The sequence below is a fragment of the Arvicola amphibius genome, chromosome 5 (assembly GCF_903992535.2).
Source record: "Arvicola amphibius chromosome 5, mArvAmp1.2, whole genome shotgun sequence".
NCBI classification, from domain to species: domain Eukaryota; kingdom Metazoa; phylum Chordata; class Mammalia; order Rodentia; family Cricetidae; genus Arvicola; species Arvicola amphibius.
Genome location: NC_052051.1, coordinates 64,084,644 through 64,145,591, shown reverse-complemented (window position 1 = coordinate 64,145,591; position 60,948 = coordinate 64,084,644). Strand labels below are relative to the sequence as shown.

Genomic DNA, 60,948 nt, shown 5'->3' with positions numbered 1-60,948 from the left:
AGAGAGTCCGGTTTGGTCCCCTGTTCCATCAGTCCCATTCCAACTGGACTTGGTGGTCTCCCTTTAGATCTGTCCAACCGTCTCAATGGGTAGAAGCACTCCTCACGGTCCTGACTTCCTTGCTCATGATCTCCCTCCTTTTGCTCCTCATCAGGACCTTGGGAGCTCAATCCAGGGCTTCTATGTGGGGCTCTGTCATTTCTCCATCCAATGCCAGGTGAAGGTTCTATAGTGATATGCAAGATATTCATGAGTATGGCAATAGGATCTGGACATTTCTGGCACCCTCTCCTCAGCTGCCCAAGGAACTAGCTGGGGGCATCTTCCTGGACACCTGGAAACCCCTCTAGAGTCAAGTCTCTGCCAACCCTAGAATGGCTCCCTTAATTAAGATATATAATTTCTTGTTCCCATATCCACCCTTCCTATATCCCAACCATCCTATTCCCACAAGCTCTTCCCATCCTCCACTTCACACTTTTCTCTCCCCATCCCCCCATCCCCCCATCCCACCACACCCACAAGTTCCCATTTTTTGTCCAGCAATTTTGTCTACTTCCAATATCCAGGATGATAACTATATGTTTTTCTTTGGATTCACCTTCTTATATATCTTCTCTAGGATTTTTTATGAATTATAGGCTCGATGTCGTTTATTTATGGCTAAAAACCAATTATGAGTGAGTACATCCCATGTTCATCTTTTTGGGCCTGGGTTACCTCACTCAGGATGGTGTTTTCTCTTTCCCTCCATTTGCATGCAAAGTTCAAGATGTCATTGATTTTTACCGCCGAGTAGTACTCTAATATGTATACATTCCACACTTTTTTCATCCATTCTTTCACTGAAGGGCATCTAGGTTGTTTCCAGGTTCTGGCTATTACAAATAATGCTGCTATAAACATAGTTGAACATATGCTTTTGTAATATGATTGGGCATCTCTTGGGTAAATTCCCAAGAGTGGGATTGCTGGGTCCTGGGGTAGGTTGATCCCAAATTTCCTGAGAAACCTCCCCACTGCATTCCAAAGCAGTTGCACAAGTTTGCATTCCCACCAGCAATGGATGAGTATACCCCTTACTTCACATCCTCTCCAGCAAGGGCTATCATTGGTGTTTTTTATTTTAGCCAATCTGACAGGTGTAAGATGGTATCTCAACGTCTGGTCCCAGTTTGCTTCACACGGCCCTGTCTGGGCCACGTGTGGGTCTGTGACCCAAAAGCCACCAGAATCTGAGTTGATATCTGGGACTCCTGTTACCACCAAAAGCTATGTGAATTCCTGGATTCTGTGCAGCAAGCTACCCAAGACAATGTCGGTGTCTAAATACTTAGTAATACCAGGGCAATAATGATCTGGTTCATCTTTATTGTCAACCATGGCCATACTGACGTTCATGCTTGATTTTCTCTCAAAATGTTTGTGTGTTGGTGTATCTGTGTAAATGTCTATGTGTATGTGTGTGCATGTCAGTGAGAGAGGGTGTGTATGTGTGTGTTTGTACATATGTATGTAGGTATCCTAGGTCTTAATCCCTGAAGCTGGAGTTAAAGATATTTGTGAGTAACTCAGTGTGGATTCTGGGTTCTGAGATTTTCTTAACCACCATGTTATCTTAGCAATCCATAGTTTTAAAGAGTCTTTAACATGGGTATACATTTTTTTCCTTTCTTTCTGAGGACTTTAGTACAAAATGGTGACATTTCAAACATAACAGAGAGGGTAGATAGTGTGTTTAAAGCCTGAAAATGAAAAAAAAGACCATTCCAGATATTGGAAAACACAGGCTGCAGGCACAAAGCACAAATCACCTAATGTCTAGGACTTTTCTTTTGTGTGTGGTTCAGACTGCCTTACCCCCTTAGAAACTTGCAGCCTGTACAAGGCCTGCAATTAGATGCAGCTAGCATCCTTCACTCTGAAGCTATCTACAATTGATAAGCACTTGCAAATGAGAAACCAGCTTTATCCACGGGAGTCTCACTGGAGAAACACACTACTCTTAATGGTGGCCTGCAAACACAGCAGTCAATGACCAACAGAAAATGAACTCACCTGCATCATTGGAGGTCTTTTGTCATGTCAGAGATGTTTTTTAAAAGACCAATGTTGTTATTCACTTATTCATTCATTTTTTGTCTTATAAGCTTTGTACTGTGGCTTCCAGGTTTGTGCTTTTATGGGAATCCTGAATGTGAACACCAGGTCTCTGCATCTATATGTGTTTCTTGTGTCTTGGGTTCTTTTCCTTCTGTTTATTTTGCCCTATTCCTATTTGTACATTTTTGTTTTATCTTATATTATTTTATTCTTATCCCTTAGGTGACTGCTCATTTTCTAGTGTGACACAGATGGGAGGGGAAGCAGAGTGGAACTGGAAGGAGTAGAAGAAAGGAAAACTACATTCAGGGTATATTGTCTAAAATGTCTATTTTTAATATAAACAAAAAGCAAAGCAACAGTAACAACAATAAAAACAACCCAATACAGATACCCTTCTTTACCAAGTAAGATGAAAGCCTCTTTTTTTTTCTAGACGTCCGCTATGTTGTGTGCAGTGTTAAGAGCTTTTATACACTTTCAAATGAATAGCAATCTCAGTGCCCTTTTCTCAAATATGCCTTTTCCCCATTGCTCATTCTTTTACTCTGTGGATCATTTTATTTGTATATATGTGTATAAAGACAGTATTTGGGCTATATCTAGAACTTTAATATAAAACTCAAATGTCAGTTCTTAACCCCGTAGATGTCAGATGATTTCAGTTCATAGGGTACAGTATCTACTCTGTTCCTTAGACTACTACACTGGCCATATCTTTGCTGGGCCAGGCACATGAATGAAAGGCCACCATCAGTCAGTGGTTTTAAGGGACTCATACAAAATAGAGAATTGGAGATTTTCAGAGAACAGAATTATTATTGCTTATGTAACAGGTAGTGCCACATGATTAAAGTGGAATGATTTAATTTATAATTTTATAAGTTACATAGACTTTAGATTATGACCCTCAATTTACTTGATAGTTACCTAATTTAGTGTATTAACCATCAACTCTGCTTGATAACTTTCCCAAGTTTTTTACACTGCACGTAGACATTTTCTAAGAAACAGATTGAACATATCAAAAACTGCACATTTACAAAAAGAAGAATCATTCTGGATACTTTATCTTACAACTGACACAATTTGAAAAAAAATGACATCTATATAGTCACCATTAGGGAAGAACCAGTAGAGGCAACTAATGTATTGCTTCTCCACTGATGACTCTGAATCCTCTTCTGAATAAAATTTTTGCTTTCAAATTTTAACTCTGTGTACTTTTCAAGACAGTACAACCTGAAAAGCTAGAGACACGAGACCTAAATATGGAAACACTCATTGTAATTATTCATTTATTTACCCCCCAAAATTTGATGTTTATTTTTGAACATTGTAGACTGTTTAAAAATCTATAAAATACATTTATTTATCCACAGAGCTTTTTTTAAGAAAAGAAGTATGTAGTGATGTATTCTAATTTCTCAAAGGAACAGAAGCAACACATTAATAGTCTGTGGGGATGTATATATGTTGCAGGTAGGTGACATGTGTAGGTTACAAGGTTATGGAACATGTGCCTTAGTGGAACTTTACAATATACAGTTGTCCATATGCTTTTAGAACTCCTACATGAGATTTACTCAGCAAAATCTGTCATAACCAACTCTTTTGTATAATCTTTGGATTGATATCCATATATCTTTGTTCCTCAATGTATAGATGACAGGATTCAAGGCAGGTGTGATGGCAAAGTCAGCAATAAACAGGTATTTGTCAACTGCTGATGTGGGGAAAGGCCACACATAGAGAAATATACATGGAGTAAAAAAAAGAACAACCACAGTGATGTGTGCTGATAGAGTGACAAGTGCCTTTGATAAATCCCCTGAAGACCTTTTCCAAACAGTGATCAAAATGAACATATAGGAGAGGAGAAGCAGGAAGAAGGTCCCCATGCTCATGAAGCCACTGTTGGCAGCAATGATGAATTCAAACTTGCCTCCATCAGTGCATGCGAGTTGTATGATCCGAGGGAAGTCACAGTAAAAGCTGTCTACTTCGTTAGGACCACAAAAAGGCAGGTTTATAACAAAAGAGAACTGGGACAGGGCATGGACCACACCTGTGACCCAGCCAGCAATTACAAATGAAATGCATATTTTAGGACTCATGATACTCAAGTAGCGCAGAGGCTTACAGATGGCTGTGTACCTGTCAAATGCCATGGCTATGAGCAGCACCATCTCCACTCCTCCCATAATGTGGATAAAGCACATCTGAGTCATACAACTGCAGAAAGAAATTACTCTGTGTTCTTTCAGAAGATCTGAGATCATCTTGGGAACTGTGGTAGAGGAAACCCACACATCATTCAAAGACAGGTTAGCCAACAGGAAGTACATAGGTGAATGTAAATGTGAGTCAGCAATTACCAAAATGACAATGAAGAGATTTCCCACAATGATTCCTAAGTAGAGTGCAGAGAATGCCAGCATGAGAAATATTTTAGTTTCCCAAGAACTAGATAGTCCTAGAAGCACAAACTCAGAAACCATGGAGTAATTTAGTTGATCCATTGGCGTGGGCAGTTTCAAATCACTTGTTGTTTGGAAATGAGGAGAAATTGTAGCTTAGCTATTAAGGGATATTTTCCACTTGTGGGGCTCTTTTATTTTCTGAATTTCAAAATCAAGAGAAAAAACTCTGAGTTGAATAGCAAAAGAATAACAAAATGGAAAATAATGAAGTTACCAGCATAGTACCCTTAAAGAAACACAAGCATAAATATGGTAGAGGGTGCAAATGGTTTCCTCCTTTTGATTCTACATTCAGACATTTTTTTTAGTAGATTTGCTTCTCAGTATTTCTGAATGTATTCTATGAACTCTTTTCTAGATGTTTTCAATCTCTAATCACTTCAAGTGACTGAAAATATCCATATTGTGTGCTCTTGCACTCTTTTGCAAATTATTATTTCATGTACTTGCTTCACTGGCAAAATAAAGGTTATTAAACACATTTCATCTATATTTATTTTTATAAAATTATTAAAATATTTTGGTAGACATACATTAGTTGTCTTCATTCATGGGTGCATTGTGATCTTGAATACATGCAGAAGTATTAGTTATACTGTTTCAGTCTTTCTACCCTCCCACTTTATCACTTTCAAACCACTATTGATTACTATTATACAGCAATATTGAGTTTTTTTTTAACATTGCCACGCATGATAAGAATTTGTATATGTTTTCTCTCTGTGACATTTCCTTTAACGACGGATATTTCACTTTTATCCATTGTCTGCAAATGGCACAATTTTTCCTTTGACTAATATTTGATTATATGTTGGCTATTTCAACATGTCACCTCTTGTAAATAGTACAGTCATAAATATGTAAAAGCATGTATCTCTTTGGTTTGATGAAATTGTTTACTTAAGATAAACCCAAGCTAAAATAGTGGATAAATATGTCAATTCTATGCTAACTTTTAGAGGAACATCTATAATTCAATACAGCTGCTACATGAACATTCTCATAACGAGTGCATAAAACAGAACTTTTAGCCTAGTCTTGAAGAAGATTGGTTACTTTTTATTTGGTAGTATTTTTACCAATAGATAACACTGTGATTTCAACATAGTTTTGATTAGTGTTTCTCTTGTAGTTTATGATTTAATATAGAATTCTAAATATTTTTCTTGTTTTTAATTCATCTGATAGTTTTGTTTGTATATTTATATGTGTACCATGTATGTACAATTTGCATTGAGGTCACAAGAGAACATTCAGTTCTCTGGCCCTGGTATTATTACAGTCTATGAGCTACTTTGTGGGTGCTGGGAATTGAACATGGATCCTCTGTAAGAGCAGCAGGTGGTCTTTTCCATTGAGTCATCTCAACATCCCCAATATAAATATTTTCTGTATAGCATTTGGGCATCTATGTTAGAAGTGACATTCATTTTCATTTCCCCGTGAATTTTAATTTTGATTGCTTATTTTTTTTCAGGGGTGGATTTAGCATTTTGATTTTCTTAAATATAACAGATAAATGTTCATATAATTCTTTTATTTGTCCTTGATTTTATTTATGTTTCTTTTTGTTTTTGAGATATAACACTCCTTCCATTATTTGTGCTTTCACCATATTGTAGCTTTGAAATCCTATCTAAAGATATGCCTATACCAATGATATAAGTTGTTTAATTTTTTCTTGTAGTTTTTTTTTTTTTTTACAATTCATGTCTTCCCTGTATATAGCTTGCTTTTTTATACACTTATCATGGACATTCCCTACTCAATTGAGATGCTTTTTTAAAAAACATTTATTACACTTATATCATGATCCTGCTTAGATATCAACATTCAGTGGCTCTAAGGGTAAATATGTTATTAGTTTTAAAATTATATACCAATACATAGCATTAATTTTGTACTTCTTTCTTTTGTGTGAAGATGTTTAGCAATCCCATTAACACTTATACGATTTAAAATTCTGTGTATGGTCTATATTCTTGATCTAGACTTATATGTTATAAAAAAAATCTCCAGAGTTACAGTAGGATAATTTTCAGGGTCAGGACTTATGTTTACAAATTTTAAACACATAATCAATGCTTTTTGCTACAGTACTATGCTACTCTGATTGGTACTTTGAAATACACTCTGATTTCCACAAACAAATGTTCCAATCAAACACCCCCCAACTTCTATGTCCTATTAACTCATTTAAGACAAAAGTCCCTGGTGTCACCTAGAACCTCTTGCCAGTCATTCCTCAGCAATCCTCAATGTTCGTTCAGTCAGTCCTACTATCCAATTGCCATAGACACCTTGTTTCTTGAGAGAAACTCTATTCAGGCTATTTTTTTTTATCACACCTAGCTTTCCCTTACTCTTTTCCTATATTTCTCTACAGGATTAATTTCCTGATTTTATTAATTTGTCTATGTATATTTCTAAGCCTTTGGCTTCTTGACTTCATGAAACTCTTATAACTACTTGTTTTCCTTCCTGTTATGACCTTTAATCCAATTTTTTAAAGATTGCGACCTTATCTCACATCAGGAACATTAGGTCTGTTTTTTAAACATGTTGTGATATTTCTATTTTTATTAAAAATTGCATATGCATTGCTAAGTCAGTATCTTTCCAGAAAGTAATTTTCTTTAAAAAAAAAAAAAAGGGAAAGAGGCCTTCTTATGAACAAAGTGTTGCTTTGCTCCCAGTATAACTTTTGAACTTAATACTATTGCTATTCTTAAGAGTGCAGCAGCTGTGAAGACAAAGCCCAGATCCTACATGCAGCACAGTGGAAACCTGAAAAAAGTCCTTAGTGTGCATACTGAGCAACTTCACCGAAGCCATCAGTGCATTTTCAAGATTTATTCTAGTGATGTGAGAAAACTAAACTATTCTTTATGATTTGCTGCAAACAAGGCTTTCTGGTGAATCCAGATAAATTATCTATGAAATTTTCTTGATCAGTTTTCTTTGCAAAATTGTTTGCAACAATTCTCCATACTTTTAATTTTTATATATTTTTATTTTGTGTAGTAATGGTTTCTCCTATTCCAACCCTTAATATTCTATGTGACTCATTCACACTAGACCTGCCCTGCTTAGTTTTTTCAGCAGTACAATACTCAGTTTAATTAGTATCTAATTGACAAAATATCTGAAATTTATAAAATAAATAATTACCTCATAAATAATCTGTACAGCCACTATACATATGTATGACATTTTTTGGAAAGGGGCCCCTGTGGTCTTATGAGAATTCTCAGTTTGCTTTTTGAGACATAGAGATCTTAAAATTATATGAATAAAGCTGTAATCAATTAAACTAAAAATTACAATGAAAACTGGAATGAACATAGTAAAATTTGATAGTTATAAGTACATTTAAATATGTTAAATGATTTATTGCAATTTGCTGGAACATGAATGAATAATATAAAAATCATAGTTCTTGCTGGTTGATATAAATGCAGGAAAATGTTGAGATCATGGATTTCTGATAATTTTATTAAATGTCCTGTAAAAATGTTCCCTGGGTTATTAGAAGACTATAAATTATGACATTTTACAGAATAGACATAATAAAGGCTATAAGTATGTGAATCTCTGTGTGTTTAAGTGTTGTATGCTGCATATGTGCAGATATGCACAGAGACTAGAAGCAGACACTAGATACATATTCTGGTATTCTTCAAGAGTGGAATATATTCTAAACAACTGAGTCACCTCTTCAGCTTTGAAAGTTATTTTTAAACTTCAGGTTAAGTCTTATTTTTAAGACCAAAAGTTTGAGAAACCTGTTCCAGCTTGTAATATGAAACTTCCTGGAATGATGGTAACCCCATGGATGCTGTAGGCTGAAATGCTTCTCAGACTCAGTGATGGGAACGTGAGTCAAAGGGACTCCACAGGTCAAAGGGAATCACTGAAGACCAAACCTTTCTAACTCTGATCCTGCCATTCTCTTCCATGTGTCTATATTTAAAGGAAATTAGACGGTAAAGGTCAGAATGGGATTTTTACATTATTTTATATAATTTTTTTCTGAAAGTATTAAGTAATCAGAAGATGATTTAGCACTTAAAAATATTGGCTTGGAGAATAGATATTTATTATATAAAATAGGTTTGTACATTGTTGAATATGTAGTAATTAGAAAAAATATTCCATTTGTAGAGTTATAGAGTAATGCAATATTTAATTATTGGAGGAAAATAAAAGCTACCTTTTCCTTCATGACTATTTTTTATTAAAAATAAGTTCTATGTTTATTTTAAAGATCAGATAAACTTTAAACACACAAAAATTGTATTATCTATATTAGTCTTAGTGGGTAGTAAATAAAATTTCTCTAGAAACTAAATTGTTCTTTTTAAAATTTCATTCCCCATTTATTTAAGTAAACACCTTTTTTTTCATCATGGTAGATCTCCAGTTTGGCTTGCTCATTCACATTAGCAGAAAGTGCCAAACCTATAATATATAGTAAGGATTGTCTGGCTTCTTACAGAAACTTTGAGAAAGCTAAGTCATAAAAATGACAGAAGACTCATCATCATGGAGATGAACACAGGCGCACACACACACAGACACACACACACACACACACATGCACAATTAACAAAAGATCAACAAATATTTACATTATTATTAAAAACATCTAAAGTACTTCGTCATCAGAGTGCATGTTACATTGTTGATGTCAATAGCTGAGTATATTTAAACTTAATACTTTGATTATGTTCTAAAAGAGGAAAAATTGAAATTATTTAGAAAATATCAAGATCAAGGGACCTTGAACTCCATTTGAAAGTCACGGTACTCTGGGATTAAACTCATGAAAGTTTGTAAGACTGTAGGTCTCTCTTTCTCTCGCACTTCCTCTTTTTTGTGTGTCTGTATATGTGTATGTGTGTGTGTGTGTGAGAGAGAGAGAGAGAGAGAGAGAGAGAGAGAATGAAAATGTGTGTAAAACTGCAGCAAATAAGTCTCAAAACTACTCACTAAAAAGAAAATCTAAAATATTTTTGGTTGGTGTTCACATGAGTAACACATTCGGAACTCTAAGATTCATATTTAGAAATTAAAAAAATATATGCCAAGGGAAAAAATACTCTGAAATTACCAAATTAGATTGAAAGTGATATCCCTAAATTAAAAAGTTTCTCATGTACTTACTGATTGGAATTGCCTATGAAATCAGTTTCTTCTTGTCTGATAACAGTTATGTAAGCTTGTGCCTTTACCCCAAGATGATGGTGAGCTCATTTTCTACACTGAACAACTTTAATGAGAATTCTTTCTCAATGGAGGACAATGTATTTGTAAAGCCTCTTTGTGGAAAAAACTTTGCAGTTCTGTGTTTTAAATAGCACCCCAACATGGAAAGTTTTTCTTTAGATTTTCCTGGGGGAATCTCATAACCACTTACTTTTTCTGAATTTAGCCCTCAAGTGACTCTTATGCTTCATTAAACTTAGATTAAAGTTAGGAAAATGCAACAAATAATATAATTGAAAAACAAAATGATGAAGGCAACTAAAACTGTATCTTCAGAGAGAATATAGTTTTCTGTATGCATAATGTTACATATTGAACTAGCATGTGAATTTGATACCTAAATGACTGTCACAAATTAACTAAAGTTGGGTAGTGACAGCCAGGATAGCACAGGAATGCCATCATGCAAATTTATGTATATCTTGAAGGGATAAAAAGATGATGGGAGACTAATTTATCATATGTAATAAAATTGTATATGTAGCATAATTTAAATAGGATAAAGACAATTTGTTACATGTATTTTAGCAATTATTAAAAATCTGGTCTAATTACAACCATCCATCAATTCCCAATATTGTTTGTTATAGTGGCAATATTACATAAACTGTTATGTGTCTACTCAATACTGTTCCAATGCAAAAGTGAACATAGAATGGGCAACACAGTGTCCAAGAGAACACAGTCTGAGAATTAACAATATGAGAGTTTAAGTTGTAGTTGAGAAAGAGTGATAATGCCTTGTCATTTAAACTTTAGAATGTGTCTATTACCATGGAGGAGACCTCAGATAGAGATAGAATGTCCTTAATTCCCATACTATCCATGCCACTATTGTACCAATGACCATGTATTGCCTGTTAAATTTAAAATACATTCAACTATTTATGTTTATGTGAATATGCTTTTGTGCACATGCAAGCCAACACTCACACAAACCCAAAGAAGCAGTGGTATACATTTAGCTGGAGTTACACCACAAATGGAAATGAGTGCTTGAGGACAAAATGGAATTGGAAATAGAGAAAGCCAGTAGCTGGGAGATGCCCTTCTGAATGGCCACAGTAGTTTGTGGAATTGGAGGTGACCATTTTCATTTGTGGGGTCCTTAGATCAACCAGCATAGCCTGCTTCAGGGCAGAGGGGATCTGAGAACCAGCTCCAGTGCTGAGGGGACTTAAGAGAGGGCAGACCAAGAAATCCCCCAAGTACACAGTCAGCTACAGCAAAGACTGGACTAAGACACCAACACTCTCCTGGCCACATTTGAAGGAAGAGATGGGCAGGCACCAATGCAAGAATTCCTCCAACAAACTGACAAGCGACGTGATAACAGCAGAATCCAGCAAATACAAAACAGGAAAACTTGACCACCAGAAGAAGTAGAAGAAATCGACTTTAAACATAACATTATGAAAATGATAGAGACCCTTAAATAGGATGTGAAAAACTCCCTTATGAAAATGGAAGAGAAAACAAACAAAAAGTTAGAAAAAATTAATAAATCCATCAAAGATACCCAAGAAAACCAAGAAAAAGAAATCAAACAGGTAAGAGAAATAGTTCAAGACTTGAAGACAAAAATAAGACGTAATAACGAAAACACAAACCAAGGGATGACTGGATTTGGAAAATCTGGGTAAATGAACAGGAACTACAGAAACAAGTATAATCAACAGAATATAAGAGATAAAAGAAAGAATCTCAGGTGCTGAGAATACTATAGAGGAAATAAACTCATTGATCAAAGAAAACAGCAAATCCAAAAAATTCTTAAGACAAAACACCCAGGAAATCTGGGACACCGTGAAAAACCAAACCTAAGAATAATAGGGGTAGAAGATGGAGAATTACAGCTCAAAGGCCCCGAAAATATATTCAATAAAGTTATAGAAGAAAATTTTCCCAACCTAAAGAATAATATTCCTATGAAGGTACAAGAAGCATACAGAGCACCAAATAGACTGGATCAAAAAAAGCACACCCATGCCATATATTAATCAAAACACAAAACATACAGAATAAAGAAAGAATACTAACAGCTGTGAAGAAAAAAGGTCAAGTAACATATAAAGGCAAAATATCAGAATTACACCTGATTTGTCAATGGAAATCATGAAATCCAGAAGGTCTTAGATAGATGTGCTGCAGACACTAAGAGACCATGGATGCAGGCCCAGACTACTATACCCACCAAAGCTTTCTTTCACCATCGATGGAGAAAACAAGATATTCTGGAACAAAAATAGATTTAAACAATATATAGCCAAAAACCCAGGCTTACAAAAAGTACTAAAAGGAAAACCACAACTCAAGGAAGCCAACAATACCAATAATAACACAGACATCTAACAACCCTCCACCAGCACAACTCAAAGAAGAGAAACAAGCAAACACTACCACCAGAAAAAATAACCGGAGTTAACAGCCACTGGACATTAATATTGCTTAATATTAATGGATTCAATTCACCTATAAAAAGGCACAGGTTAAGAGAATGGATATGAAAACAGGATCCAACATTCTGCTGTTTACAAGAAACATACCTTAACCTCAAAGACAGACACTAACTCAGAGTAAAGGGCTGGGAAAAGGTTTTCCAATCAAACAGACCAAAGAAACAAGCAAGTGTGGCTATACTAATATCTAACAAAATTGATTTCACACTAAAATCAAGTGGAAGAGATGGAGAAGGACACCTTATACTCATAACAGGAACAATTCATCAGGATGATGTCTCAATCCTGAATATCTATTCCCCTAATATAAAAGCACCCACATATGTAAAAATTACTAGAAATGAAAGCACACATCAAACCCCATACACTAATAGTAGAAGATTTCAACACTCCTCTCTCACCAATGGACGAGTCAACCAGACAGAAACTTAACAAATAAATAATACTAACAGATGTAATGAACTAAATTGACATAACAGAATCTATAGAACATTCCACCCAAATAGGAAAGAATATACTTTCTTCTCAGCATCTCATGGAACCTTCTCAAAAATTGATTACATACTCAGTAACAAAGCAAACATCCACAGATACAAAAAAATGGAGTAAGCACCTGTGTCTTATCAGATCACCATGGAATAAATTTAGAATTTAACAACAATTTCACCCCCAGAAAGCCTATAAACTCATGGAAACTGAACAGTCAACTAATAAACCACCTCTGGGGTCAAGGAAGAAATAAAGAAAGAAATTAAAGTCTTCCTTGAATTTAATGAAAATAAAGACACAACACACCCAACCCTATAGGACACGATGAAAGCAGTCCTAAGAGGAAAGTTCTTAGCACTAAGTACCAAGATAAAGAAAATGGAGAAAGCTCAAATTAGAGACTTAACAACATACCTGAAAGTTCTAAAAAAAGAAAAGAAGCAGACTCACCCAGGAAAAATACATACTGGAAAGAATCAAACTGAGGGCTAAAATCAACAAAATAGAAACACAGAAAACAATCCAAAGAATCAATGTAACAAAGAGATGATTCTTTGAAAAAAATCATCAAGATTCACAAACTCCTATCCAAACTAATCAAAAGGCAGAGAGAAGACATACAAATTAACAAGATCAGAAATGAAAAGGAGGACATAATGACAAACATTGAGGAAATTCTGGGAATCATTAGGTCTGACTACAAAAGCCTGTATGCTACAAAATTGGAAAATAGAAAAGAAATGGACATTTTTTAGATAAGTACCATAAACCAAAATTAAATCAAGACCAGGTGAACAATTTAAATAGACCTATAAGTCATGAGAAAATAGAAGCTGTCATAAAAACCTCCCAGCCAAATAAAGCCCAGAACCAGGTGGTTTTAATGCAGAATTCTACCAGACTTCCAAGAAGAGCTAATATCTGTACTCCTTAATGTGTTTTACATAATAGAAACAATAGAGTCATTAACAAACTCTTTTTATGAAGCTAGATTTATCCTGATATCAAAACCATACAAAGATTCAACCAAGAGAAAGAATTACAGAACAATCTCACTCATGAATATTGATGCAAAAATTATCAATAAAATACTGGCAAACTGAATCCAAAACCACATCAAAAAAGATTATCCATTATGATCAAGTAGGCTTCATTCCAGAGATGAGAGCTGGTTCAACATAAAAAAATCTATCAATGTATCCATCATATAAATAAACTGAAAGAAAAAAATTTATGATCATTTCATTAGATGCTGAAAAGCATTTGACAAAATTCAACACCCCTTTATGATAACGTTCTTGGAGAGATTGGGATACAAAGATCATAACTAAATATATTAAAAGCAATATACAGCAAGCTGACAGCTAACATCAAATTAAATGGAGAGAAACTCAAAGCCATTTCAATAAAATGAGGAATGAGACAAGGTTGTCCACATTCTCCATATCTCTTCAATATAGTGCTTGAAGTTCTAGCAATAGCAATAAGACAAAATAAGAAGATCAAGGAGATTAAAATTGGAAAGGAAGAAGTCTAACTTTCATTATTTACAGATGATAGGATCATGTACATAAGTGACCTCAAAAACTCTACCAAAGAACTCCTACAGCTGATAGATACCTTCAGTGATGTGGCAGGATACAAGATCAACTCAAAAAAATCAGTAGCCCTATTATACAAAAGAATAAAGAAGCAGAGAGGGAAAAATTTGTAAAGGCAGAAGAGATAAATCAGCAAAATATCCACAATAATTTTAAGACTTAAATATAAAATCTCATTTTGTACATTGTCTATGTGTTATCAACTGATAATTAATAGATGTTTTAATGTAGGCATTGTTACAAGAGTAAATATCAAATATGTAACAAATATGTTCATACACAGAATACAGTTTAAAAGTGTAAATAATGAATGAATTTCTGTATATACAGTGAAATAATGTGATACTTTAAAACTTACCAGAATAGATCTACATATATAAGTCTAGAGAGATTTGTAGTTTACTGAAAAACAAGGGAAAGTATAAAAACAGTAATATAACTATTTGCGAACATTTTTAACTTAAACATTCATCAAGAAGATACACCAAATAACACCGGAAATTGTGAGAGCTAAAAGGAAGTGCCCAAGTGGCTTTTACTTCCTAAATTTTATATTCTTGTGTTGTTTAAATGGTCTAAAAGAATCTTGTATCAGTGTTAAACAAAGGTGGATTTATAAATATAATATACTAGGTTCAGGAAAAACAAATCTGTAAATTCAATGGAGAGATTTCAGATTTATCCAGACTAGTATTTAATTTAATAATAAATGTTAAAATGAGAGAAAAAATATTTTCTCCTAAATATGTGTCTATCTACAAAGAGTGTTCTCATTTAGATTCATCATCAACAACAACAAAAAAACTCTCATGGAGGAGCAGTTCATTCCTACTTATAAAAACACAGATCAGCTATTCGATTAATGCTAAAAAAAAAAAAAAAAAGGAGACATGAGGGAGAAGGGACAGACATGGACAAAGAAAAGAAATAGTAAAAAATGTAGAATAAAGCAAGAAAACACTATAAAGGTTACAATGGAAGTTATTAGAGTAAAATGTAAAGGCTCAGTTTGTTCCTGTGTTCAAATGACCTATCACTCTGACTATGACAGAAGGACCAGGCTCAGACACACAACAAGAAAAATAAGAAAATCAAAGGTAGCACATGAATGGAATATTTCTTGAGTCTTCTAATACCTATCAACTTTCTGAAACCCCTAACAGACACCAGGTTCCGCATTTCTCTCTGTGTGTGGGGTGGTCAAGTCCTTAGACTCAGTGTATTGGCCCTTTTCCTACTTTCATCTTGTCTTTCGATTATTTTCAACATCTTCATTACCTAATCCACACCCCCAAATTGTTTCAAAAAGTGAAATGAAACCAAGTGTTGTGCGATACAACTTATAAACTTGTTTTGGGAATCTCAGCATGAATGAATGCTCAATAAGTATATCTGAAAGAAAAATAGTATTGAAGATTGGGAACTCTGTATGCTACAGAGATGCTGTGCATTAGCTGTACATGGAAAGTTGCTGCTAATGCTAGTGTGCTATTGATGTCTACTTACCAGGTGTCCTCAAATACTAGACAATAATATTTCCACTATTATTTTATCTTTTAGAATGTATCTTATTCTTGGATACGTGTTTAATACATTTTTTACCAATGCTCTAACTACCTACAACCTGACAACAGCATTTAGTGACCAACTGATGGTTGGTGGCCTAAGTCTCCAGGTCATTTACCATGGGAATTGGACTTCAAAATCCCATTGCATCAAAGAGAGAAATACTAGTTGTTTTAGAAAGTACTTGATAAGAAAGGAAAATAAATCAAAGTAAAATATTTTTGAAGAAAAGCAACACATTTTATTACACAGTATAATTTATATGATTTTGACCAATATTATTAAAAACCGTGTAGCTCCTAACAAATTCATTGAGTATCATTTAAATCTTTGTGTTAACATATTAGTTCTATAGAACAATGCTTTACTTTATGACATTTTCGTATATACACATATATTAAATATTAAAATCCCTTTATTAAGCTCTCTCATCTACTTCCCTCTACCATTTTCACACTCCATATCCTTGATTGTCCCACTTCTGCTTTCATGTCATTATACCTAAGCTCAAGCCTCACTTATAAGGCGAAGTTCTTGTCTTTGTGAGTTAGGATTATGTCTTCTGACAATATGATAGCCATTTCCATCACAAACAATATTCATGGAATATTCTAGAGAACATCTGATACCAAGATTTAAGTTTAATTTATTTAATTAGTGTTTTCATTTAAAAGCTTAAGTATTAACACTTATATTGTATGTATAACTGTATTTTTCATATATAGACAAAGATAATATATAAGCAAGGTAATATTATCTAGCATTGAAACCCAGTTGTCCATTTCCCTTTCTTAGCATTGCTATAGGCTATAACATGTAAGTAAAAATTCATGTCCATTAATTTTAACTTTTCTGAGCTCTTATAGATCTATTTTATTTCTGTATTAAAATTGTGATATAATTATGTAATATTATTTTTACTACGTGAATAAATAAGATTGTAATTCATCTTCAAAAATTGTGTTAGAGCTCTTGTTTCTGTGAAGAATTCAGCCAAATGGTCTTTATTCATTAATTAATCTAGCATTACTAAATGCTAGACATTTCGCTGAGCAAAAAACAATGTGTAAACAAACCTAATGCTACACATCTATAGTCACAAATACTAAGCACTATGTATTATATACAATATACTGTTTATTATTCCCAATTTACTCCTTTGTAACCTAAATGACACCTAATGTGAATAGTTTAAAAATAATATTTAGTTTATTAATTAAAACACTGTTTTGAATCCAAACATACTTTTATATAGTATATATTAAGATAAAGGATAAGATGAACATGCATACAGGAAAATTATACACTTATTCTTAAATAAGGCAAAAGACAAGAATCCATAGTCAAGACCTCATTTTGAAAAATACTGTTTAAATCCAAACTGAATGACTATCATGGCATAATATACCTAATATACTCTCATTTTTTCTTTTATAAGGATTTTTGGAGTAAAAATTGAATTCAGGGCCTCATACTGGCAATAGGCTTATTTCTTTATTTTTAAATCTAATATATATTGTTTAGTGTATATGTGTATATGTCTGCATGAGTTAATGTGCATGATGTGTTCACAAATGTTTTTCATCTAGGGGAAAGGATTGGAAGATATCTGTAGTCCACACTGGTCATTATGTATGTCTTCTTTGAATGACCATATTATTGAGATTTAACACTTGCAGATTCCTTGATATATATAGATGACATCACTTATATCAGGAGTTCTAGATATTTGGTTCTTAAAACTTTTCTGCCCACTCTTCCTTGATTTTATTTGAGCTTTTGGTGTAGGAATCATTTTACACACCTGATGGTGTGCTGTTCTTTGTATTTCAACCAGTTGTTGGTGTCTGTGACTCTTTACCTGCCACAAAAGAGGTGTATTTGATGAGGCATGAGAGTTACAAATATCTCTAGACACAAAAATGAGTATCTAGAATGAATTTAAATTAAACTGTATTTGGAAAGTGCTAGTATTATTTATCTTCTCTAGGATCCAGGACCATACTGCACTAAATATAAACCTTAAACTTTTCTACTAACCCATGGCACAGCAGGAAATGGATTCCTTTGCCTCACATTGATATAATTTTGGACTCCTGTTATGACTATGAACAGTGACTTATCTACAGAAAAACATTTGGTCAGGTACTATTTCTCTATGATAAAATGTTATTTATGCACAGCTATTTATTTCTTCTTAAGCTTCTTCTCTAGGATATTAATGATAATTCAACAATGTTTTAGTACAATCTTACCACAAATATTAGTAGGGAGGATTATCACAGAGATTTCAGGACTATCAAGATTTTTGTCAAACAGACTTGGGATGTATGATATCTATAAGCATCAAGAAGAATATTTTGCCATAGGTGACTTTGGGTGACTTGTTTGAAAAAGACTTAATGATTGTGAACCATTGAGATACATAGTTTTCAGAGTAAGGTATTTCTTACAGAACAGAGTGACTATAATAGAAATTTTCAGAAAATCAACGATTGATTATTAATTATATAGGAGAGAGAGAGAGAGAGAGAGAGAGAGAGAGAGAGAGAGAGAGAAAGGGGGAGAGAGAGAGAGAGGAAGAAGAAATGAGAGAGAGAGAGAAAGGGAGAGATAGCGAGACAGATAGAGAGAGAGAGATATCGATATAAATCTAGTACTCTAATATAAAGAGATAGAGATATATAGCGAAGACTAAATAGGCTTGATACTTTGTGAACTACACATAAGGATTGTATTGAAATGTAAGTTACAAAGAGAAATGGGCTAATGTTAAAGAATACATGCTATGCATGCTGGCATACTCCTGATTTCGTGATAGTTAGTCACACACTTGCTAAAGGTAACTGGCATGTGAAAGTCAGAGAGGTTGACAGGGACACAGAATTAATTTTTATATGATTCTGAAATAAGCAACTTTAAAATATGAAAATGTTTTGATAAAACAATGGTCTTTTTTTGGATGTTCCTCATCTGATTCTTTTTGTCAGGCTCTATTTCATCAATTAGAGTTTCGAAGTTCTTTTGGAATCAAGATTTACATTTGCTACATTGGACATGCTTGAAAGTCAACTATAATATCATTAATACTGAGACCAATATGAATTTGTTTACTATAAATTGATGTCTTTTATAATTTTATTAAACATTAATAGCTTTCAAATTTCAATTGACAAAATAAACAGAGCATTTTTCTTTTTTGTGTGACATAATATGTAAAGCTTTAAAACTGAAATAGAATTTAATGGACTTCCTCAATATTAAGTGGTTCTAATTATAGAAATTATAATATTAAGTGGTTGATTATAGAAAAATCTCTGTACACTTGACAATTTCTAGTTATTTTTTTGCTTCAAACCTTCTTGACTATAGACTGTGTAATGCAAACACAACATTAATAACTTTAATTTTGTATATTATTATGATTATTAAAGTAAGCAGAATGCATAGGCAGAAACCCAGAAGTCATGATTAATAGCAGTATATTAGTACAGATAAAGAATATTTTCATAAGTTACTTAGATATTTATATTTCATATATATACTTTTTATATAGTTATACATATATATATTTCCATAGAAAATGTATTTTTAGAAAGAGTTTTTCCCTTAGCTTATAGAAAAGTTTTATTTTTTCCCAAACAACTAAGACCTTCTGTAATCAGTTTTGCCATCTAGATCTTTAATTACATTGCTCTATAGTTTATCTCCTGATTTTTCAGCTATAAAATGTATGTGATTTTTACCATAATTATGAAGTTGTGACTAAAATATTTTGCATAGTCTTAACTTACAAATCAAATCCTAATATAACACCTACTTTTGATAAAGGATGATGATCTAACATCAGTTATAAGGAAACAGCAATTGTCATTGTAGAGATATTTTATGATGTGTAGCAAAACTATTGAAATTGGGATAGTTAAAAAGAAGGCAGAGAAAGTAAAGAGGAAGAAGAGAGAGAAGCAAAGATGGCAGAGAATAAAGAGAAGGAAACTGGAAGGGACAAAGAGTTAATTAAGAAAATGTAGAGAAAAAAGAAAAACAAGGAAAAAGAAATTTTCTGGTTTTGACCTGAGTGAAATATGTTGAAAACTAATTTAAAATGATCTGTGATATTAATTCTCTACTTTGCTCATAAGGAATCTAAGGAGGTTATATATGTCATTTACCATGAGTAACCAAAAGTATCTTCCATTGGTGAACACAGGGAACACAAATCTCTTTTTAAAGTTACAGTTTTTCAGATCAAGGAACATGAAAATCAGCAGAAAATCTAGAAACAGGCTATATATGAAGGTGTCATTCTCCTCTGGAACAGAATATATAGGTTGTCCCAGTGTAAGGTACATAGGGTATTCTAACTTGAAAGTAACTTGACAACTGTTCAGTCCCTGTTTTTTGCCCCAGTCTGGTTTTCATTTAACTATAACTTGACTTCCAGATTTCAGTTTCTCAGAGACTATTTTCTTTTCAGTAGAAACTTAATGTCAAATAGTATTTTCTCTGTCTAAATAACATTTAGTCAAATGATTATAAGCTGTCATATGGGTTCTCTAAATTGAACCCAGGTCCACAGTTCTAGACGAGCAACCAGTGCTTTTAAACACTGATCCATCCTACCCCCAAGTGAGCTTTCAGAACACCAGGATTCCTGATTCACTGTAATCAGGTATACTTTAGCTTTTGAGTAATTTGGTATAGAGTCCATAATCTTTAAAATTCATGATCAGAGAATATTTCTTTCTAATAGTAATGACTTTATCACAGATGGCTAAGCATCTTACTTTTCACTGGCTTTTCAACCATCGTATGCAGTTAACTATTGTCATTGTGAAGCAATGTGGACAATTTTATCTACTAGTATTACTTATCCTAATTTTTACTGTTATTTATTTATGCATTCATTAATCATGTAATTAAGATTCACTAAAAAGCTATTTTTCTAATATTTTAAGTTTACATAGAACTTTATTTTCCTACCATGTCTCTACTAAGGATTTTTTTTGAAAAATTCACATTTGTTTCAGATATACAGTATGAAATTGATGAGAGTTCCTCATTTAGAGTGTCTATCACCACTCATACCTGTTCACTTAATGATAAGATTACACAAATGTGATATGGTAGTATTAAAAAAGAAAAGACTATCTTAATATTTTTATGTGCTCAGTTTCATACCTACTTTTGACCACAGCTGACTTTGTTACTTCTGTGGGACAATGGTCTGTACTCTGTCAATTGTATTTTAATAAATGCTGATTCGCTGGTAGCCTGGCAGAATGTAGAGATGTGGCAAAAAGAACAGGAGAATTCTGAGAAGAAGAAAGCTTGGTCCACAGTTGTGACCCAGCCACAGAAGACTGACTTGCTGAATAAGGTACCTAGCCTCGTGGCTAGCATAGACAAGAATAATGGGCTAAGATAAGTTATAAGAGTTAATAAGAAGCTTGAGCTAATGGGCCAATCAGTTTATAACTAATGGGACTTAACAAATGTGGGAATTGGGCAGGACAGAAACCCTGACATGTTGCTCTTCTATTGTTTTCCTTGTTTTTTCAAATATAGTTTTATCAAATCCTTACGAATTATGATTATGTTTCATTGTGTTTCATCTTATAAAAACTATGTAAGAAATCTACTTTGAATGTAAAAATCTATATTTTACTAAAATACTTCTACCTTTTACTTAATTATACTTCACTTGTACTTCAGAACAATAATTCATTATTTCATCAATGGCCATTAGCATACATTTCTTCTTATACCCATATACAATAATTAATCTGTGCAAACAAATGAGAGTAAAGATTCTAGGACACCATGTATGACTGTTATAGGGAATGTTCCCAAAAACCAAGATCAATCTCTTACATCAGAATAGTTTATGAAATCCTTTTAATTCATATGCTCTGATAATTACAGAATCTAATAATGTATATTTTCCTTTAGATTAATATATTGAAACTGAACTAAATGGAAGAACTAAACTAGTCGGAAGTGTCTGAATTCATTATTCTTGTGTTTTGTGACTCTTGGGAGTGCCAGGCCTTCTTCTTCGTGATAATATCCTCACTTTATTTAATCATCATTTGGGCAACATATTTATTGTAGTCATAATCATCATTGACCTTCATCTCCATTCCCCTATGTATTTCCTGTTGGCCAATCTCTCATTTATTGACAGAATAAATCATTTTCTTTCCTCGGTCACTTCACATAAAATAATCACAGAATTCCTTAAGGAAAAAAAAAGTATCTCCTTTGGAGGGTGCATATATCAGATTTTCTTTGGACACTTCTTTGCAGGGCGTGAGATGGTACTGCTTGTGTCAATGGCCTGTGATTGTTATGTGGCCATCTGTAAGCCAGTCCATTACAACAACATCATGAACAGACATTCATGCATTGGATTAGTGATGATATCATAAATAATTGGCTTTGTACATTCAATAAGCCAATTAGTTATAATCATAAATTTTCCCTTCTGTGGATCCCATGAATTGGACAGTTTTTTTCTGCGACATTCCACAGGTCATTAAGTTACCTTCATGGACACAAACGTTTTAGAAAATCTGATAAATGCTGACAGTGGAATGATAGAAACCATATGCTTCATTCTCTTGCTGATCTCCTATTCTCATATTCTGATTACTGTCTGCCTTCACTCAAAGAATGGGGCATTCCAAGATCTCTCTGCTTGCATTGCTCATATCACTGTGGTCATATTATTTTGGGGGGCCCTGCATCTTCATCTACCTGTGGCCAGTCAACATAACCTGGATAGACAAGTTTCTTGTAGAGTTTTATGCTGTCATTACACCTCTCCTGAACCCAGCCATTTACATTTTAAGAAACAAAGAGATTAGAAATGGTAGTTCGAGGCCAGCCTGGTCTACAAGAGGTAGTTCCAGGACAGGCTCTAAAAAAGCTGCAGAGAAACCCTGCCTCGAAAAACCAAAAAAGAAAAGAAAAAAAAAATAGAAATGGTATGAAGAGATTACAAAGCTAGCATATGAATTTTATATTTTAGGATCTTGCATTATTAGAATATTAACTTTTACGATAGAAAAATATTACAGTTGTCCTTTTTCTATAGACTATAAACATTCTCAAATTTATGGAAGTAATTTATAATGCCAGTTAAAATATCTGTGTTTATAAATTTCATGATCATTAGGAAGAAAATAACTTTCTTTCTATAAGGTGTTAATAATATTTCTTGTTTTATTTATTTTTATTATCCATCTCCTTACCTTTGTGTTTAGAGTTCAGAAAAATATCAGTTTTCTTAATATCTTCCTGATGATACATACTAATTTTCTTGAGTATGTGAGTGTTTTTTTTTCTCCAGTTCTTGAAATAATGCTTGTATCTTCTTCTTTGTTGACTATAGCTCTCATTTGCACATAAAGCACTGTATTCCATATTATTCCAAGGAGCTTTATTATGATATACATTAGTTATTGTTTATATCTGTAGCATATCTTGAATTTTTAAAGCATACTTTTATGTCTTTTTATACACTCTTGTTTGAAAATTCATATTTCAACATTTTAAAATGTTACATCTTTTTAATTTTTTGAGTTGTCTGTTGAAATTTGTCATATTTTAGAATCAACTTTAAACTTTCTGTTTTAAACATATGTAAAATCAATCTTATGTTCTCATTTTGCTAACTCTAGCAACGGATTCATCTGCCTATTACTTACATTTGCCATTTTCTATTACTTGTAGTGCACATATCCATGTTTATTCTTTTGTTTTATAATTATTATGCTGACACACTTGTCACAGGAAAATAATAAATATTAATGTTGTCTTAGGTCTCAAATCATTTACTGTTCTCTACATTGCTTCATGTAGATTGGGTTAAAAGATGATAGTGCCTATCTGACTCATTTTAACATACTTTCAAATGGTAGTTTTTATATGACTTAGTATCTTAGTATACTTCAGAATGGTTCCTGCTTATTATACAAGTCCCACCTAGTTAATTTTTACTTTTAAATTTGTCTCTCAATGTAGTTCAGTTTAGCTTTGTAGGCATTATGTGTCCTATGATGGATTACCTAAAATTCACCTTCCTCATACCTCTTGTTTCTTAATACTTACTTTTTTGTTTTATCTTATGTTTTTTGTGTACCTGATTAATGTTGCAGGAGTAAAACACTTTTCCAAAAGAGAAAATTGAGATGGCTGATAAGTATGCAGAAACAAGTTTGCTACTTTTAATCAGAAGAAGAATGGACTAACACCCACACTGAAGCCCAATTGTAGACTTTAAAAAATAGTGATTATTAAAAACTCAAGAGATAAACATATCTATAACAAGCAATGAGATGATTGGGTATAAAATGGCCTTCTTCATCATAAAAAACAAAACAAAGAATAAACAAAGACACACAGTACTCGCCAAATTGAATTTTAATTCTAGCAGATTTTTTTTTTTATGGGGATGAGATACTGTTTTTTTTTTTTTTCTTCTCATGGTTTATTTTTTTTCCTCATGGTTTATTTTTTTTATATTTAAAAATTTCCATCTCCTTCCCTCCTCCTCCCCCCTCCCTCCCCTCCTCCTCCCCCTTCCCTCCCCTCCTTCTCCCCCTTCCCTCCACTCCCCTCCACCCATACCTCCCCTCCCTCCCTCTCAAGGCCAAGGAGCCATCAGGGTTCCCCACCCTATGCTAAGACCAAGGTCCTCCCAACTCCCCCCAGGTCCAGGAAGGTGATCGACCAAGCTGAGAAGGCTCCCACAGAGCCCGTCCATGCAGAAGAATCAGAGCCCAGAGCCATTGTCCTTTGCTTCTCAGTCAGCCCCCGCTGTTGGCCACATTCAGAGAGACGGGTTTGGTCGCATGATCCATCAGTCCCATTCCAACTGGAGTTGGTGATCTCCCATTAGTTCTGTCCCACCTTCTCCATGAGTGAACGCACCCCTCTCATTCCTGACTTTCTCCCTCATGTTCTTGCTCCTTCTGCTCCTCATCAGGACCTTGGGAGCTCAGTCCAGTGCTCCAATGTGGGGCTCAGTCACCTTCCCCATCTGTCGCCAGCTGGAGGTTCCCTCACGGTCCTGACTTTCTTTCTCATGTTCTCTCTCCTTCTGCTCCTCATCAGGACCTTGGGAGCTCAGTCCGGTGCTCCAATGTGGGGCTCTGTCATTTTCTTCATCTATCGTCAGGTGGAGGTTCTATGGTGATATGCAAGAAATTCATCAGTATGGCTATAGGAACTGGCCTTTTCAGGCTCCCTCTCCTCAGCTGCCCAAGGAACTAACTGGGGGCTTCTCCCTGGAAACCTGGGAACCCCTCTAGGGTCAAGTCTCTTGACAACCCTCAGGTAGCTCCTTAAATTAAGATATATGCTTCCCTGCTCCCATATCCACCCTTCCTATATCCCAAGCACCCCATTCCTCCGAGCTCCCCCCGTTCTCCCCTTCACACTTTTCTCTCCCCATCTTCCCTTGGCCCAGTCTTGCCCAACCCTCAAGTTCCCAATTTTGCCTGGCGATCGTGTCTACTTCCAATATCCAGGAGGATTACTATATCTTTTTTTGGGAGTTCACCTTCTTATTATCTTCTCAAGGATCCCAAATTTATAGGCTCGATGTCCTTTAATTATGGCTAGAAACCGATTATGAGTGAGTACATCCCATATTCATCTTTTTGGGTCTGGGTTACCTCACTCAGAATAGTATTTTCTATTTCCATCCATTTGCCTGCAAAATTCAAGATGTCATTGTTTTTTACCGCTGGGTAGTATTCTAGCATGTATATATTCCACAGTTTCTTCATCCATTCTTCCACTGAAGGGCATCTAGGTTGTTTCCAGGATCTGGCTATTACAAATAATGCTGCTATGAACATAGATGAGCATATGCTTTTGTTGTATGATTGGGCATCTCTTGGGTAGATTCCCAATAGTGGAATTGCTGGGTCCTGGGGTAGGTTGATCCCGAATTTCCTGAGAAACCGCCACACTGCTTTCCAAAGTGGTTGCACAAGTGTGCATTCCCACCAGCAATGGATGAGTGTACCCCTTACCCCACAACCTCACCAGCAAAGGTTATTATTGGTGTTTGGGATTTTAGCCAATCTGACAGGTGTAAGATGATATCTCAAAGTTGTTTTGATTTACATTTCCCTGATAGCTAGGGAGGTTGAGCATGACCTTAAGTGTCTTTTGGCCATTCGAACTTCTTCTGTTGATAATTCTCTGTTCAGTTCAGCGCCCCATTTTTTAATTGGGTTAATTGGCATTTTACCGTCTAGTCTCTTGAGTTCCTTATATATTTTAGAGATCAGACCTTTGTCAGTTGCAGGGCTGGTGAAGAGCTTTTCCCAGTCTTACCTAAAGCAATATGATGAGAATATGAATATATATATATATATATATATATATATATATGAAATGACATTCTGCATTGTATCAGTAATAGAAAAACAATTTAAAATACATATAAAATCATATAAAACTTCCAATAGCCAAAACAATCCTGAGCAAACACTAGAAATCTAAAGTGATTATCCTAAAGGTTTTAAATTATGTTACAGAGGTATAGTATTAGCACCATCATCTCAATGGCACAAATAGATGCAAAGTTCTATGGAGCAATATAGACGAATCAAATAAGTACATATGATTACATGATTAAAATGTGATACTGCAACTACATGTGTAGAATAGTGGAATTAGACAAATCTGTTATGCCATACAAAAAGCACTGTAATTGGATCAAAGACATCTCTGTCAGCGTATTTGATATCATCGACAAGCAAACTTAGTACTTTTCTATTGTATTTCATTACAGTTGGAAGTGTTATCATCAGTAAAGCATATGACAACAAATTCTGGCAAGGATGCGGAGAAATGGAGTCTTTATTGTTGGTAGGGTGTAAACTAATATGTAAAATATTGAAAGCACTGCAAAGATTTCCTAAAATAAATATTAAAATTGAATTTCCATCTATGTTATTTGTAATCATGTATCTAAAGAATTCCTTAGAAATAAGTGCACAACCATATTTATTTCTACTCTATTTAAAATAACAAGGAAATAGAGTCAGTCAAGATATTAATCTACTGGTAAATGAAAAGTTATAATTTGGTAAATATACCTAGTGGAATTTTACTGTTATAAGAAATAAAATTATAAAGTTTGTATGAAAATTAATAGAACTGGAAATATTAATTTAAGGAGGACACTCTGTCTCAAAAGGAAACTATCGCATTCTCTTTCATAAGTGCATCCTAGCTGATAAGCTTTAGATTCATGATTTCATTTGGGAACGTGTGCGAAGAGGATAGAAGACTAAAATTAGGCCAGTGTGAAAGACTTTTCAGGGCTGGTAGAGCATAACATGAATATGATATGGAAGTGGAAATGGGAACACTGAGAGTAAAATGATTTAAGCAGTGAGGAAGGGCAGGGTTAGGGGAAAAGTGGAGTTGACGAGAGGGTCAACAAGCCTAATGATGTCTGATAAAGCTGATTCTTCATAAGCTAATCAAAAGAATACCGAAATAAAAGATCTTGGTAAGAGGCAACTGTGTGAGAGAGAAATGGTGTTTACAGAAGTCTTAAAGTATTGAGTAAAAATTGTAGTGTCTTGTGTTTGCTATTTCTTTATGAGCTATTGGTCAGAAAGTTTTCCTAAACCCCCATAACTATATAGTCAATTTCCACTATTCTTGGTTGGCCACTATTACTAGACAGTAAAAAAAATTTCTAAAGACACCACATATCTTGGTAAGGACATAAAAAGTTTAATCTGGGAGTGGGCTGGAAGCTTTCTCCTTGCTGGTTATCCCCTTGTAATACCAGCGTATTGTACATAGTATTTTTTGAAGATTATCAACAGTCATCTTACTCAGGTTTATATCGTGTGTTCAACAATATCATTGTTCAGAGATATAGCTCACCGTTAAAATACTGAAAAGTTTATCGTGAGTGTAACTAACCACATTCTCGCAGTATTTGATGCTTGATAAGTAAGACAGAATTCATATCTGTTCCTTTAACCCCAGTAAAACCATGTCTGGGGAAGGTTATAGGTCTTATTGGGGAAACAGCTGCTCCTGTAAGTGCACATGATTTGCCTGTCAGATTGCCATTCAGATAATTATGTCTATGCACATATAACTATATATACTTTCAGCTTATGTCAGTGAAGATGAGTAATGAGCAGTGGTGAATCACAGATACATAGCTGGTAGAATACAGAGAAGAAATGAGTGTGATTGACCAATGGTATATAAGGAAGTAGATATTATCATTCCTCCAAGACTCAGGAATCTTTAAAGAATGAGGGAAGGAATGAATGTAAAAATTTGGTAAATGGTAGACGTGTGTGAAATGTTGACTCTTGAACATGACAGAGCTGTTGCACTCAAACTTAAAACAATTGTATTTATCTTCAGATTATCTCTACAACACTGGTCCCAACAAAATTTGGACATAGAAGGAATTTTCTTAGAGGGGCCACTACTCCATGACAAGAGAAGATAAGGAATAGAGAGCCATTTTCTTCAGTGGTGAATCCACTGACAAAATGTTATGCTCCTATAAATAACCCTAAGAAAAGCCATTAAGTCACAAAAGAATGTACAAAAGTAGAAGTGAAGTTAGTTGGGAAGATGAAGAGGATTAGGAGGTGTGGTAGTTTGGTAAGATACCACAGTGGGGAATGAATATAATCCAATACTTTATTCACATTTTATTAAAATTAAAACTCACCATTATGCATACTTAATATACACTGAGGAAACTTTGAAAATAGTCTTGGCAAGATGATAGAAAAAAGTGAATTATTCTATAATGTTTGTAGAAATGTTAATTAGTACAGCCATAACAGAAACATTAAGGAGGATTCTCAGAAAACTAATAAATAAAATTATCATTAATTTGGCTACCCCTTTTCTGAATTTATATATGGTCTATAATCCACAAAGATATCTGTATTTCCATATTTATGAATGTTTAATTACAATATATATTATGTGAATATAGGGTAAGTGTACTTTGATTGATAAATGAAGAAATTGTTCTTTGCAGCTACAGTGGTTAAGAGCATAATTGTAGAAGACCTAGTTTGTTTTCCTGTACCACATAGTGGTTCACAACCATCAGTTACTCCAGTTGCAGAAGATCTGTTCTGGCATCCATAGGCACTGCATATATACAATGAATACAGTATTTTAGACACTGTCAAAATCCTACACAAAATCAAAATAAATTAACCTTCAAAAAGTAGTTGGGTTCTGCATATTAGAATTTTATGTATCCATAAATATTAGGAGTTCATGTTATTTACAGCATCATAGTTAAGTTTTGAAAAGATTATATTAACTTAAAAATCAGAAAGCAAAATAGTTGTAAAAATATTTACTGTTTTAACATTCTGAACTCACTCTGAGTAACTTTTATTATTAGGGATTCTTTAGGACATTTTCCTAAAATGCAGGAACTGATCACTCAGTCTCTTCATCTCCACCTTCATGTCTTTGTTCCTCAGTGTGTAGATGGCAGGATTCAGGATGGGTGTAATCATGAAATCCAAAATGGCAAGAAACTTATCCACTGGCACAGTAGGAAAAGGCCACATGTACACGAAGATGCATGGTCCAAAGAACAAAACTACTACAGAGATGTGAGCAGAAAGTGTAGAGAAGGCCTTGGATAAATCACCTGATGAATGTTTCCACACAGTGAACAGGATAACAATATAGGAAACAATCAGTAAGAAGAAGGTGCCAATAGAAATGATGCCACTGTTGGCAGCAACCGTGAACTCCATTCTGTTGGTGTCCTTGCAGGCCAGTTTGATAAACCTAGGAAGGTCACAGTAAAAACTATCTATCTTATTAGGACCACAGAAACTCAAATGAGCAGCAAAAGCTAATTGGGCAACTGAATGCAGGAAACCAATAACCCAAGCACCAGAAAGAAGCAAAAGGCATTTCTGTGAGCTCATGATGGCCAGGTAGTGGAGGGGCTTGCAAATGGCCACATATCTGTCCCAGGCCATGGCTATCAGCAGCACCATCTCAGATCCCCCTAGGACATGAAGAACAAATATCTGGAAGACACAGCCCTGAAATGAGATGGTATTGTGCCCAGAAGAGAGGTCAGAAATCATCTTTGGAACAGTTAAGGTGGAAAGACATAAATCAATAAATGAGAGGTTTCCCAAAAGAAAGTACATAGGGAAATGTAAATGTGGGTCAAAGGCCACTGTAAGCACAACAAGGGTGTTTCCCAGCACAATGGCTACATAAAACACCATAGAGAAGGCAAGGAAGAAATGCTGTATTGGTCTAGATGTTGAAAGTCCCAGAAACACAAATTCAGACACCTCTGTGTAATATGTTTCATTCATTAACCTTCGTTGTATTTACTGAAATAAAGAGAAAAAAAATAAAAATTTTAAAGGAGTACATTATAATTTTAAAAGAAGCAAGTGCTGAGTCCCATGAAAAATCTTTCCATATAGTAAAACATTTAAAAATGAATTTCCTCATTCATTTGACAAGTGTTCAACCTGGCAAATAACACATAGAACTGTATATACAAGTGCCTTGTGCCAGGTTATACCATATGCAATAAACACAGACTCTGTCTTCATCTAGTGTTCTGTCTAGAAGTGAAGTGAGACATGAAATCTATAGTAGCGTATGTGTGCTACTGTAAGTAGTGTGAGCATTAATCAGGGACTGAGTGATGCATTAGCTTACAGGTGTAGCACATACCACTCAGGAATTTGTCTGTTTTGAGATATAAAGAATCAATGATGTTAGATAAGTGAGTAAGTGAGAGCTATTTATAGGAAGAAAATTACTTAGAAATACCCAGAAGCATGTTGTAACCAAACCTCAGCAACAAATAAGTGACTGATTAGATTCTGATTCAGATGAAGGGTTATATATGTGTTAACAGACAGGTCTACACATATTGGCAATGAGGTAAAGGAACTGGGTTAACACTTTAATAAATGGTTGATCACTTTAATATGAAAAAATAATGGAAAGATGTTAACAGAAGATCATATCACAGATCAGTTTAAGTTTATCATGAACTATGAAAAATTGATCAAAAAGAGAGAAAATTTCCAAAAATGGTGCCAAATTAACAATCTTAGGGGAAAAAAGAATAACTTTTGCGACTGCAAGTAATTTGAGTGCTATGTTAATAAAATAAATGTTTTTAAAAATGAAAATTACACATTTTTACTTAATTCTGTGAAAAAGACCATAGCAAGTATGAACCCACAGGCACAATGTTTGAAGAAGAATGGGTGCACTTGTATTCCAAAATTTAAATATTCTATGCAGGTTTTATATTGAAATAAATGTAAGATAATAAATATTAAAATATAGACCAAATGAAATTTATATTAAAGGCTATGAAAAATAGAAAGTCAATATAATCAATTAGTATAAGTAGACCCATACCACAAGTAATAAAAGATAAGCAAATTTAAAATCTTATGACACTATTTTGTTTGTAGAAAAATATGAATATTAATAAATATGTCACAAGTGAAACTCTGAGGAAAGATGTATTCACTGAAATTCAAAATATGAATTTATGCATTATCTAAAGGAAGATAGACTAATAATACATTAAATGAAACTTTCTTTAAAAGATGCCAGTACCACACGCTATTGGGTGAATATTATATCAACAACTACTTTAAAAAATAAAAAAATACCTCAATTAAAATATAGTAGAAATAATATATTCAGGTGGGTAAAGCTGTAATTCATACACAGAAAAATTATATAAAAGGAAAAATGTTTGTAGTGTATTCTAATTTATAGGAAACTAAAACCAACTTAACAAACATTTTAAAATTGACACCATATTACTGAAAGGAATCAGAAGTAATAGTTATTGGTTTTCAGCTAATATTTACTTATTTCTTAAATATAATAAATTATACTTTAAGTATATCTAAATATTGTCAAATGTCAATCTCGTGAGCCCATCTAAAATCTTGATTTAATTTTTCTTGTAATTTTTGTTATACTCTTGGAGTTTTCTAAACTATCTTTTCCTTCATAAAACAATGTTTTATGAAGTCATGCATTGCTCCGCACATCGCTCCTTCTTGACTCTCCTCCAGTGAATCCCCATGTTTTCACTCAGCACCACGTCAGGCTCCAGAGCTCATCACTGCAAGAGCATCTGCACAAAATAGTACAAGCTCCATGATTGGAGATTCAACAATGATTTCAGATCTTGCAGGTTGCACAAGACTAGGTAGACATCGTATGAATTAAGGATTTGATATAATATGATAGGAGAAAGGGCACACTGCAGTGACAATGATAGGAGGTCCTAACACAGGTCACTGGATGGTAAGAATTATAGTGGTAACAACTGGGATGACACAGAGCAGGACATAGGTTGAGCTAATTAGAAAATTAAGTGAGTAATGATAGCTGTGAAATCCCAGGATCACCAGTAGTATTTCACATTTAAAAATCATCTTCATGTAACTTCTAAAAATTCATTTCTTTTCAATGTTGATGTTTGAATCCTGGTAGAAAAGCATTCTATATGCCGAGTTTCTTCGGTTGTGTTTACATATTATCCATTTAATGCTTGGAACTTAAAAATGAATTTTTATTAATATTTATTATTGTATATCCATTTAGGAAAGTGATTTGCTTTCTAATTATATTTAATTCAGATGCATCAAGTATTTTGACTCTACTCAAAATTGCAAAATAAATATTCTGAAAACAAAATGCACAGTCAGTATTATCACAATATGAGAAGATGAGGAAAGAAGTGTTTTAGGTGCAGTTCTCTTAAAAAAATTATTTAAAGACATTGCAAAGCAGCTCAGTGGATAATAATACCTATGTAGATACTGATATACATCTGAAGATAAAAACGTGTTATTGAAAAGATGTCTTCAATCATTTGGTTTTCAAAAAACAGAGTTCTTTAAGTAAGAGAATAAAGATTCAGTAATTGTTCATGAGTACTCGGATACATAGATAATTAGATAGCTGCTCTAGTTTCTAATACATGATATTTTATTTTATTTTCTTCATGCCTATAAAATGGTAAACTACACGGCCTACATTAGTGTATGTTGAACATTTTATGATATAAATTAGTCCCTTATCACTTGCTTGTCATCATGCACTAAGTCTAGAAATTGAGTTTAGTAAATTAAAAGGAAATTGAGTTTAGTAAATTAAAATACTGACTCTAGTATTGATTTTGAATAGTTCATTAATATATTGCTTTATCTTTTAAACAAATTAATTGATAGAGAAGACTTCAGGTGTTAATAAATCATATAATAATAAAATATAATAAAATATAGAATAATAAAACAGGAAGAGTTGGCAAGCATATGAATCTATTGAAATCCACTCTGCAAACAAAGGAAATTTTATTCAAGGTTCCCTGTCTAATCCAAATCTTTGAGAGGTTAAGGACACTTTCGAATCCAAATGCTGATATAACCATTTGAGTTCTGCTACGTTCCTCATTTCTTCCTTAGGAAATATACTCCATTCACATGTGATTCAACTCTGTCCAGAAAACTTCCCAGAGGTCATATTACAATGATAGCTCACTATATGCCTCTCCTGGTAACTTTAATTCTCCTTAAAGAAAGCAAGAATTGGAAACAGGAACAGTGGTGAGTGTGGATATTATTTGTGGCAACTAGCTTAAGCTATATTCAGATATTATCAATGAAGTAAGTGGCTCAAGCTGTAAATATTACTGTATTAACTACAGTTTCATCGATATGTCCTTCTATTGGCACCTGCAATTGTTATCTCAGTGGGTGACTCTTTAAAAGTTTATTTATATCACTGAGTACTTATGCATATAAAATAAAAATTTCCAACAAAAATGAAACAGTTTAAAAAAATAAATGGAAAATGTATACTATCCAACTGTTTGGGGTCATCAATCATGATTGTTTAAATAATCAGATTAATTCAAAAGTAATCGAAATATGTAAATGGAGGTATACCCAAATTTTGTTTTTACAAAGTTCTTTGGTGATATTTTCATTTTACCTATTTCTGTTTTGAATTAAGATTAGAATAACAGAACATAGGATATTTTCAACTCTATTTTTCTAAATTTGTACAAATAATTTTGAATGCTTATATTAACAACCTTTTATAACAGCTTTATCAAAGAGTGAGTCACCATAAATTGATATTATTAAAATAACCCATTAATACTTTCACCTATTTTCTCTGCTGAAAGTTTTAAAGTTATTGGTAATATGTTCTTAAAGATTACTGTCCAATGATCTTTTTTATGTACTTTTAGAAGTATTTGTAAAAAGATTTCTTTTCAATGCTTTATTATCAGTAAAACATTATTTGCCCAAGAATAGGAAATTAATTATTCATATCCTTAATTTTTTTATAAGTGTGAGATAAAATGGAAGAAAAACGAGTATAAATGTCAGTATCTTAAATGTTTGTTCAAGGCAAAATAGGGCTTCATAATAAATATGCAAGGAATTTGCATGATGCATTTGGTTTTTATTTAAAATATAATCTTGTTCAGCATGCCTCTGTGACCTATCATAAAAAGCAGTGATGCCATATAAAAACCAATCCTGTCAAAAATAGATATTTTCTAATAATCTTATATTCACTGCTCCAGAAACTTCAAATTACTTTTCTACAACTATGTATGGAAGCTTTAAAGGCATTTAAGTATAATGGGCACATCTAAACTTGTATTTCTATAAAGCAAGGTACATATGTATTACAGAGGCATCATTGATAATGTTGAAAATGATGGTGTTCATTCTCTTCCTACAAAATATCATCCAGCAAGCATAAGACCTGTGGTTCCTAAAGTATAACACCTGGATTGTTGTCCTATTTTGGAGAGAGATACAATAAATTCTAGAATAGAAACTAAAGCATTCTATAAAATTCCCTTGAATCAGTACAGGTAGGAAAATGAGAAAAAAATGATTTGTGAATTTATTACATTTTAAAATATCCTTGAGACACAATCCAAAATTTACCTAGTAGAGTAGTGTGCATCTCTTTCTATGTAATCTAAAGCAAAATTCTTTAGTTTCCATTATGAAAACTTAGCACATAAAAGATATTTAATAAATAATTTTGAATTGCTAAGAAAAAGAAGTCCTTATCCTTCTGACACTTCAAAAGCTTACCCACTTCCTTTTCTTCTTACTCACCTGATCACAAAAATGAAGAAGAAAATTTATGTTAAGAAACAATATTTTCAGTTGATTTTCTTAAAAAAATCTAGTTCCTGTGAGTTCTTTAGGAATATAACCAGGATGTTAGATTACCACACCATAAAATCTAGCTCTTCGTGACCACTTGATACTGGTTTCCTAATAGTCCTCAGCCTATTTACCATGGGAATTCTGCATTGGAATACCCATGGTAGGAAGAGTGAGCAAATACTAAAATTTTAATTAAAGAATAAGTTTCAAGGGCTAAGAACCATCATGTATTAAGTTATAACCAATAATTTCTTTAAAGAGAATCACTGTTCCCAAGCAGTAGACTATTTTTAGGTTAGTTATTACCTTAGCTAATATCAGTGAGCAGATTGTAGATATTATAATATAAACAGTTCATGTCATTGCTGTAACACACAGATAGAATAAAGCCATAATATCAATTTTATATTTTATTATATATTAGATGCATATTAGGTCACTAATGATGATTGTAAAGTGAAAGAAAAACATTCATTTAATTTAATAAATTAAAATGAGAAATAATACAGCTTGATTATTCAAATATGCAGCAGATCATAATACTTTACTTGTCATTGCTTTCCTGCTCTGTCACCAGACATTCTAAGAACCTGTAATCTTGGTCAAAAAAAATAATTTGGCAGGGCACCTCCAGCTCCTGCTGCAGGGGCTTCTTTGCTCCACAGGACCCTGCCTCCCCTAAGCCTGCCCTATTGTCTGCTAAGTCCTTGGCCCAGAAATACTTCCTGCTCCTGCAGTGAGGCTAGCCACCCAGAGGGGTGAGTGTCTGCCCGCCCTGCTGGAAGGTCCCTGGAAGGGAGAACAGGGCACTTCCAGCTCCTGCTGCAGGGGCTTCTTTGTTCCACAAGACCCTGCCTCCCCCAAGCCTGCCCTATTGTCTGTGAGGTCCTTGGCCCAGGAACAGTTGCTGCTCCTGCAGAGAGGAGATCCACCCAGAGTCAGTCACAGCAAAGATTGGAATAAGATGCCAAAGCTTTCCTGGCTGCATTTGAAGGAAGAGATGGGCAGGTGCCAATGCAAGAATTCTTCCAACAACCTGAAAAGCAACATAACAACAGCAGAATTCAGGGATCATGCAACAAGGGGACTTGAACACCCTATTCCAGAAGAAGTAGAAGAAATTGACTTTAAATGTAACCTTATGAAAATAATAGAGGACTTTAAACAGGATATGTAAAACCGCTTTAAAGAAATGGAGAAGACAAACAAAAAGGTAGAAGAAATAAATAAATAACAATTTAGCAATCAAACAGGTAATGAAAACAGTTCAAGACCTGAAAAATGAAATGGAGGTAATAAAGAAAACACAAACCAAGGGAAGGCTGGATATGGAAAATCTGGGTAAAGAAACAAGAACTACAGAGACAAGTATAACCAACAAAATACAAAAGATAGAAGAAAGAATCTCAGATGCTGAAGATACTATACAGGAAATAAACTCATTGATTAAAGAAAATTAAAAAATCCAACAAATTCTTAACACAAAACATTCAGGAAATCTGGGACACCATGATAAGACCAAAGCTAAGAATAATAGGGGTAGAAGTAGTATTACAGCTCAAAGACCAGAAAATATATTCAACAAAATTTTAAAAGAAAACTTTCCCAACCTAAAGAAGGCTATTCCTATGAAGGTAAAAGAAGCATACAGAACACCAAATAGACTGGATCAAAAGAAAGCATCCCCACCCCATATAATAATAAAAACACATAACATACAGAATAAAGGAAGAATATTAACAGATGCAAGGGAAGAAGGTTAAGTAACACATAAAAGTAAACATCAGAATTACACCTGACTTCTCAATGTAAACCATGAAAGCCAGACGGTCTTGGATAGATGTACTGCAAACACTAAGAGACCATGGATGCAAGCCCAGACTACTATACCCACCAAAGCTTTCTTTCACCATCGATGGAGAAAACAAGACGTTCCAGTACAAGAACAGATTTAAACAATGCGTAGCCACAAACCCAGCCATACAGAAAATACTAGAAGGAAAACCAAAAACCAAGGAATCCAACAATACCCATAATAAAACAATCATCTGACAACCCTCCACCAGCACAACTCAAAGAAGGGAAACACACAAACACTACCACCAGAAAAAAATAACCGGAGTTAACAACCACTGGACATTAATATCACTTAATATCAATGGATTCAATTCACCTATAAAAAGGCACAGGCTAAGAGATTGGATACAAAAACAGGATCCAACATTCTGCTGTTTACAAGAAACACACCTTAACCTCAAAGACAGATACTACCTCAGAGTAAAGGGCTGGGAAAAGGTTTTCCAATCAAATGGACCAAAGAAATAACCAGGTGTTATACTAATGTCTAACAAAATTGATTTCAAAATAAAATCAATCAGAAGAGATGGAGAAGGACACTTTATACTCATAACAGGAACAATTCATCAGGAGGAAGTCTCTATCCTAAATATCTAAGCCCTAATATAAAAGCACCCACATATGTAGAAGAAACATTACTAGAACTCAAAGCATACATCAAACCACACACTCTAATATTAGGAGATTTCAACACTCCTCTCTCACCAATAGACAGGTCAAACAGACAGAAACTTAACAAAGAAATAAGAGAACTAACAGAAGTAATGAACCAAATGGACTTAATAGATATCTATAGAACATTCCACTCACACAGAAAAGAATATACCTTCTTCTTGGCATCTCATGAAAGATTCTCAAAATCGATCACATAATCAGTACCAAGGCAAACATCCACAGATACAAAGAAATTGTAGTAACCACCTGTGTACTATCGGATCACCATGGAATAAAATTAGAATTGAACAACAATTCTACTCCCAGATAGCCTACAAACTCATGGAAACTGAACAGTCAACTACTGAACCACCTGTGGGTCAAGGAAAAGATAAAAAAGAAATTAAAGTCTTCCTGGAATTCAACGAAAATAAAGACATAGCATACCCAAACCTATAGGACACTATGAAGGCAGTACTAAGATGAAAGTTCATAGCACAAAGTGCCCACATAAAGAAAATGGAGAAAGCTCACATTAGGGACTTAATAGCACACCTGAAAGCTCTAGAAAAAAAGAAGCAGACTCACACAGGAGGATTAGAAGACTGGAAATAATCAAACTGAGGGCTGAAATCAACAAAATAGAAACACAGAAAACATTCCAAAGAATCAATGAAACAAAAAGCTGGTTCTTGGAGAAAATCAACAAGATTTACAAACCCCTACCCAAACTAATCAAACATCAGAAAGAGAACATACAAATTAACAAGATCAGAAATGAAAAGGGGGACATAACCACAGACACAGAAGAAATTCAGAGAATCATTAGATCTTACTACAAAAGCCTGTATGCCACAAAATTGGAAAATGTGAAAGAAATGGACAATTTTTTAGACAACTACCTAATTCTAAAATTAAATCAAGACCAGGTGAACAATTTAAATAGACCTGTAAATTGCGAGGAATTAGAAGCTGTCATCAAAAATCTCCCTACCAAAAAATGCCCAGGACCAGATGTTTTCAATGCAGAATTCTACCAGACCTTCCAAGAGGAGCTAAAACCTATACTCCTTAATGTGTTTCACAAAATAGAAGCATAAGAGTCATTACCAAACTCCTTTTATGAAGCTATATTCACCCTGATACCAAAACCACACAAAGACTTTACCAAGAAAGAGAATTACAGACCAATCTCACTCATGAACAATGATGCAAGAATTCTCAATAAAATACCGGCAAACCGAATCCAAAAACACATTCAAAAAATTATACTTTATGATCAAATAGGCTTCATCCCAGAGAGACAGGGCTGGTTCAACATATGAAAATCTATCAATGTAATCCATCATATAAATAAAGTAAAGGAAGAAAACATATGATCATTTCATTAGATGCTGAAAAACATTTGACAAATTTCAATACCCCTATATGATAAAGGTCTTGGAGAGATTAGGGATAAAACGTTCATACTTAATATAATAAAAGCAATATACAACAAGCAGACAGATAACATCAAATTGAATGGAGTGAAACTTAAAGCCATTCCACTAAAATGAGGAACAAGACAAAGCTGTCCATTCTCTCCATACCTCTTCAATATAGTGCTTGAAGTTCTAGCAATAACAATAAGACAACATAAGGAGGTCAAGGCGATTCAAATTGGAAAGGAAGAATCAAATTATCATTATTTATAGATCATATGATAGTGTACATAAGTGACCCCCAAAACTCTACCAAAGAACTCCTGCAGCAGATAAACACCTTTAGTAATGTGGCTGGATAAAAGATCAACTCCAAAAAATCAGTTGCCCAACTATACATAAAGAACAAAGAAGCAGAGAGGGAAATCAGAGAAGCATTACCTTTCATGAGAGCCACAAGTAGCATAAAGTTATCTTGGGGTAACTCTAACCAAGGAAGTGAAAGATCTATTTGACAAAAACTTTAAGTCTTTGAGGAAATAAATTGAAGGGGATACCAGAAAATGGAAGGATCTCCCATGCTCTTGAATTGGTAGAATCAACATAGTAAAAATGGAAATTCTACCAAAAGCAATCTATAGATTCAATGTAATCCCCAACAAAATCCCAACAAAAAGAATCTTTTCTCATTTTACATATCTAGGCCAGTTCCCACTCCCTCCCCTCCATCTGCTCTGCCCACCATCCCAGGACCCCAGCTCCCTATCTACTCCTTAGAGATGGTAAGGCTTCCCAAGAGGAGTCAACAAAGTCTGACACATCACTTTGAGGCAGGATCAAGGCTCCCCAACCCCCCATTCCTCCCTGCTATATCTAGCCTGAGAAAGTTATCCCTCCAAAAACAATGAATTCCAAAATGCCAGTTCAGGCCCTCAGGATAAATCCTGGTCCCACTGCCAGTGGCCTCACAGACTACCCAAGCCACACAACTGTCACCACATTCAGTGGGCCTAGTTTGGTCCTATGCAAGTTTCCCTGCTGTAAGTCCAGAGGCACTGAGCTCTCACTAGCTTAGGTCAGCTGAATCTGTGGTTATTCGCATTATGGTCATGACCCCTTTGCTCCTCCCTCTCATGGACTGGTCTTCAGAAGCTTGGTCCAGTATTTAGCTGTGGATGTCAGCATCTGCTTCCATTAGCTGCTGGAGAAAGGTTCTGATTACAGGGGAAACCAGTTCAATCACCCTCTCCACTATTGCTTAGGGTCTTAGTGGGTGAATTCCTGAGAATTTCCCTACTGTCTTTTTTCTCCCTAGCCCCATAATGGATCCCTCTGTCAAGATATCTCTTTCCTTGCTCTCCCTCTCTGTCCTTCCCCCATCTCAACCATCCCATTTCCTCTTGCTCTCTTCTTCACTTCCTTTCTCCCCTCCCCCTCCCACCTGCCCTTTCTTTCCCCCTACATGCTCCAAATTTTCTCAGGAGATTTTGTCTAATTCCCCTTCCCAGGGGCATCCATGTAAGCCTCTCTTAAGGTACTTCTTGTTTCCTAGCTTCTATGGGGTTGTGGATATAGGCTGGTTATTCTTTGCTTTATGTCTAATAGTCTTTAACACGGGCATTTTTTTTTTCTTTCCTTGGAACTTTAGTACAGAACAGCAAAATTTCAAACACAGCAGAACTGGCAGGTGGTGTGTTTGAAGCCAGAAAGTAAAGAGAGACCATCTGTGTTGGAAGACACAGGCTGTAGGCACAAAGCACTGATCACATATTAAACAGGACTGCTTTTTTTGGTTCAGACTGCATTCCACCCCCCCCCCCCTCAAAAACCTGCAGCTTGTATGGGACCTGCAAGAGAACACAGGCATCATCACTAACCCTGAAGCTATCTCTAACTGATAACCACTTGTAAATGAAAATTACTTTTCTCTAAAGGAGTCTCACTAGAGAAACACGCTACCTTAAGAATAGGTCACATGCCCCACAGTCAATGGTCAACAGAAAATGAACTTACCTGCATCATTGGAGGTCTTTTGTCATTGCAGTGATTTTTTAAAAGATCTATACTGTTACTTTTTACTTATTTATTCAGCCATTTTTTGTATTATAGGTTTTATGAATATATTATGGTTTTCTGATTTCTGCTCTTATGGGAATCATGAATGTAAATAACAGTGATCTCTGCATGTCTGCTCTTGGACTCTTTTCCTATTTGTTTTGCCCTATTTCAGTTTGTATGTTTTTTTTAATCTTATCTTATTATCATCCCTTAGGTGACTGTTCATTTTCTAATATGAGAAAGATGCGGGGGAGGTGGAAAAGAACTGGAGGGAGTAAATGGAAGGAAAACTATATGAAAGAAGTCTAAATAGAAATTAGAAAATTCAGTGAAAAAAAGCAACAGTAACAAAAACAGAAACAATCCAAAACAGAAACCTTGCTTTACCCAGTAAGATGAAATTCTCTTCATTCAGACTCGTGCTGTATTGTTTACAGTGATAATATCTTTTATACCCTTTCAAATAAAGATCAATCTCAGTGGCCTTTTCTCGGATATGGCTCTTTATCCTTGTTCCTCTTTTTCTCTGTGAATTATTTTATTTGTGCATATGTGTATAATGACATTATTTTGTGTTTATCTAGAACTTTAATTTCAAACTCAGATGTCAATTCTTGTCCCTGTAGAAGTCTGATGATTTCAGTTTATAAAGCATGGTATCTAACCCTGTTCCTTAGACTAGTCTACTGGCCATTTCTTTGCTGGGCTGTACATATGAATGAAAGGACACCAACATTCAGTACTTTTAGGGACTCAAAAAACTATCAAATCACAGATTTTTCAGAGGATAGAACTTTCCATGCCTGTGTATCACTTGGTGCCACATGATAAAAGTGAAAATATTTAACGTGCAGCCTATAAGCTACATAGCCTTCAGATATGACCTTTCATAAACTTGATGGTTAGATTCTTCTACTGTATTAATCATCTACTCTGACTATTTGTCCAGGTTTTCTAAACTATACAGAGAAAATGTTCTAGGAAGCAAATTGGACATATCAAAGAAATAATGTGCATTTACAAAATGAAGAACTACACTGGTACTTTATCTTAAAATTGAAATAATTCTAAATTACAACATCTATATAGGCAACTTTAGGACAGAGCCAGTAGAAGCTACAAAGATGTCACTTTCCCACTGATGACCGTGAACCCACTTCTGAATAAATTATTCACTTTTAAATTTAAACTCTGTGTTCTTTTTTGAGACAACACAACCTAAACTGCTGAGACACTAGTCTTTTATACAGAACCACTCATTTTGATTATTGATTTATTTACACAAACAAATTTGCTGTTCATTTTTGAACACTATAAGTTGTTTAAAAAGCCTAAAATCACATTTATTTATCCATACTGCATTATTAAAATACTGATGTATTTTAATTTCTCAAAGTAAAAAGAGCAAGGGACTAATGGTCTTTGGAATGGATGTGTGTTGCAAGGTAGGTGACATGTGCTAGTTACAAGGTTATGGAGCATGTGTGTTAGTGGAAACTTACATTATACAGTTGTCCATATGCTTTTAGAGCCCCTATGAGAGATTTACTCAGCAAAATTTATCATAACCAAAACTTTTGTATAATCTTTGGATTGATAGCCTTATATCTTTGTTCCTCAATGTATAGATGACAGGATTCAGGGCAGGTGTCATAGCAAAATCAGCAATAAACAGGTATTTATCAATTGATGATGTGGGGAAAGGCCAAACATAGAGAAACATACATGGAGTAAAAGTAAGAATAACAACAATGATGTGTGCTGACAGAGTGACAAGTGCCTTTGACAAATCCCCTGAGGACCTTTTCCAAACGGTGACCAAAATGAAGACATAGGAGAGCAGAAGCAGGAAGAAGACCCCCATGCTCATGAAGCCACTGTTGGCAGCAACAACAAACTCAATCTTGTCTCTATCAGTGCATGCAAGTTTTATGATCCGAGGAAAGTCACAGTAAAAGCTGTCTACTTTGTTAGGACCACAAAAAGGTAGGTTTATAACAAAAGAGAACTGGACCAGGGCATGGACCACACCAGTGACCCAGCCAGCGATTACAAATGAAATGCATATTTTAGGGCTCATGATGCTCAAGTAGTGCAGAGGCTTACAGATGGCTGTGTACCTGTCAAATGCCATGGCTATGAGCAGCACCATCTCCACTCCTCCAATAATGTGGATAAAACACATCTGAGTCATACAACTGTGGAAAGAAATTACTCTGTGTTCTTTCAGAAGATCTGAGATCATCTTTGGAACGGTGGTTGAGGAAACCCACACATCATTCAAAGACAGGTTAGCCAACAGGAAGTACATAGGTGATTGTAAATGAGAGTCAGCAACTACCAAAATGACAATGAAGAGATTTCCCATAATGATTCCTAAGTAGAGTGTGGAGAAAGTCAGCATGAGAAAAACTTCAGTTTCCCAAGAACCAGAGAGTCCTAGAAGCACAAACTCAGAAACCATGGAGTTGTTTAGTTGATCCATTGGTGTGGGCAGTTTCAAATCACTTGATGCTAGGAAATGATGAAAATTTGTAGCTTAGCTACTAAGGGATATGTCCAACTTATGAAACTCCTTGATTATCTAAATATCAAAACCAAGAGAAAAAACTCTGAGTTGGATAGCAAAAGATTAAGCAAATTTGAAATGCATTCCAACCACCTTCCAATCAAACAACCTCCAGCTTATGTATCCTATAGCTACTATAATCTCATTAAGATAAAAATCTCAGACGTGGTGTCCATTCAGTCAGTCCTAGCATACAATTGCCATGGACACTGTGTTCCTTGAGAGCAACTAGTCTGGATATTTTCTATACCAATCAATTTTCACTTACTGTTTCACTGTATTTCTCTCCAGGATTTAGTTCTGATTTTATTAATTTGTTTTTGTATATTTCTAATGCTTTGATTTCTTGGCTTCATGAAGCTCTTATAACCACTTGTTCTCCTATCCTTTAACGATCTCCAACTCCAATTTTAAGGATTCCAGCCTTATCTCACATTAGGAACATGAAGTCTGGGTTTATTTTTGAACATGTAGTGATATTTCTATTTTCAATTGAAATTTGGGCATGTAATTCCAAATCAGTAATTTTCCAGAAAGTCTTTTCCTCTAAATAGGGAAAAAGACCTTTCCATGGACAAAGTGCATCTTTGCTCCTCGTTTCATTTCAGTAGTTAGTGCTATTGTTATTTTTAAGACTGCAGCAGCTATAGTGCATAAAGTCCAAGTCTCACATGCAGCACAGTGGAAACTGGAACAAAACCCTGGACTAAGTGCGCATGTTGACCAACTTCACCAAAGCCATCAGTTATTTTCCAGATTTCTTCTAGTGATGTGAGAAAACTGAACTCTACACTTTATGATCCGATGCAAACAAGGCCTTCTGATGACTGCAGCTACATTCAGTCTGGCATTTTCTCAACCAGTTTTCTGAAAAGTTGCCTGCAACCTTTCTCCATGTTTTTATTTTTATAGAGTGATGGTTTCTCCTATTTCCACTCTTAATATTAGGCATGATTCACTCACACTAGACCTGTCCTGTTTTGTTTCTTTCAGCACCATGATACTCAGTTTAATTAGTATCTTACTATTAAATTATTTACCTTTAGTTTTAATTTTGGATCCCAGAGTACAATGTCCAAAGTTAATTATACCATATTGTAAAGAAGTCTTTCTAGGGCTTCAAGTTAACCTGTAAAACCTGAACTTATAATCACATAGGCTAACCAAATCTGTTAATGTGTTTTGTTACCATTCTCCCAGACACATAGAAGAGTCACACAACAGACTTCTGGTCTTGACATATATTTTCCAGGTTCATAGGTTTTACTATCAAGCAATTAAAGTGGTTGACTTTTTATACCTGTTGATGATGCTTTCGGTTTTCCTTCTTCATATTTTCCCACATTAAAAATGTAAAGTGATAGCATTGTCTAACTCTTCAACTGAAGTCTTGATCAATTAAGTCACAGAACACTGAAAAAACATAACAATTTTATGATTAAGAATATTGTTGAATGAATTAAAACCATACAAATTTATAGTCATTAGAAAGTAATTTGAAAATTTCCTTAACTCATTTATCTGTTCAACTAATAGATCAGAATGGAGGACAAGGCAGACATAATTTTGGATCTATATTAGAATTTTTTCTGAAACCAATAATAAGTTTCTGAAGTTTGATAAGCAGTATCTTTATTATAATGAATACTTTCAAGTGGTCATATACAAAAATAGAAAGGACATCATGTAATCTGACCTAGCACAGCAGAGAAATATATGGTGTTAGGGAGTGGATTAATTATTCATACCAAAATGTAACAAGTAAAACTTGCAAGCCATATTTGCTATCATAAACGTTAGTTGATTTCAATTGATCATTTACATATAAAACAAAAAAGGGGCTGCTGGGATGACTCACTGAGTAAGGTGCTTGCTGTGCAAACATGAGGACCGAAGTTCAGATACTTAGCACCTGTTTAAAAGCCAAGTGCAGTGGTACATATTCATATCAGGGAAGGGAACAGATGTCCTGGGGATACCAGCCTCCATTTTACCTGGAACAGTAAGATCAAGATTCAGTGAGTCAGCATGTTGCAAAGCAAGGGGTAACTGAATATCTTATATCTGAATTCCCCACTTTACAGACAGGAGCAAGCTCTCCTCCAGCCTCGTTATGATGGTCATTTTCATGTCATCACTCACTTCATAGCTGGCTCCTTGCATTAAGATGCTCTGGGAATGAAATTAAAACAATAAATTAAAATAAAAGATGACACACTCAGAGCAACTTGAGGCAGTCAGGCTGGGCACACTGTCCTTTATAAACATCTTGTAAGTACTATAAAGGGAAACACTGCAGAGGTGAGGCAAGGAGCCACTGCTATATGGGCACAGGTGGAGAACTTATATTGTAAATACCAGATGAAATAGAGCAGGACTGAACAGGGATGCTAGAACAAACACTGTGCGCATCTGAAAGAGACATCTTTTGTAAAAGACCTATAATCAAAATGCTAAGGAATTAAATACTACCTACAAATTTAAAATATTGATATTCTGGAATACAAAACATATACAGATTCAGTATGTTTTACTGTATGGATGATTAAAATCTATGGTTTAAGTTTGAAAAAAGAAGCTATAACAGTTTTCGTAAAATGATTTATTTCTTATCTTCCTTGTTTTTAGTTCCATGTGTTTACATATTATCACCGATGATGTTGTACTCATAAGTATAAAAATATAGTCATCATTTATTCAGAATATAAGCACTCATAATATTGTCAACATGTTGCCAAGTAAGGTGTCTGATTGGAAAAATAGTACCACTTGCATATAAAACTCACAATGAGATCAACAAACACTGTTAACAAGTCAAATAGTCCTCTGTATCCATCAGTAATCATAATCTTGCTGTTTTGCCAATCAGTTTGGGGAGAAAAGGAGAGATTTTTAAAGGCAGAAGACATAGATCAGCAAAATAGACTCAAAAATTTTAAAGCTTTAAACAAAAATCTAATTTTGTACATTGCATATGCACTATAAATTGATTAAAGATTAAACATGTAGCTATTATTACAAGACTGAATATTACATATGTGACAAATATATTCATCACACAGAGACTATAGTTTAAAAGTATAAATAATAAATTATTAATTTCAATGAATACATACAATGAAATATTGAACTTTAAAAATCACCAGAATGAATTTACACAGGGAAGTCTAGAGAGATTTATACTTACCTGAAAAACAAAAGAAAGTATAAAAACAGTAATATGACTATTTGTGAACATTTTTAACTTAAACATTCTTTAAGAAGAAACACCAAATAACACCAGTAATGGTGTGGGCTAAAAGGTAGAATTCTATGTGGCTTTCCTTGCCTATTCTATATTCTTATTTTGTTCAAACAATCTAAAAGATTCTTGTATCAACATTAACCAAAGGTGGATTTGTAAATACAAAATACTAGATTCAGAAAGAACAGATTTGCAAATTCAATGGAGTGATTTCAGATTTATCCAAACTAGTATTTAATGTTACAATAAGGATTTAAAATTAGAGAATAATTATTTTCTCCTAAATATATGTCACTCTACAAGAATTTTCTCAAAATCAGATTCATCAGCAATAAAAAAAAAAACTCACATGTAGGAGCAGTTCATTGCTAGTTATTTTTAACACAGATCAGCTATTTGATTGATGCTAAAGGAGAAAACATGGGGGAGAAGGGGCATGAACCAAGAGAGATAATAGTAGAGAAGTTAGAAAGAAGCAAGTTAACACTATATAGGTTACAATGGAAGTAATTAGAGTAAAATTTAAAGGCTCATTTTGCTGCTATGTTCAAACTGACCTACCACTAAGACTATGACAGAAGGACTAGGCTCAGACACACAACAAGAAAAACAAAAAAATCAAAGGTAGATCATCAATGGAATATTTTCTGAGTCTTCTAATACCTATCCACTGTTTGAAACCCCCAATAGCCACCATGTTCATAATTTTTCTCTCTGTGTGAGGTGATCAAGTCCTTAGAGTAAGTGTATTGGTCCTTTTCCTGCTTTCATTTGGTCTCTCCATTTTAAGACTATTTTCAACATCGTTTTGTTATAACTCAGACCCCCAGTTCGTTACAAAAATTGAAATGAAACCTAGGATTATACAATACAACTTCTAAATTTGTTTTGGGAAACAAGCATGAATGGATGCCCAATAAGTATAACTGAAAGATTAGTATTGTAGATGGGGCACTCTGCATGCTACAGAGATGCTGTGCACTAGCTGTTCAAGGAAAGTTACTGCTAATGCTAGTGTGCTATTGATGTCTACTTACCAGGTGTCCTCAAATACTAGAAGCATTATTTCGAATATTACTTTATCTTTTAGAAAGTGTCTTCCTCTTGGATACTGCATGTTTAATACTTCTTACCAATGCTCTAACTATTTACAACCTGACAACAGTATTTGGTGACCAACTGATGGTTGGTGACTTAAGTCTCCAGGTCATTTACCATGGGAATTGTACTTCAAAATCCCATTGCATCAAAGAGAAAAATACTAGTTGTTTTAGTAAGTATTGATGAGTAAGTAAAGGAAAACAAAGTAAAATATTTTCAAAGAAAAACAACACTTGATATTTTATTACACAGTACAATTTATATATCATTTTGACCAATGTTATTGAAAACCGTGTAGGAACTAACAAATTCATTATCATTTAAAATTAAATTATTTATGTTAACATATTTATTGAATAAAACAATGGATTAAATTATGACAATGCCATATATTTACTTATCTTTTAATATTAAATACCTCTATTAAGCTCTCTCATCCACTTCCCATTCACATTTTCACACCACACATCCCATATTGTCCCCTTCTGCTTTCATGTTATTTTATAAAAGCTCAGACCTCACTTATGAGGCAAAGTCTTGTCTTTGTGCTTTGGGATTATGTCTTCTGACATTATAATAGCCAAATTCACTACAAACATATTCAAGGAATATTTTAGGGAACATGATACCAAGTTTTTAGTTTAATTTATGCAATTAGTGTTTCCATTTAAAGTCATCAATGTTGATTAACATTTATATTCTATATATAACTATACATTCCATATATAGACAAAGTTTATCAAGGTAATATATCTAATATTCAAATACAGTTGCTTCATGACAGTCCATTTTTCTTTTGCATCATTGCTATAGTATGTAAATAAAAATTTATGCTCATTTTTATTTTTCTCAGCTCATATATATCTATTTTATTTCTATATTAAAACTGTGATATAATTATGTAATATTTTATTAAGTGACTAGATAAGACTACGATTCATCTTCAAATAATTGAGTTAGATTTCTTGTTTCTAGTGAAGAATTCAGGCAAATGGTCTTTATTAATTTGTTAGTGCTAGATTTCCTAAGTGCTACACATCTTTCAGAAAACAAAAAGGTGTAAACAAAGCTAACACTACACATCGATAGATACAAATGCTAAGCAATATGTATTATATATAATATACTGTTTACTATTTCAAATTTACTCCTTTGTAACCTAAATAACAGCTAATGTGAATGGTTTAAAATTAATATTCAGTGTATTAATTATAATGTTTTGAATACAAGCATAGTTTTACACAGTATTACATTAACATAAAGGAAAAGATGAACACACCTATAGAAAAATTATACACTTATTCTTAGTCAAAAAGACAAGAATCCATTGTCAAAAACTCATTTTGAAAAATACTGTTTAAATCCAAACTGAATGACTATTATGCCATAGTGTACCTAATATATTCTCATTTACCTTTCTCAAGGAATTTTGTAATAAAAATTGAATTTAAGGCCTCATGGAGTTTATAGGCTTAGTTCGTTTTTTAAAATTCAATATATGTTGTTTAATATGTATGTTTATATGTATGCGTGAGTTAATGTGCATGATATGTGTGCAAATGATCTTCACCTAGGGGTGGGGATTGTGAGATGTCTCTAGTCCACACTGTTCATTATATATGTCCTCTTTATATGACCATATTGTTGGGATTTAATGCTTATAGATTCCTTGATATATACAGAAGACATTACTTATAGCAGGAGGTCTAGATGTTTGGTTCTTAAAACCTTTCTGCCCTTTTTACCTTTCATCAGAGCTTTTGGTGTAGGAATTGTTTTGCGTACCACATTGTATGTTGTTCTTTGTATTTTGACCAGCGGTTGGTGTCTGTAATACTCTATATCTGCCACAAAAAAGGAGTTTATTTGATGAGGGGTAAGAGTTAAAAATATCTCTAGATAAAAGGATGATTATATAGAGTGAAGTTAGAAATCACACTGAATTTGTAATATGTTAATATTAGGTGTCTTTTCTAGGATCCAGGACCACACTGGTAATATATGTGCCAGACATAAATTTCATTCTATATCCTGCTTTCTGTAGTTACCCAAAGATATATAATCATTCATATTCATAGATTCTTTACTATGACTAAGAAAAAATAAAGAACACGTAGTGTTACTAAAACTCAGAAAGAATAAAATTTAAAACATATAATTTTGTTTGTTTGTAATTAGATGATCAAAGTCATGTCCCAATGGTAAGAACATGTGTTCCTCTTATATATCAGTATTATTCATCAATAATATTCTTATTAATGTTATTTAGGATAATCTTAATAATTTAATATCCTAAATTGTATTAATATTAATAATTTTGTTGTTCTTTTTATAATTATTTTAGCGGGGCACATATTTAAACAAGTGCTTTACTGTTGATCTTTTTAACCACCCCAAGGATATTTTTAAAATTGGATATGTTACACAGAGAAATTGTGTTTATTAACACAGAAACATTTGAGACGGGAATAGTTTTTCTGTTCCTCTCTGACATTTTTCATACAAGCATGACTAAAAACACTGATGACCAGTTAAATGGATCAGTCTGCAAAGATAGTCATCTGCTCTTTTAGATCAGTCATGTAGCATCTTTAGAGAAATAATACTTCAGTCCTTTAATATATTAGCTCTTTAGACATTTTAAAGAAAAAATGGTTTAAAATCATGCTTAACCATTGTCATCTAAAGCTTTGCTTCATATGCGCACTCTACTTTCCTTGACTTTAACAACAGATAGATGCATTGCCTGTTGATATTCTCAATTCTGAAACTGTGAGGTCTCAAAGGAATATGTATGTTTATATGTATGCATGAGTTAATGTGCATGATATGTGTGCAAATGATCTTCACACACACATATATATATGTATATATATGTATATATATATATATATATATATAGAGAGAGAGAGAGAGAGAGACAGAGACAGAGACAGAGAAAGAAAATTTTCCTTCCCATGAGGCTACTCTGCTCTAAACATTTTCACAAATCCTTGGCACAGCAGAAAATGGTTGTTTTACCTTTCTATGAAACAGTTTTGGAGTCCTGTTATTACAAAGAACAGTGACTTATCATAAAAAAATTGGTCAGATATTGGGTCTCTCTGATAAAATGTTATATATACATAGTTGTTTATTTTTTCTTAATCCCCTTCTCTAGGATATTTAAGACAATTATTCATTGTTTTAATCCATTTTACAACAAATATTAATAGGGAGGATTTTGAACTCCCACAGAGATTTCAGAAATATCAAGATTTTTGTCAAACTGTCTTGGAATGTGTGATATTTATAAGCATCAAGAAGAATATTTTGCTTTGGGTAAGAGTATCTTTTGGGTGATTTGGTTGAAGACTCAATGATTGTGAACCACTGGGATGTATAGTTTTCACAGAGTAAGGTAATTCTTGTAGGCACAGAGGTGAGTATAATAAGAAATTTTCAGATAATTAACAATTGACTATTTATATATATATATATATACTATATATATATACACTATATATATACTATACTATACTATATATATACTATATATATATATATATAGAGAGAGAGAGAGAGAGAGAGGGAGAGAGAGAGGGAGATAGACAAAGAGAGAAATAGAAGAGAGAATAGGGATGAAATTATGATTGTTGGAATAACTCAAGAAATTGGGTAAAATCACCGAAGCAAAGGGGATAATGTTAATGAATACATGCTATGCATGCTGGCACACTCCTGATGTTGTGATAATTAGTAACACACTCACTAAAAGTAACTGGAATATAGAAGTCAGAGAGGTTGACAGGGACACAGAGTTAATTTTCATATGATTCTGAAAGAAACAATTTTAAAATATGAATATGTTCTGAGAAGACAATGATCTTTTCATTTAGATGTTCCTGGTTTGATTCCTTTTGTCAAGCTCGATTTTATGCCTTTAGTGTTTAGAAATGTGTTCTTTTATTTTTTTTGACATAATATATGTTTTGTTTATATGGAATATTCAGATGTAGAGACAAAAATTAGCTTAGTTATTCTCACAGTTAGAGGCATAAGGTATATGGAAATTCTTCTAGTAAATGCATGTCTTCATAGTGGAGTACAAAATACTCTTCTGAATTTAGTAACGATATTTATACCATATTATAAATGTAACAAAACAATAAAATGTACATTTACTACTAGAAATGTGTTCTTTTAGAATAAAGATTTACCTTTGCTACATTGGATATACTTGAAAGTCAACTATAAGGAAGCTAATGAACTTGTATATGTCATTTATCCTGAATAGCCAAAAATACCTTCCATTGGTGAACATAGGGGACATACACCTCTTTCAAAAGTTTTAATTTTTCAGTCTAAGGAGCATTAAAGTCAGTAAAAAAAGTTACAAACACATATAAATGATGGAGACATTGTACTCTGGAACACAGTAGATAGGTTGCTACAAATTCAGATAATTAGTATCTACTAACTTGGAAGTAACATGATACCTGTTCAGCCCCTGCTTTTTACCCCAGTCATGTTTGCATTTAACTCTATGTTGACTTCCAGATTTCAGTTTCTAAATGGCTATTTCTTTTCAATAGAATTTAATGTTAAACTGTGTATACTCTGTCTAAATTACATTTGGCTAAATGGTTATAAATTGTCATATGGGTTCTGAAATTTTTTTTTTCATTTAAACACTGCCTGGCCCATTAGTTTCAGCCTCTTACTCACATCTTGACTAACCCATATCTAATAATCTGTGTAACACCATGAGTGGTGTCTTACCGGGAAAGATTCAGCATGTCTGACCTGGCAGCTGGCTCCATCACACCTGTCTCAGAGAGAAGAGGCATGGCGATTTATTAACTTCCCTTCCCAGCATTCTGTTCTGTCTACTCCGCCTACCTAAGGGCTGGCCAATCAAATGGGCCAGGCAGTTTCTTTATTAACCAATGAAATCAACTCAAACAGAAGACCCTTCCACATCACCTGGTGAAGTGAGTGCTGGCATTTTTCTATATGTGTATTGTCACATCTGGTAAAGTGAGTGCTGGCATTTTAGGTGTGCATTGTCACACCTGGAGAAGTGGGTATTGGCATTGTAGGTGTGCATTGTCACATCTGGTGAACTGAAGATGAAGGGAAAGGGAGAGGAAAAGAGAAAGGGAGATAGAGATGGAGAGGGGGAGGAAAGGGGGAGGAAGGGAGGTAAGGAGAAAGAAAGCATTCTTTGTTTCTCATTCAGATTGCAATATCATTCTATTTTATCCAGAAAAACTATCTGCCTAATATGTACTTGTACATTTGCTAAGCTATACATACTGATTGCATAATGATGTGTTAATCTACTAGTTGGGTTTTTTATTATAAAGAAACAAAAATTCATTTTCCTATCAATTAATTTCACAACAGAAATTTGGTCTATCAGCCATCAATTCTTCAGGGTTCTGAAAATTTAACTCAAGTCCTCTTTCCTGGAAGATTAGCCAGTGCTTTTAACTACTAAGCCATCTCTCCAACTCCCAAATGAGCTTTCTGAACACTAGGCTTCCTGATACACTTTAATTACATAACCTTTATGTCTTTCAGCATTTTTGTACAGAATCTAGAACCTTTGCAATTCATGATCAGAGAACATTTCTTTCCAATTATCATGACTTTATCATAGGCAGCTAAATATCTTACTTTTCCACTTTCATATGCAGTTAACTATTGTCATTGTGAAACAATGTTGACAGTTCTATCAACTAGTACTACTACTTTTAATTTTTACTAAATTATTTATTCATGATTCATTAATCACATAATTATTAAGATTAGCTAAAGTGCTATTTTAATATTTTAATTTTATATCATGTAAATACCAAAGGTTTTTTTAAAAAATTCACATTTATTTTACATATACAGTATCAAATTGATTAGAGTTCCTCATTTGGAGTGTCTGTCACCACTCATACCTGTTTACTTAATGATAAGTTGATACAGATGTGATATGAGATATGAGAAATTCAAAAAAGATTTTTAAGAATATTTTATTTTATTTTATTTTATTATGCTTATGTGCTTTTGACTGCACCTGACTGTGTTACTTTTCTCTTAAGATTTCCTTGTTGTTTTATACATAGATTTATCACATCCTTACAAAGTATGGTTGTTTTCCATTGTGTTTCATCTTGCAACAACTATGTCAAAAATCTACTTTGAACATGTAAAATCTATATTTTACTAAGATAGTTCTACAGTTTACATTGTTATATTTCACCTGTATTTCAGAACAATCTGCCATTTTTGTCAATGGCCATTAGCATTAGCATACATTTCTTCTGATACCCATATACAAGAAATAATCTTTGTTAATAAATGAGAGTAAGGATTCTAGGACATACCATGTATGACTGTTACAGGGAACAGTATATGCAAATATCCAAGATCAATCACTTCCATCAGAACAGTTAGAGATATTCTTTTAATAAATATATTCTGACGTTCACAGAATCTAGTACTGTATATTTTCCTTTAGATTAATTTTGAGCTGAACTAATTGGAAGAACTAAACCAGTCTGTGGTATCTGAATTCATTATTCTTGGGCTTTGTGACTCTTGGGAGCTCCAGTCCTTCTTCTTCGTGATATTTTCTTCACTTTATTTAATCACCATTTGGGCAAAATATTTATTGTAGTCATAATCATCATTGACCTTCATCTCCATTCCCCTATGTATTTCCTGTTCGCCAATCTCTTGTTCATTGACATTTCTTTCCTCAGTCACTACACACTACATATAAGATGATCATAGACTTCCTTAAGAAAAAGAGACTCTCTCCTTTGAAGGATGCATGGGTCAGATTTTCTTTGGACACTTCTTTGGAGGGGGAAGGAGGTAGTGCTTGTGTCAATGTCCTTTGACCATTATGGGGTCATCTGTAAGCCACTCCCTTACTCCAGTATTATGAACAGACATATGTGTATTGTATTAATGATGACATCATTGGATCATTGGCTTTGTGCCAATGATATATATTCAATAATAGTCTATTAGTTATAATTGTAAATTGTTATAATTATAAAACTGCCCTTTTATGGATCCCAGGAATTGGACAGTTTTTCTGTGATATTCCACTTGTCATCAAGTTAGCCAGCATGGACATCTATGTTCTAGAAATTTTGATAAATGCTGAGAGTGGGATGCTAGCAACCATATGCTTTATTCTGTTGCTGATCTCCTATTCTCTTATTCTGATTACTGTCTGCCTTCCTCTAAGGGTGAAGAACACAAACCTCTCTCTGCTTGCACTGCTATATCACTGTGGTCATATTATTTTGGGGAGTCATGCACCTTCATCTATCAGTGGCCAGTCAGCATAACCCGGGTGGACAAGTTTATTGCAGTGTTTTATGCTGTCATTACACCTCTCCTGAGCCTAGCCATTTACACTTTAAGAAACAAAGAGATTAGAAATGCTATGAAGACATTACAGTGCTAGCATATGAATTTCAACATATATTGTATGATTTTACATTGTTAGAATATTAATTTATAGGTAACTAAACTAATCACACTTGTCCTTTTTTTCTATAGATTATAAACATTCTCAAATTCATGGAAGTTACATAAAAAGTCATTAAAATCTCTGTGTTTACAAATTTCATTGATACTTACGTGGAAAATAACTGTATATAAAATGGTAATAATCTAGGCAGGCGGATCTCTGTGAGTTCGAGGCCAGCCTGGTCTACAAGAGCTAGTTCCAGGACAGGCTCTAAAAAAGCTGCAGAGAAACCCTGTCTCGAAAAACCAAAAAAAAAAAAAGAAAAAAAATGGTAATAATCTTTTGAATTATGATTTTGATTATCTCCAGTGGAACCTAAGGTTAATGATCAATTACTGGTAACAATTACATTTGCTACTTCTTCAGTCTTTATTGTCCCATTATAAAATCAAGCATCAAAGCATGTGACATAAATCTCTACTATTCCCATGCCCCATTACGCCGCCAGATTGAATCTGAGTCCTGTGTTGCTTAAAGTGGTCTTATGTCTAGAATAGGGCTGTCTCATGTGGTCATGCATGTAGCATATCTCAATTCATGACTGTTATTGTCTCCTTCGGTTCTGAAATCTCCCTGGAATCTTAAGTGTTGAGATAGCAGAACTTCTATGAGGTCATTCAATCTGCATAGTACTAAAAGGACTATTCAGGAAATAATCCCCTGCTCAAGATGCCAGGCCTAAGGGAAGAGCCTCCCGAAGACACACTCTTGAAAGTTTTAATCATCTACCCCAAATATTAAAAAGATGTATACAATTAAAGATTTAACAAAAGCTCTACAAAAGAAAATGCTATTAATATGTAATAGTATTCATAATATTATAAACTGTTAACTCAGTGGTGGAGAAATTTCAACAATTAAAGAGTGCAATCCAATTTTAGTTTCCAGAACTCATGTAGTGTGGCTCGCAATCACTTGTAACTCCAATTCTGGGGGATTTGACACCTCTGGACTACAGATAACCTATACTCACATGTTCGTGTAACACAAAAAATAAAACTAAAATAAAAATAAAAAAGAACGAATGCTTAAAGGTGCTGAATTAGTGACCCCATGTTCCAAGGAGAGGTGTACTTCTTTTATATGTATAGAATTGTGCCTTCTGCAGTCCTTTAAACATGATCATTGTCCTGGTGGCTTCTGGTTTTTATTTATGGAGCTTGATAAGAGATGTCATTGGGTTGTCTGTAAGACTGCTGTAAATGTTGCTCTCCAGCTAAATCCCTGAACTCAATCAGATCCTTACTAGACAATGGAGTTATTCCTCCAAACAGGAATATGGTCAACAGCTAATATCATGGGATAAATTACATTCTCTCCCCGTTGTCCCGTTTAATTATACTCTTTAATCTAATTTAACTCTCTAACAATTGTACTCTTACCTAAAACTAAACTTGCTTTTGACTGCAGGTTCAATTGCTTCAATCAGAAAGCAGGATTCAACCTAGAAAATACTTTTCACTGTTTCCTTTTGTACTTTTCCAATGTTATGTGCTGTTTTAATCTTATCATTGATTTTTATTAGTTTCCAGGGTTGCTCTTACATTCTCTCTGTGTTATATTCTTTCTCGGACACTTGGATCTTCTTAATTGTAGAATTGAATAAAGTCTACTTTTTATTCTTTAAAGTATTTAGTTATATTTTTGAGACCATACTGTAACTATATCCTTTCTCTCCTTCCTTCATTTCCATTTCCCTCTTCAGCTGTAGCCAGCACTACTGTTTTCTTTCAGATTGAAGGCTTTGTTTTCTTTATTTGTTCTAACAACACACACACATACACACACACACACACATACACACTCACACACACACACCTCTAAATATATAAGTAAAATCTTATCAGTTCATTTACTACTTGCTACTATTTGTATGCTGTGTATTCCCAGCTGACCATCTTTTAGTGGATAACCAGTGGGTATGATCTTCCATGGAGAAGATTGTTTCTTCTGTTCTCAGCATTGCTTAGCTTTTTTAGGGTGAACACTTTAAGTGCTTTCCCCGTTCCATACCATGTCTACTGGTGTTGTTCTTGTTCAGGTTCTGTTTGTCAGCCATTTTACTAAGTCTTTATGAGTACAGATTCTCTGAAATTAAAAAGTAAAAATGTCAGATACTCTACAAAGGCACAGTCTCACTGAGAATTTCCTGTTTCTGCTTTTACAGTCTTTATGTTCTCTCTCTATTATTATTCCTGAGTTCCAGTTGCAGCAGCTATATTGTTGAAGTATCAGACAGGAATGGGTTCCCCAGTAGAGTTTTTGGTCAATTGTTTTCTGTAATGGTTTCCAGTTTTGCAAAAGTAAATGAATTAATAAAGTTAAAAACTATACTTCTCGATGTCCTTTATTTATGGCTAGAAACCAATTATGAGTGAGTACATCCCATGTTCATCTTTTTGGGCCTGGGTTACCTCACTCAGGATGGTGTTTTCTATTTCCATCCATTTGCATGCAAAATTCAAAATGTCATTGTTTTTTACCGCCGAGTAGTACTCTAATATGTATACATTCCACACTTTCTTCATCCATTCTTCCACTGAAGGGCATCTAGGTTGTTTCCAGGTTCTGGCTATTACAAATAATGCTGCTATAAACATAGTTGAACGAATGCTTTTGTAATATGATTGGGCATCTCTTGGGTAAATTCCCAAGAGTGGGATTGCTGGGTCCTGGGGTAGGTTGATCCCAAATTTCCTGAGAAACCTCCACACTGCTTTCCAAAGCAGTTGCACAAGTTTGCATTCCCACCAGCAATGGATGAGTGTACCCCTTACTCCACATCCTCTCCAGCATTTCTAGCCATAAATAAAGGACATCGAGCCTATAATTCGTAAAAAATCCTAGAGAAGCTATATAAGAAGGTGAACCCAAAGAAAAACATATAGTTATCCTCCTGGATACTGGAAGTAGACAAGATTGCCGGACAAAAAATGGGAACATGGGGGTGGGGTGGGATGGGGGGATGGGGGATGGGGAGAGAAAAGTGTGAAGTGGAGGATGGGAAGAGCTTGGGGGAATAGGATGGTTGGGATATAGGAAGGGTGGATATGGGAACAAGGAATTATATATCTTAGTTAAGGGAGCCATTCTAGGGTTGGCAGAGACTTGACTCTAGAGGGGTTCCCAGGTGTCCAGGAAGATGCCCCCAGCTAGGTCCTTGGGCAGTTGAGGAGAGGGTGCCAGAAATGTCCAGATCCTATTGCCATACTCATGAATATCTTGCATATCACCATAGAACCTTCACCTGGCATTGGATGGAGAAAATGACAGAGCCCCACATAGGAGCACCAGACTGAGCTCCCAAGGTCCTGATGAGGAGCAAAAGGAGGGAGATCATGAGCAAGGAAGTCAGGACCGTGAGGAGTGCGTTTACCCATTGAGAAGGTGGGACAGATCTAACGGGAGACCACCAAGTCCAGTCGGAATGGAACTGATGGAACAGGGGACCAAACCGGGCTCTCTGAATGTGGCTGACGGTGGAGGAGGACTGAGAAACCAAGGACAACGGCAATGAATGTGAACTCTACAGCATGGACAGGCTCACTGTGAGCCTTGTCAGTTTGGTTGCTCACCTTCCTGGACTTAGGGGGAGCTGGGAGGACCTTGGACTTAACATAGTGAAGGGAACCCTGATGGCTCTTTGGCCTGGAGAGGGGCGGAGTGGGGGTATGGGTGGAAGGGAGGGGAGGGAAGGGGGAGGAGGAGGGGAGGAGATGGAAATCTTTATTAAAAAATGAGAAAAAACTATACTTCTCTATGGTTCTAACAATTTAAAGAATAATTAGAGATTATACTGTTTGAGTAAAGTATTGGTGTTATGTTCTCCCCCAAGATCTTAGACTTTTCAAACCCTGGTTAGGTGTCTAGATTTCCAGTACCAGAAATGATATCCCTCATATTGTGTCATCCGTTACAGAGCTATTGATTACTAACCATGTAGATATGCCACTATTATAGCCTTAATATATTATGCCATGCTTGTTGTGGTTCATAATATAGTACTATTAATTTATTTTTCTTTCCTAAGGAAGTTGCAATGACTTTTTGCCATCTGGTACCATGAGAACTAATCTTCTGCAAAAAGATTTTCAGGTCAGTCCTAGCTAGATCCTCTTTGTCCTGTGTCTGAAGCGAATGATGTCTTCAGCAACAGGGATATACCTTCTACATTTTTGGAGGGAGCAAACGAGGGCAAAATATTAGCCTATAATTTCATGGGAGTCTGTTGGACAACTCTGTTTCTCATAGCTGATGCTAGGGCTTTTCTTAGACAATCTATGGCTCTTGGGGTAGTCAAATTATTTTTAATTTCATAGCTTTCACATTTTCTATTCCATTGTCATCAGTTTCATGACTAATCCTTTGAAGGCATTAATTTTAGTTTTTTGACTATACTAAATAGATTATTTTTATTCTTTGTAGTTTTTGTATATGTGTCTCCCTAGTAAGCATATGTATACATGTGTTGGTATATGCATGTGCAGATACATGTGAAGGTGTGTCTGTGTGTGTTACTGTATGTGTGTATGTGTATATTTGGTGAATAGAAGTTGATGTCAGGTGACTTTCTCAATTGCTTTCCTTATTATATATTGAAGGAAGATCTTTCACTTGAAACCTGAACTTACCTACTGTGATAGTCTAGCTAGACATCATGGCTTAGGGATCCCTTGGATTATAGATTGGCTCACTCAGCATTTACATAAAATCTGGGGATTAATTTACAGATAGGATCAAGAGGCTGCTCTTATATTCCCATCCCATCCATTGGACCCTGTAACGTACAAGTCACACTCTGGTCCCAAACCCTCCTATGCCCAAAAGCCACAGGGAAACTCTTTTTTTTTTTTTTTTGAGGGTCAAGAGTTTTATTTTAATTTGCTACGTCAGGTGATAGTCACTGTCTTTACACATTTGTTTATATGGAAATGATGTCACTATCTATGTGTTTATACCTCTTTTTTAAAAGGCTGCAAATTCACAGAAAGGACCAAGAATTGAGTGACCACCCACACAGTGGGAAACCTCACTCTCTACACCCTCCATATCAAGGCAAAACACAAGGCCCCTCCCCCACCTGCTTCAGTTTCTCTAGTCAGCCATCAAGCAAGTTTCTTGCAGGTAGACTGCTCCAACACACTACCCCATCGATCAGACCCTACAAGCTACAATTCCCATTCCACCTCCAGAATTTCCTGTCTCCCACAACCTCAGTGGCACTCTGAAACACAAGTTGCAACTACACAGAGAGGACCAAGAGAAGAACTCTGAAGCACAGTCTGTGA

At 34.4% G+C, this 60,948-nt stretch overlaps 3 protein-coding genes and 2 pseudogenes across 3 annotated transcripts; 2 read left to right on the top strand and 3 right to left on the bottom strand.

Moving 5' to 3' along the window:
• Positions 1 to 3,689: 3,689 nt before the first annotated feature.
• On the bottom strand, positions 3,690 to 4,625 carry LOC119815241 (olfactory receptor 4F21-like). Its single transcript, XM_038331402.1, has one exon. The coding sequence runs from the start codon at positions 4,623 to 4,625 to the stop codon at positions 3,690 to 3,692; it is 936 nt and encodes a 311-aa protein (XP_038187330.1).
• Positions 4,626 to 21,945: 17,320 nt separating this feature from the next.
• Positions 21,946 to 29,139, top strand: LOC119815240 (annotated as a pseudogene).
• Positions 29,140 to 29,411: 272 nt separating this feature from the next.
• LOC119814860 (olfactory receptor 4F15-like) lies at positions 29,412 to 30,350 on the bottom strand. The gene has a single exon (XM_038330929.1). It carries the CDS (start codon positions 30,348 to 30,350, stop codon positions 29,412 to 29,414), a length of 939 nt encoding a protein of 312 aa, XP_038186857.1.
• Positions 30,351 to 42,770: 12,420 nt separating this feature from the next.
• LOC119815239 (olfactory receptor 4F21-like) lies at positions 42,771 to 43,706 on the bottom strand. Its single transcript, XM_038331400.1, has one exon. It carries the CDS (start codon positions 43,704 to 43,706, stop codon positions 42,771 to 42,773), a length of 936 nt encoding a protein of 311 aa, XP_038187328.1.
• Positions 43,707 to 54,652: 10,946 nt separating this feature from the next.
• On the top strand, positions 54,653 to 55,594 carry LOC119815238 (annotated as a pseudogene).
• The last annotated feature ends 5,354 nt before the right edge of the window (positions 55,595 to 60,948 follow it).

Bases quoted from the DNA above. Each gene is read 5' to 3' on its own strand.
- LOC119814860 (XM_038330929.1), bottom strand. From the start codon at position 30,350: ATGAATGAAACATATTACACAGAGGTGTCTGAATTTGTGTTTCTGGGA.
- LOC119815241 (XM_038331402.1), bottom strand. From the start codon at position 4,625: ATGGATCAACTAAATTACTCCATGGTTTCTGAGTTTGTGCTTCTAGGA.
- LOC119815239 (XM_038331400.1), bottom strand. From the start codon at position 43,706: ATGGATCAACTAAACAACTCCATGGTTTCTGAGTTTGTGCTTCTAGGA.